Consider the following 70061-nt stretch of genomic DNA (forward strand, 5'->3'; position numbering starts at 1 on the left):
CCAGTCCATCCTGATCCACTTTTCCCTACACTCAGAATCGTGGCTTCTCTCTGCTCACCAGGATGTTTCTCTCTCTTATCTCTCTTGGCAGTGGCCCTACTCCCTAAGTTCAGGTGCTCCCCACTGCTCCCCCACACAGACACACTCCAGAAGACCGGGAGCTTCCTCTAGAGCCTGAAGTTTCTGCCACGTGGGCTTGAGGTCCTCCATCGTTCTCTCCAGCCAGGAGCACCCGTACAGCTTGATGGCTGCTCTGGATAGAGGTGGAAGGGAGACTGGCCCTTGCCATGGAATGTCCTGCACCACCTGTCCCTCTGCACCCCCGGGGCACACAGGGTGGGAGCGGGGAGCAGGGACTACAGCTCCCTGCCAGCGCTCTTGGCTTGATGAATGGAGCTGTCCTTCCTCCCCACGGGGGCCTTTGATCTCCCCTCGTGGGGAGGGGGCCAGGGGCATCAAAGACATTTTTGTGGCATTAGAGAATCAGATAAAATGCCATCTCACCTGAAGCTGCCCTCCCACCCGTTCCAGCCCCGGCCAAGTTGGGGGAGCAGCGATGAGGCAGGGACCCTCGGACCCACGAGGCCCGGCTGCAGCGAGTCCTGACCCTTCTGTCTGCAACCTCCACTCTGTCGTTCGCTTGCACGTGCGAGCGCTTGATCGCAGGCCATAAAGAGGTTCCTCTCTCTTGCTGTCTAATCTGCCCTCCCGCACCTCCTCCTCTGAGTGCCGGTCTGACGAGGCGGGGGCTGGGGAGCAGAGTGGAGGCCCATCGCTTCCTCCAGTGCTCAAGAAAAGGCTGAAAAAGGGGGCTTGCGGCGCGGAGGCGGGGTCCGGTCAGAGGTGACCCCCTCCGGAGTCTGCCCATCCGGCCATCGAGTTCGACACCCCTCCCCGGAGCACCCAGCGCCGGGGGCCGACTGCGTCTCCCGGCCCCCGCTCCAGCATCCCACTCCGCACCGCCCCCCAACCCAAACTCCCTCATTCCTGGGAAGTTTTCTCTCTTTACAGTCAACAAACCTGTCAAACGTCTCCCTTCCAGCCCGTCCCCCATTCCTTCGCTCCTCTTCCTTCCCCCCGCTTACCCTTCTCCACCCTGCTTCCCCGCCCCTCCTTGCCCCCGACTCCGAGCGGCGGCGGGGGGCTCCCAGGCCTTGAGAGAGGCGAGGTGAGGGGGCGAGCCAGGCGGATCCCCCAGCCACGAGCGTGTTCGGGCCCCGCCCTCCGCCGAGCTCCGCGCCCGCCGCCCCGGGGCGCTCGGCTCCCTCCCGAGAGTCCCGCCGCCTGACTGTCGCAACTGCCACCCCCACGGCCCCCCTGCCCCCCGCCCCCGCCCCGGCCCCGCTCCCCTCCCACCCCGCCCCCGGCTCTGATTTCTTCTCCCGAGCGAGCTCGGCAGGAGACACAGGCTCTGGCTGCCCCGTCCGCTCTCCGCCTCCGCCGCGCCCTCCTCGCCCAGGATGGGCCCCCCCGCCACCGCCGCCGCCGCCGCCGCCGGAGCCATCGCCTCCCGGCCGCCGCCGCGCTCGCCCTGAAGCCCGGGCCCCCGCGCGTAGCGGCTGGCCCCTCAGCCTCGCGCCCTGCCCGCACCCGCCTGCCCTAAAGCTGTCACGATGCAGCCGCCCGCGCCCTCCCGCCTGCGGCTGCTCCTGCTGCTGCTCCTGTGTCCGGCGCACGTCGGCGGACTGTGGTGGTGAGTGCTGCGTCTGGCTGCTCCCGCGGGGCCCCTGGAGCTCGGACGTGGGGACCTCGGGGCCGAAGGTGGGGCTCCGGATCGCGCTCCCGCCGCCTCCCAGCTCTACCTGTGCGCGGAGCCCAGCCCCTAGGCAGCTGGAGACGCGAGGGGGAGGTGCGTGCCGCTCCTGCCGACCTCCTCTAGGGGCATTTCTGTACTGCCACTTAGACGTGCCCACACACCCCCCTCCCCCGTCCCGCTCCCTACATTCTACTGTATTTCCTCCTTCTGTGTCCCACCCCCACCGCAGGTTACGTGCTCAACCCAGGTCACCGAAGAATCAGCTTATAGGTAGGAAAGAGATACCGGGAGATGGGGGCAAGATCTGTAGTCTGAGATACGAATGAATAAAAGAGTGTGTGTTGAGACGGCTTTGGATTTAGGGGAGAGAGGCTGAATTTGGGGGAAAGAGAAGAACAAGGTGGGAAACCACTGGCAAGGGAGAGTCAAGTAGCTGCTTCTTCCCGCCCCCACTTTGCCCACAAACCCATCAGCTGCTCTCTGGGCTCCTTCAGAATGGGTGGTAGAGGCGGGAAAGGGAGCGTAAAGGGGAAAACTGAGTCAGAACCTTCGCTTTCTCTACTTTCTCCTCCCCGAGCAAAGAGGAGGAAAGGCAGGAAAGGGACCCAAGCTCCTGGCCCTTCCAGATGTAGAGGTCATGGATGAAAAAATGTGCTGCTGGGAATCGTGGAGGGTCCTGGTGGAAGGGAGCAAGGCCTGGCCAGCCAAGGGATGGGGTCGAGTTCCCAGACTGCCCTAGCTAGAGCAGACACATAGGCAGCTGAGGTTGCGAGAACTTGGAGTCTTGCGGGATGCATAGAGGCTGGGGAGGTGGGTGCCCGGCCGGGACCGCTCAGCGATCCGGATCCCGTAGACCTTTTTTTTCCCCTTCTCAGTCTTGGGAGCAGCGAGGACCCGCCCGGAATAGCTGTGTTTAGAGAGGAGGGACTTCAAGGATACCGCTGGTACATTAGCCAATCCTAACAAGTCAAAACCTTGTCTATTTGCATACAGCCATGCCATTGGCTGGATTCTCTACCCTCCACTCCTCTCCCACCCGCGGATTTGGAAGAAGGGGTGGGGCAGGCAGTTCCCTCTTTTCTAGGAAGATAGCTGGATGCCCACACAGGGAGCTGCTGGCCACGATCCCACTTCCATGATGTAGGAGAGAAGTCCCTTAGGGTGTCAGTGAGGGGGCCAAGCCAGAGCGACCTAAGTCCCGGCCAGGGAACATGCGTCCTTGGATCCTGACTTAGAATAATGCAGTAGCAGCTTTGAAATAAAGAGAACTGCGATCTAATCTCCCCCCACTGTCAAGCCTATGACCTTGGGCAAGTCACTTCTCCCTGCTCCCCGATGTCTCAACTGTAAGATAGGGAGTCAGTCCTCCTACCTGGAAGGCTTGATAGAAGGATTGGCTGGGATGACCTACAACACAATCTGACGTTGGGAGGTGCTCCTAAATGTAAGTCCTCTCCTCCACACCCCAGGTTCTGGCCAGAATCTCCAAGGGTGAAAGGGGGATCAATTTAAATTAAAATCTAGGGTCTCTAGCAAAATTTTGCAAAGGGATCTCTATCTCTTATTCCCCATACACACCTGTCCTAACTTTGCCCTTTCTCAAAGTATGGAGACAGGTTTCTCCCTGAGGGCTGTTGCCTTCCTTCCCCACCCCACTCCACCCCCTACTATTTGTCCCAATTTTAACATCCTTCCACTTAAAAATACCACTTCCTCCATGACGCTGCCTCTCTGTCTTCCCTCCCTTGCCTTCTCTATGCTCTCGCTGCACTCCATGCATTCGACACTGTACCAGTTAGGCATTTCACTGACTGCCCTCTCCTCTTGGGTCCCCTTTCCCCGCTCCTCCCAGGAGCCTTTGCCTTTAGGGACCTGGAGATTAAAGGTGCTGGGGACAGCTGTATGGAGTTCTGCTGGGGTTTGTGTTCATGGTGGCTCCTTCGTTTGGGAGGGGCTGCTGGGTGGGAGCCACGCCAGAGGAAGAGAGACCTCATCCCTTGGAGATTGACCCTGAAGCTGAAAAGGAGGGAGTGGGGGAGGAGGGGAGGAGGGCAGGTGTGGAAGAACACAGAGGCCTTCATGGCCACAGCTGCAGGGCAAGCCGGGTGAAGAGTGAGGAGTTGGAGTGATAAGGTGTCTGGCAGCTGGCTCACTCAGATACTTTGGAGAGGCTGTCCCCACCCCTGAGGCTTCACCTGAAGCAAGAGCTTCTTCAGGCAAGAAACATCCAGGCTGCTCCCTGATGTCTAGAACTGGTTGGCTGGTTCTTTTCTTCCTGCTTCTCAGAGAACACTGACCAGGCCGGAGCTCCAGCGGTGAACGGGAAAGCGGCTGGCCTCACAGCAGCCCGTTGCAGCCCGTTGCAGCCCGTTGCAGCCCATGCTGTCATTCTAGCAGCAGCCAGGCTGGGAAGGCACAGTTCCCCAGGAGCTCTGAGTGACCGGACTGTCCTGGTTAGGAAAGGAGGGCCCTGGAGGGGCTTGGCCCAGGCCTCAGGCTCACGCACCTGGCTCTGGGTCCCCCAGAAGTTTCCCCTTCCAATTTCTTCCCTCTTGCCTGCTTCTTTCCCTCCGGCCCCCTTCTCCAGTGCTTTCTAAACTCTGTCTCTGACCTCTGTCTGTCTCTTTCTCATCTGTAACCATATCTTTGTGAATCACAGAATCCCAGATTCCAGGACATTGGCCAGGCTCTCTTGAGGTCATCTTGTCCAGCTTACTGCCTCCAGGCTATCCAGATTATGCTCTGGCCCTGACAGATTCTGTCCTGGTCATCAGCTCCCAGCCCTCCCATCCTGCTCTCTGCCCCTTCTCATCCTCCCCCAGGAAGTTCTTCTCAATATCTGGCCCATCTTTATTTATACCTTCAATCAGTGGATGTAGAAAATAGCTCACTCTCACAGAATAGCCAAATCAATCTCCCTTCTTCTCCTTTCCTCTTTCCATTTGATATTTTCTGTGAAAGAAACTAACCCTTCCGTTGTTCCACTAGGAAAAGCACCACTTGGTCTCACTCCCTTCCCCCATCTCATCTTTCCTATGGAAACAGGAGCCAGGGACTGGTCAGCTCTGGCCTCTCAGGGAGGCAGGGAAAGGACCCAGGCCTCTTCCTGACACCCAGGCTTTCCAGTTGTGACTTCCACCACCCCCTTCCCATCCTCTCTTTCGCTAGGGCCCCTGACCCTTCATGGTCAGTCTTGTTGCTGGCTCCCACAAGCTTAAGATAGGGTGCCTGGTGGGGGTAGGGTGGTCATCCAGGCCTCCCCTCCCAGCCCTCCCCAGCCCTCGCCTTGGCAGCTTCCCCTGGAGGGAGACAATGGGGCTGTGAGCAGAAAAGGGCAGGGGCAAAAGGAGGCTGGCTTGGTCCAGGCCAGAGCATGCCCTGAGCCCACCAGAGTCCTGGCACCGTGACATTTCCCGGGGGGTGCAGTCCCTTCCTGCCCCGTTCTCATCGGAAGCCAGGAGTTGGGTGGGAGCAGGAGTTGGTGGGGGAAGTCAGAGGGAGGCTTGATCATCAGGGCCCAGCCAGGGGGATTCCAGAATGTGTACTTCAATGAAGAAATGCAGCGGTGGAGGGGATGAGGCGGCGGGATGGGGGGAGGTTGGGGGGTGCGGGCAGCTGGGCTGCAGTCAGGCTGGCGGTAGGGCACCCAGCCAGCCAGAGCAGGAGGTGCTCAGAGGAACACAGAAGCCTGTCCCCTGGGAGTGGGGAGAGCGCCCTCTAGCCTGCACCCTCCTTCCTGCCAGGGGCAGGGTGGGGCGAGGCCCTGGGTGCTTCCCCTGGACTGCCTGAGCAGGAGCACAGGGAGGGAAAGGTCGCTGGACAAGTGCCTCACCCACTTTCCACCTGGTCTCTTTGGCTGTTTCCTCCAGCTTGAAGCCCTCGGCTTGATCCAGAAATTAGATCTAGAAAGGACCTTACAGATCATCTGGCCCAATCTTCTCACTCTCAGTGAGAGAAGTCTAGCAAAGTTCAGGGACAGGAGGTGACTTGCCCAAGGCCACCCAGAATGCAAGTAGCTGAGGGCTGGGGACCAGCAGTCCACCTCCTGCTAAGTACTGTGTCCTGGTGTGCAGTAGGGGTAGGGGTGAGGAAAGGGGTACAGGCCCCTGCACAGGCTCCTTCTGCTCCCTGTCCTCCCCTTCTCACAGTGCTTCCCCACCTCTGTATGGGAGAGCAGATGGCACAGGACAGGCTCTCTGCAGGATATCCAGTGGATGGTCATTGTGTCCAGGCCTCTGACCAGCAGCAAGCCATCTTGTGTGGGGAAATCATTCAGGGCAGGGAAAGCCCCTGCAAGGGGAAAGGTGTGAGGCGGTGGGAAGGGCAGCACCTAGGACTGGGCAGAAAGAACCCAGTTGGGCCAGGGTTGGGGAGCCAGGGAATGGGGTGGCTGGTGGGCAGCGGGGAGGTAGGGGTTAATGGAGCTGGGGCATTACTGACTTTGATGTGGTGGTTGGGGTGGGGGTAGGGACTGGGGGAGGGGGAACAGTAATTACTGAGTTAGACAGAGCAGGACAGGACAGGCGGGCCGGGCACAGGCCCGGGCCCAGCCTCCTCGGCAGCCCAGCTGTCAGGCAACATTTTTCTACCCCTTCTCCACCACCCACCTCCCCCACCCCTGTGCAGCCCCCACCCACAGCCCCAGGGCTCAGGGCTCCCTCTGCTGGCTCTTGGGAGCTGAGGGTCAGACTAAGGAGTACCCAGAATGAGTGTGGGGAACTAGTGGGGATCTGGCTGTGAGACCCTTTAGAGGAGCAGGCCTCAGAACCTCTTGGTCTCAAGAATCCACCCAGGAGCACTGGCTGGAGAAGGGGGGGAGGTGGGGGGATCTTGGAGGGTGCTCCTGGTCCATGGTTTAGACTGGCAGGGGAGGAGGAGATACTGGGATCCAGGCTAAGGAGAATTGGAGCAAAGCATGTTCTCAGGAATTCACACACGCTGCCTGATTGCCGAGCACTGTGCAGGCCCAGGAGATGATTAAGAGTGTGAATGGGAAGTCACCCATGGGAAGACACCTGTGGAAGGCCACTCTCTGGACAGGCTCTTTTCATCATGTAGCCTGAGAAGTAGGCAGGTATTATTATTTATTTCCACTTTACAGTTGAGGACACTGAGTTCAGAAGGTTAAGTTTCCTCATCCATTCAACAAAGGCTTGCAACAAAGGCCAACCTTCCCGGCTAGGGGCTTGCTAACATCGTGGAACCAGCAAAGGGCAGAGCCCAGATCCACACCGAAGTCCGATGGATTCTCAAGGCCCTGAGTTGTGTTCTGCTAATGACATTATACTTCTCCCTGAGATCTTTGTCTGGAATGAGTTTATATCTAATTGCAAAGATAAGACAAGAAGATGTGACTAAACAATTATGCCACCGGCCAGGATGACAAACAACAGCCACCCCCCAACCATGAGTGACACCAGGAGTGAGGCAGGTGGGGGAGGTCAGTGAGGTCTGGGGCCCACCAGAGGCTCCTTAGAGCAGGTGGGATCTGAGGCAAGTTTGGAGAGATGCTGTGTGAGATTTGGATGACTTAGAAGTGAGGAGGGGGCGGGGTTGTCTCTGAGTCTGGAAACTTAGCGGTATGATCTGGAATGGATGCAGAGTCAGCCAACCCTGATCAGACTAAGGACCATGTGGAGGACAGTATGCAAGAGCCCCTGAGGTATCAGAAGCCCTCAGGGTGGGAGAGCTGTTCCCTCCAGTCCCTTTGGTTTTTAAAATATTCGCCTAAATTTCTTGCAATGGGGATCCCCCCATTGAGTGGCCAGGGTCAGTCCTCTATCTTGCTTGCCTGTACAATAAGGGTGAAATGGGTGGAAGTGGACTAGAAAATTTTCCACCCTCTGAATCCAGGCATGGAAAGGTAAGTTAGGCCAGAAACCCAGGCCTCCAAGGCTTAGATTCACAGATGCTGCCAATAGGAACTGGCTGCCCCCGGATGCCACCCCATTTGGCTACCTATTCCACCAACTGAGGTCCCTGGGAAGGAGATCTTGGCACAGGAGGCCAAGCCAGCTAGAATGGCCAAACCCAGGCTTGTTCCTTCTTGTCTATGTACTGATTTCTTTTAGGGGTAGCTTTGTTTTTTCTATGCCCAGGAGTGGCTATTTGTTTAGGATCTCAGATCCTACATATTATATATTTTTTACCACTACTGTGCTCCAACCACCAGCCCCAGCCCAACACGCAGATGCTTCCAGACAGGCACCTCTTCCCTAGGCTGATCTCAGGCCAATGCGAACTCAGAGGCCCCCAAAGCAGAGTTCAGTCCCTAAGCAAGCAGAAGGGAAGGAAAGAAGGCAAAGGAAGAGGGGCGTTGGGGGAGATATTTTGTGATTCAGTTAAAGATGGTGTTAAAGTTAGAGAGGCTATTCGAGTCTGTCTTGCCAACTCCTTATCTTCCTGATGCCCAGAGAGGGAACTGACTTGCTCAGCATAGCTCAGCTCACCCAGAGTGGACAGGCCTGGTGTTTTGCCCAACGCTTCCCTGCCAGTCCCCTTGTGGAGTTTCCTTTCCTGTGACTTGAAGATGGGAGTGAGGACAGGAGGGCAGGGAGCAAGCTGGTCCCTTGGGATTCTAGCTGCTACTATTGCCCATCCCTCCTCCTGACCGGCTTGTAAACAAGTCTAGTTCCCAGGCAGCCAGCCAGCCTGAGGAGCCAGACCCAGACCAGAAACTGACTCCAGGGCAGCCCCTCAACCCTGTGGAGGGCCAGCCCCACCTCCTGGGGGGCTCTGCCTGTTGTGCTCCTCCTGATTCCTCTCCTATCTCAAGCTTCTGGGAAAAAGACAAGGTCAAGAGGTTCTTTCCCTTTCTCGCCTGCACACCCCACCCTCTCCTACTTCCCCAGAGCAGGAGGAGGGAGAGAAACGGGATGGGACAGAGTAACCTTGGGAAGATAAGGCCAGTCAGCCTTGGGAAAGTAGGGAGTTAGCAGAGGGCAGGATTGGGGAGGGGAGACTGGGGAACTTGGCAGCTTGGGGGTGGAGGGGGGAAGACGAGTTTGCAGAGTCCCAGGCTCCCAGGTTGAGTTCTCAAGATGCAGGTGGCAGAAGAGGAGCTGGATGCCTGTGTGGAGGTCTGTTTCCCTGCCTCTAAATCCAGCTGGGGAGAAAATGTTTCTGGAAGCTAATTAGGAGTCATGAAGCCACATGTGGACAGGGTTCAAGTGAGGACCTTCTCCTTAGATGGCTCCTTCATTCACTCAAAAACATGTATAAGATGGTATTCATTGGAGAAGCATAGTAATCGTTCACAATATGCAAATTTTCATAATAAAAATTGGAGGGGAAATACAAATTAAGCAGCTAAAACTCTGCCATGGGAAACGAAAATAGTCCTAACTCTCAAGGTGCTCCATAGTCTTATTTACCAACCTTGTACAACCATACTGGAAGTTGCCCCCAATTATTTTTGTAATGAAATGAGATAAGTAGAAGGGGGATGAATGGATTGATAGAAATAAAGATAGATAGATAGAGACTGATCAACTTGTACAGCCAGGGGTTTTCCTACCCTTGGCCCACTTGCCCCTGCCCCATCTATTACTCCTCTAGAGATGCGAAAGGGTTGGGGCTGGACCTTCCCAGGTACAGTGGGAATGCAGCGATGGCAAGTCCTAAGCATGGAGGCAGGCAGGTTTGGATTATGAGAGTCTCTCCACTGAGGAGAGAACTTTGGTTCCTGGACTACTGGGGTAGGGGTGATGACACTGACTGGACAGGGTGGTGATGGGGGTGGGGTGGAGTGTGGTAGGACACTTTACAGGATTGAGGACTGAGCTCAAGGATTGAGTTTACACATCTTCCTGCAATCATGTCTTCAAGCATCTCACTCCTTAGTGAGAGAAGTTCTACCTTAAGACCTAAATTCCTCCTGCTGCTATTTAAGCCCATTACATCTCATTGTTGTGGGCCCAGAACATGCCTGGGCAGCCCGTACTTGCGGAGCAAATGGGGGCAGTGGAGTGGATGTGCACTAAAGCTAAGCTGAAAAGTAGGCCACCTTGACCTTTGGCACATATCTACCAACATTTTCCTCTACATTTTCTTTCTCGTGACATCTCTTCTCCCCACCCAAAATCTTATTCCACCCTCTGCTAAAGGCTTTTGAGTGGTTTCAAATTACCCTCAGCCTAAATGCTCTACCTACTTATTCCTACCAGACAGAGATCTCAGCTAAGTGCTCAAATAAGAGCATTCCAATTAAAGTAGTCCCCTCCAGGTGTGAATACCCAGCCAAGTGAATCTTCAGGAGTCTGATGTACAGCAACTAAAAGGAACTGCTAGCCTTGGATGAAACAAAGGCTGAGAATGGAGGGATTTCTGAAAGTGTGTGGAACTCCCAGTAAGGTCTTTACCCACCAAGCCAAGGAGTATCCCCTCCCCAATCAGTTATGTTATCTGCCCTGCGACCCCCACCCCATGCACTGGTCTTGGCTTGCTGCCATCTTGCTCTGGAAAAGTCACAGACCCTAGAGCAGGAGAAGGATCAGTGTCATCTACTTTACAACATGGCTTCAGGGACTCAGTCCCCAGTGCTTTCCTCCTGCTCAGGGAAACAGGGAGATATCGGGGGTGGGGTGGGGGTGGAACCTGACAGGAGAAATCTGGGCTAGAGAGGGGGTGTGACTTTCCTCAAAGGCACCCTTCCCTGACCGCTCTAACATACCGTGGCTTGCTGTATTGCTGGGATTGCCCTACCTTTCTCGCACTGGGGCTAATCAGCTAACACAAGACCAGCTTGTGGTCCACTAAGACCAGATCCTTTTCTGACACTGTCTACTCTTCTTTATATTTCTTTATGATATGTACCTTCTTTTGTTTGACAGCTTACTTTCTTTTTCCTAATTGCATTTATTTGTTATTTTTATTTTTGGCTGTGCTGGGTCTTCATTACTCTGTGAGGGCTTTCTCTAGTTGCAGAAAGTGGGGGCTATTCTCTAGATGCAGCATGCCCAGCTTCTCATCGCAGTGGCTTCTCTTGTTGCAGAGCAGAGGTTCTAGGGTGTGAGAGCTTCAGTAGTTGCAGCACATGGGCTCAGTAATTGTTGCACACTGGCTTAGGTGCTTGGAGGCACGTGGGATCTTCCAGAACCAGAGATTGAACTAGTGTCCTCTGCATTGCAAGGCTAATTCTTAACCACTGGACCACCAGGGAAGCCCCATGATGGCTTGCTTGATCTCCCTTCCGTTAACGTCCTCTTCCTTTCCCTTTTGGGTTAGGCCTGGTGAATTTTAACCTTGGTCTACCTGGTGCCAGATGCCTTCACCTTGAGTCAAAATCCTGTAAGGATTTATTAATGAAGGTGTACACAGAAGGATAATACTAACTCTTTGCTCTATAACAATTTCAGTCTAGAATCTAGCTCAGAGGGGACAGACAGACAGACAGACACACACACACACACGCACACACGCACGGAATAGTAAGAGAACCAGGTGGAACAATCTTTGTCTCAATTGAGGGTGCTGGTGGAGCAAGAGGCATGTCACAGCTCCCGGCTGTGAGCTGGGCGGGGCTGGTCTCCCGCCCCTCCCCCAAGCTTTTCCAGTTACAACCATGGTCTGCTGTTCTTTACTTCCCAGGGCCGTGGGCAGCCCTTTGGTCATGGACCCTACCAGCATCTGCAGGAAGGCCCGGCGGCTCGCAGGGCGGCAGGCTGAGTTGTGCCAGGCCGAGCCAGAAGTGGTGGCAGAGCTAGCGCGGGGCGCCCGGCTGGGGGTTCGGGAATGCCAGTTCCAGTTCCGCTTCCGACGCTGGAACTGCTCCAGCCATAGCAAGGCCTTCGGGCGCATCCTGCAACAGGGTCAGTGTGGGGAGGACCCCAGGAGGGGGCTGTTGTCTCGCCGTTGAGGGAGTCAGAGGAGAGGGTGGGGGTGGGGGGAGGTCCACGAAGCCCCACTTCCCCCACGGGTCAAAGGACACGGCCCCGATCACGTCTCCCAGCCCCACGCCACGCTGCCTCGCGCCCACCGCAGCGCCCCAGAACCCAGCCCGGATCTTGCTGTCTGACCGCCCCTCCCCACCTCCGCAGACATCCGGGAGACGGCCTTCGTGTTCGCTATAACGGCGGCGGGCGCCAGCCATGCGGTCACACAGGCCTGCTCCATGGGCGAGCTGCTGCAGTGCGGCTGCCAGGCGCCCCGAGGCCGGGCCCCACCCCGGCCCCCCGGCCTGCCAGGCACCCCAGGGCCCCCCGGCCCCGCGGGGTCCCCCGACGGCAGCGCCGCCTGGGAGTGGGGGGGCTGCGGCGACGACGTGGACTTCGGGGACGAGAAGTCGAGGCTCTTCATGGACGCGCAGCACAAACGGGGACGTGGAGACATCCGTATGTTGGTGCAACTTCATAACAACGAGGCGGGCCGGCTGGTGAGTGGAACAGGCACGTATAAGGGCGTGTGTGTGTGTGGAAATGTGGGCGTGTGGGTGAGTTTGAAAGGATGAGGAGACTGTGGTATATAAGGAGGAGTGAGTTTGTGGAAGGGGTGAGTGGGGTACACGGTGTAGGAGTTTGTTAATGTGTGGGAGGCCACTTGGGAAGATTGGCTGGGGGTGTGGTTGGGCCAGTGGGAGGCAAGGTGGCTGACCTAGAAGAGGGCGTCACTTGGGGGGCCTGGGAGGGCTAAGGGCTGATGGCCCAGTGGGCAGGGTAGGGAGGGGACACCCAGGGAAGAGGACCCAAGGCCTTTAGGGACCTCAGGTAGGGAGAACATACTTCTAAGACAGGACAAGTAGGGCAAAGCTTGAGTGGCTAGGGGCTGCCAGGGCAGGGGCTGAGGAGGGAGACCAAGGCAAAGGATGACAGAAAGGACAGAAGCCCGGTAAAGGTATGGGGTCTGGAGGTTGGGGAGCTGGGAGAAATGAGGGAGGCTCCAGGGACAATGGTCTTGGAAAGGAGTGAAGGACGAGGAGTGGATCCTGATGGTAGGAGGGGTCAGGCAGAGGCCAGGAAAACTGTGACAGTCTAGGCACTTGTCAACTGGCTGCCTGGCAACCCCAGACCAGTCCCTGCCCAGTGCCCTGGCAGCCTCTCCCCTCCCCTCTATGATGAGGGCCTCAGGAGCTCCTGTTTAGGGACAAGAAGCAGTATGAGTCAGATGTTCCTGGGGGGTGTGGAGGGGAAAGAGAAGGGGCCTAGGAGGGGGCCCATAGACTTTAAGACTGTAGATAAGTTTGGCCCCTGGACTCTGAGCTTCCGGAAATGATCTTCCTGGGGCATCTGACCCCATAAATCTCTAGCAGGCTTGTGAGTTTTCCATTCCAGCTTCAGACATAAATGGTAAATAAAGGGCAGGACTTCTGGGTTTCAGTTGTCAGTAGGGCATTCATAGGGGCCCTCCTGCACCCTATGCCTCAGTTCTAGCTTGTGCCAGGGAACCCCCACATCCTATGTCTTGTAGGGTTCTGGCCTGAGGCTTTGGGCAGGGGAGGGAAGAGGGGACTCGGAGAGGAATGTCCAGACAGGCCCACATACCTGTCGGAAAGGGTTGGGGAGGGGTGGCGGAGACAGAGCCCAGGCAGCCTGCTCTGCCTGGGGCCCTGAGAGCAGGAATGAGAAGGCTGGCTGGCAAGAGGAATCCGTGCGACAGCTGCCACCTTTACCCCCTCCCTCCAGGGAGAATCTCACCCTTGCTGTCCATTCCGCTTTCTCCCCCATTCCTTGGCTTTGGATCCTGGAATCTCTACACTGCATACTGTCCCCCACTCCCCACTGCTCCCACTTCTCCACCATTCTTCCTCCTCCTCCTCTCCCGGGTGTCGGGCCCGTGATTTCGTCCTTCCCATTTTGCGCGCTCTCGCTTTTTTATGTTTGTTTGTTTGTTTGTTTGTTTTTTTGATCTGCTCTTTGCTGTCTTCCATTCACCACTCTCCCCTATTTTATTTTCTGTCGGTCCTCTGGGCCTTTCTGCGTCCCACCTCCCGGATCTGTTCCCATCCGCCTGCTCTTATGCTCCCCGCAGGCCGTGCGGAGCCACACGCGGACCGAATGCAAGTGCCACGGCCTGTCCGGCTCGTGCGCGCTGCGCACCTGCTGGCAGAAGCTGCCCCCGTTCCGCGAGGTGGGCGCGCGGCTGCTCGAGCGGTTCCACGGCGCCTCGCGTGTCATGGGCACCAACGATGGCAAGGCTCTGCTGCCCGCCGTCCGCACGCTCAAGCCGCCGGGCCGCGCTGACCTGCTCTATGCCGCCGACTCGCCCGACTTCTGCGCCCCCAACCGGCGCACGGGTTCGCCGGGCACCCGCGGCCGCGCCTGCAACAGCAGCGCCCCGGACCTCAGCGGCTGCGACCTGCTGTGCTGCGGCCGCGGGCACCGCCAGGAGAGCGTGCTTCTCGAGGAGAACTGCCTGTGCCGCTTCCACTGGTGCTGCGTGGTGCAGTGCCACCGCTGCCGCGTGCGCAAGGAGCTCAGCCTTTGCCTTTGACCCGCCGCGGCACCCGGAACTGCGCGCGGAGCCGCCTCTCGGCACCTGCGGGACCTCTGGGCGCCAGCAGAGGGCGCTGCCTCGGCCCGGCTTCCCCCTGAGAAAGTCCATCTTCCAGGCCTCGGGGAAACTGCGAGGCGGTGGGGCTTGAGACTGACTTATGCCGGTTCATCAAGGCCCAGGGCACTGAAGGAGCCACCCGACAGGGGCTCCCGGGGACTTCATGAGGAGACCATATAGAGCCTCTCTCTCCTCGGCCCCCAGATGGAAACCAAAGAGCCAGTTTCTAGGCCTCTGGATGTGGGGCTCCTCAGAACTACTGGCCATGGGGTGGGTGGGTGAGTTTTGTATCAATAAAGATATTTAAACCAATAGGGTATATCAATAAAGATATTTAAACCTAGGGCCAGAGTTTGGGAGGGGGGCGCTGCCGTGGGGAGAGGCTCTGAAAGGAGTAAAGGGAGATGGTTTTGATAGAACGGCCCTCTCAGGGGTCATCACCTGGGTCCCCATCTGTCTTCCAGAACTGGGCTCTCCTGGTGGTGAAGAGTCCCAGATCCTGCCCTTGGCATTATTCTTGTTCACCCTGGTGTACATCTAGGGTCTGTATCTGCAAGCTGGGGGAGAACTGGGATCCCCTTTAATGAGCAGACTGAGGGGATCTAGGGAAAGAGGACCAGAAGCCTCTGGTGGTGTGCTGAGTTCTCAGGTCAGCCCTTGTCCTAATTCTGGGTGGAGGCAGTTTATTTGTTTTTCTGTTTCTGGGAAATTTGAGGGTAGACTTATAAGGCCACCCAAACTCAAAAGTTAACTTTATAAACGGTAGAATATGATGAAAATGTCCTTAGTAACATCAGATTTTGTTGTCATCAAACCAACTTCACCCCCACTAACATTGAAAAAACTTAGAATGGCATTTCCAATCAAACTTAGAGGGAGGTGAAGCAAAGCTGTCCCAAGGTTTCTCTTGGTATCCAACCACATTTCTGCCTTTCTGATTCCTCTTGGAAAGCTAATGGTGAGGGTAAAGGGACAGAGGAAGATTTGGGGTTCTGGGTTTTCCTGAATTGAGGGTAAGGCCCCCATCTTTCTCCAGAGAGAATGGAAGAGGACATAGCTAAATGGCCGGGATTCGAAGCCCCCAATGTCCCCACAGTCCAAAAACTGCAGTGGAGAATGACTCTCCCATCAAGGTATGCAGAGCAAAGCATGAACATTAGATTCAGGCACTCTGGGTTGGAAACCAGTGCTGTTGCGTAGAAGTTTACGATATAGGCCATCTTAGTTCCAGTGTCTTTACCTATGCAGTAGGAATATCATTGTTTCAGTTATCCATTGCTGCATAACAAACAATCCCAAAGTAATTATTCCTCATGATCCTTTAGGTCAGGAATTTGTCAGGACTCAGCTGGGTGGTTCTGCTCTTTGTGACAGAGCTATTGGTTGTAATCATCCACTTGGCTGATTCTGCTGGTGGCTCTGCTGGGATGGATAGTCCAAAGGCTTCACTCGTGTATATCCAGTGTCCCAGAGTTTCTCCAGTAGCCTCCTTCTCTCCAGGTGACTAGCTTGGGCTTCCTTACAGCATGGTGGCCACAGCATAAAGTTGAATTTCAAATTATATTGTGCCAAACTTGAAGGCAGAAACTGCAGTGTCTTCTTAGGGTTCAGCTTTGGAAGGTACCCAGCATCACTGTCATTCCCTTTTGGTTGACACAAGTCACAGAACCAGCCAAAATTCAAGGGGAGAGAAAACGGACTCCACTTCTCAATGTGCTGAGTGTGTGCTAAGTCACTTGGGTCATGTCTAGTTCTTTGCGACCCTATGGACTGTAGCCTGCCAGGCTCCTCTGTCTGTGAGATTCTCAGTAGGACAAGGGCAACTTGTTACACCCATCATAATCTATCCACATCCTTATATAATTTTAGGGATGACTGTTTGAGATATGCAAAGCACTTAGCATTTGATACAATATTTTATGTCAAGTTTGTATTTAATAAATGGTAGTTACTGTGAGAAAGGGGATAGAGAGCTGATGCTTTGCAGGCATTGGGCAGGACTTGACTGCAAATGAAGATACCCAACTCAAACTAACTTAGGCCAAAAGGAGTTAATTAGTGGATCTCATACCTGGAAATGGTTGGATGGCATCACTGATTCAATGGACATGAACTTGGGCAAATTCCAGGAGACAGAGGGACAGGGAGGCCTGAGGGCTGCAATCCATGGGGTCGCAAAGAGTTGGACATGACTTAGCGACTGAACAACAACAAAAATACCTGGGAAGTCCAGATAAGTCTGAATTCAGGCACTGCTGAGCCCAGGGGCCCAAATGATTGACATCACCTCTCTCTCTCTCACCCTGACTCCCAGGTCTATTGTTTCTACTTGTCTCTGTCTCTCTTCTCATACTGTCCGTGTTTTCTCCTGCTGCAGACAGACTTCCTCTATATGGCAGCCTTGTGTCTACATTCACTGACCCCAGAAAAGACCAAAAAAGAATGAAATTCCCAGCAGAAGTCCTAAGGAAGCTGAGATCAGGTCAGCTTGACCCGCTTGCCTATCCTTGAACTAATAACAGAGCCGAGTGGGGTGTGTAGGAGGGAGACTTCCCTGGCGGTCCTGTGGTTAAGACTCCATGCTCCCCATGCAAGGGCCATGGGTCCAGTCAGTGGGAACTAAGATTCCACATGCTGCATAGTGCAGGAAAAAAAAAAAAAACGAAACTAGTGTCCAGGGAAATGTACCACCATGACTGGCATTGTAGCCCCCCAAGAACCACAGGGAATTGGGGCGCAGCGAGGAGAGATTTCTCCAAGTGAAAGAGAGGGAAGGGGAACTCATCCTGGGTATGACAGACCCTTTATATGACTTCCAGGGCATCAGCCCTCCCCTGACAATACCCCCTACACACACCTGTGTGACCTCACCTGGTTCGGCCCTCGAAGATCACATCAGCACCCTGGAGTGAAGCCTGTATGGAGAGGAAGTATTAGGCTGCAGTGAGAAGGAAAAGACACTTGGGTTTCCTTTTCTTTTTCAATCTTCTTCCTCCTGGCTCCCTCAAGTCAAATACCTGAGCTTCAGGGAAGTATCATGGAGAATTCAGACTCAGAATCTTTTGAACTAAGGGGTTTGGCTAACTTACCAAGACAGGAGAATGGAGCCAGCATTGTGGGTCCATGGAAGAAAAATGAAGCACTGTACAGGATAGGGTTTTTATTCACATTTCTGCCTTCTTCAGGCTAAGCACCAAAGAATTGATGCTTTTGAACAGTGCTGGAGAGGTCTCTTGACAGTCGTTTGGCCTGCAAGGAGATCAAACCAATTAATTCTAAAGGAAATCAACTCTGATTACTCATTGGAAGAACTGCTGCTGAAGCTGAAGCTCCAGTACTTTGGCCACCTGATGTGAAAAGCCTGCTCATTGGAAAAGACTCTGTTGCTGGGAAAGACTGAAGGCAGGAGAAGAAGGAGACAACAAGATGGTTGGGTGGCATCACCAACTCAATGGACATGAGTTTGATTAAGCTCCAGGAGACGCTGAAGGACAGGGAAGCCTGGGTGTGCTGCAGTGCATGGGGTCTCAAAGAGTCAGAACAGACTGAGCGACTGAACACCTGCCTCCCCCACTGCAAGAGTTCCCTGGCTGGGTGCAACACTTACTGTTCTAATAAAAAAAAGTCTCCTGCACTTTTCTCAGAGGCCACCAGAGGGTGCACAGAGCCCAGCTTCCCTGTTAACACGGCCCACAGATAGGACCTGCAGGACATCTGGGGAACTCAGAGTTGTCAGTAAGACAGGGTAGGATGAAAAGGAAGTAAGGAGACCCACGGACAGCTAGATCAAGCTGCTAAGGATCCAGACTGTCTGAGACCTCTAGGCTGACCCAGATGTAGGGCTGGGATGCCTGCCTCTGTCTCTACCGCCGGGTTCTGGTGCGGGGTGGTGGCAGGGGGGCAGTGATATGGGGTGTGGGATGCTGGATTTCCTCTTCTGTGATGCTAGGGAGGACAACTGAGGCAGTGGCAGGAAGAAAAAGGAATTCAGTGGACATAGCATGAGAACAGTGGCGGGGGGGAGGGGGCGGGGGTCGGGCATAAAAAGGCCTAGTTTGCCAGCTCGAGCTGGGCCAAGTCAGTTCCCCTCTCTGAGCCTGTCTCCCCGTTATGAAGTGAGGCTACCTGGTAGCACATGGTAAGAGTGCTCGCAGTCTTTGAACGGGCACTCGTGTGCTGGCGTCCATCTTCTGTGACCCTGGAGAGTGGGAACTACAGCAGGAGTCTGGGAGCTGCCTTCTATGAAAGCTGAGAGTGGCGGCCCAGAGGGACCGTTTTGACCATTATCCTGGCCCTCTTTATGCTCGGAGGTGGCTCTGCATCACTGCCCTGAGGACTGGGATAGGGGCTGGAAGCAGAACTCAGAAATGCCCCAACACCATGACCACCCCACCTCCCCCGTCTTGCTCACCCAGCTGCCCAGCCTCAGGCACAGTCTGAGCCACTGAGGTCCCCCGCTGGCTGAGTGGCAGGGGACATGTGGAACTGGGGAGATGGGGGAAGAGCACAGAGGCGCTCCAGATGTGTTCGTGACCACATCAGGGAACGCCGGAACAAACAGGCAGAAGGGCAGGGAGGCCGGGAGGAAGGCCCAGGACTCAGGAAGCTCTTCCCCTCCCCTTCCGGACCTAACACACAGGGGTCTAGGAGACTGGAGCTGCCGGCTCTACCCCCTTCCTTACCTTCCTGAAGGGGCCATGGTCCTTGAGGCCTGGACAAGAGGACAAAGAGCTGCCTTGTCACCCTGGGGCTCCTTGTCTCCCTTCTTCACAAAGCTAACCTTCTCCAGCAGAGCATCAAGACTGAGCTTGGACTGGGCTCAGCTGGGGTGGTGGGGGTCCCACCTGTTCTCACCCTGGTGCCTCCCTGGCCCTCCCTTCCCCGAAACCTCCGATGGAGCCGCCACAGCTGGAACCATTCTCCGGCGGTGCTGCCTTTCATCCCTGGTCTCCCCCACCCCCAGTGGCCCCTGTAATTGTGGTCTCAGGCAGCGGCTGTGGGGGCTGGGGCTAGGCTGAGGGCCAGAGCCCAGGGCAGGGCCAGGGCGGGGCTTGGGGGCTGCTGATAGGGGCTTGCCCATGGCATGGGTCTTGTGGGGTTGGGGCTCCAGCAGCAGACACCCTTTCAGGGTTTCATCTTCACATATGCCAAGGCCATGGGCCCACATAAGCCTTCACTTCCTGGGGCTAGGGAGAAGCACCCCAGACGGGGCACTCCTGGACCCTCATGACAGCAGGCTAGTGCCATGCTTGAGTGCCAGCAAGGCTTGGGCATTGTTTGGTTCCTGGAGTTTTCAAAGAAAGGGTCTTCTCCCTCTCCCTTACATTTCTGTATTTCATGAATAGTGGAGGGTAGGGGAGCAAAGAGATCAGTCTTCATCTGATGAAGGCCAAAGGGAAAAAAAAATCAGCCACTAAACCAGGTCAGTGGCATTTCCCAAACGTGGTCCCCTTGAAAAGCACTTGAGACATTGTTTAGAACTGCAGACCCCCAGGTCTTCCCTCTGGAAAGGCTGATTCAGCTTCACAGAGCCCAGAATTGGAATTTCCCGCAACGGCCTACCCCAGGGGAAACGTACAATGCATTAAGCGTGGGACACCCTGGTGTGAGCGCTAGATGTGAAGTAAGGAGGTCTGCAGCCTGGATTATGAATCCATTGCTCGAGCCTTTCTGGGCCTCAGTTTCCCCAGCAGCAAATGGGAGTATGGCTCCCCAGTCTGGCTTGTCCCTGCTGGTGCCCTCTCCCACTCTGGGCTCACGCCTCCTTCCTGGGTTGAGACTGGTTCTGCCCTGCCCCTCCCCATACCCTTCCCAAACTTTAGACCCAAGCTGTCGCTCTTCCTGCAGCCTGGTAGGGGAGAGTGGGGAGGGCAGGGGGCGGCTGGGGTCAAACCCGGCTCTGGCTGACGCAGACTGCTCCCTGCCCCCGGCTGTTTCCCTGCTGTCCAGCCAGACTGCTCCCCCCACTGCCCCACCCCCACCCCCAGCAGCCTCAAGCCCTTAATTCCTGACAGCTGCGGTGGCTCCCGGCAGAGATGGGGGAGAGGAGGAGGGAGATGCCGTCAGCCTGCTGTTGCTCAGGCCACCACCACCACCTGACAGTCTGGGGACAGGGAAGGCCCCACCCCTCTCGTTTGATTCCCCAGGGGGGTGCCGATTCCAGGAATGGGCCCCTTTTTGTCTCTGAGCCCAGAGGCTCTGGTAGTTTATCCTTGAGCCAGGAGGGGCTCTCTTCAGAGAGGGGGGCAGTGAGGTTAGGAGGGAAGCATATGTATAGAGTGAGAGGCCTGTGCCCATTTTACAGAGGGGGATGTCAAGGCCACAGTGGGAATAGGTTTTGCTATCAGGGCGCAGGTTAGAGCCAGAAACAGAAGCTGGAGCCTCTGTCCCCGACTCTCTGGCTTTCGGGCCCTTACCTGTGTCCAGTACACTCATCCTGCTAGGCGAACCTAGTGTTCAGCTGGGATGTGAGGACAGAAAAGAATCCCAGAGAGGCGTGGCCCTGAGCCAGGAAGCTGGTGTTTGGGACCTCCCAGAGGACCAAGAGGCAGGGCCAAGGTGAGACCTGGGATATCTACAGGCTGGGCATGGGGAAGGAGGACTCACTGTTGGGACTGCTGCTGCTATGCTCAAGTGGGCTTTGATCCAGCTCTTCCACTAACTTGCTGGGTGACCTTGAGGAGGTCATGACCCTCTCTGAGCCTCAGTACTTTCTTATGAAATAAAAGGGGATAAAATAAGATAACCTCAAAGCACACTTTTAGGGTTAAAAGGCTCTCTAATCCCTCCTCTTAGGGTATGCCACCCCTGGATGCTCTGCTCACAGACAAACATTCACTGGAGTCCCAGGACTTTTACCTTCACCGGCTCATTGATGAGACGAGGTGGGTCTCATTAACCTCATTTCACTGAGGCACAGGGTGGTTTGGTGTCCAGGAGGCACCTGTTGAAGGTCACACGCCAACAAGAGCGAGATGGGGGGGTGTGCTGCTAACCTCCTCTGCAGGACCCCACACCTGCCTCAGCAGCCAAGCCTGGGAAGTCCCTCCTGAGGTGGGGGAGGCAAGCAGAGGGCCAGCCCCTGCAGGTGTGTATATGCGGTGGGGGGTGGGAGGCGGGGGATGGCTCCCCAGCAGCTGCGGCTCAGCCGGGCGCACACACCTCGCAGTAACACACACCTTCCCACACAAACCAGCCAGCCGGCTCACTGGCACCGCCCTGGGCCTGATAGCAGACCCCAACACCTCTTCTTCCCGCCCCTCCCCGCACGGTCTGCACCGAGGCTCCCACCCCAATGCTGAGCAGACACAGTGGCCTCGGGAGGAGTACACGCCTCTGCCCCCCTCCCCCGTCGTCGTGACGTCACGTGGGGTAGAGCCCTGAGACTCGGGGAGTTGGGGGGGGGGTGAGGAAAGGGGAGGCGGCCGAGCTCCCTGAGCCGGGACAGTCACTCACTCTTTTGGGCGGTGGGGCCGGGCACAGACAGCGCCGCCCCCCCAACTCCCCCCACCCCGCCGCCCGCCTCGCAAGCCCTCGGAAGCACAGGCTCACCGCGCTGTGCTCTGGGGGCTCCCTGGCACCCCAGCCCCTCTTCCCTAGCCCACAGCACCTCCGGGCCCCCCTTACACTCAAGAGGCACCAGGCGTTGTTGCAGGGGGGCCTCGGGAAATTCCCCGAACCCCTGTGCCAGGAGGTGCCCGGTGCGCCCGCCCGCCCGCCGCCCCCCCCCCGAGGGCGGTGCCCGGGGGCGCTGCCCCATGGAGCAGGGAGGCGGGCACCGTCTGCTCCGGGAGCCGTGACCCGAGTCGGAGCTGTGTGTCGCAGCCGCCCCGACCCCCCGCGGATCATGCGCCGTCGCCCCTGGCTCGCCGGTCCCACCGGGCTGTGAGCCCCCAACTCCTGGCCCATCACGGCCTGCGCGCGATGGGCAGCACTCACCCTTGCCCCTGGCTGCGGCTCCGACCTCGGCCCCAGCCGCGGCCCGCGCTCTGCGCTCTCTTCTTCCTACTGCTGCTGGCTGCCTCCGTGCCCAGGTGAGCCCTCACCTTATGCCCCGCCCTCCTGGAGAGTTGGGACCCCCAGCCACAGGGACCTCTGCGCGCCTGCTGGGGCAGGGGACCCTGAAAGGAGGGAGGGACGGTGTCACAGTAAAGTGTTTGTGACCAATGAAAAGAGTACTCTCACAGGAGGGGGTTGAACTGGTGACAGACTAAGGGCAGGCCAGGGAGACAGGGCAGTGCCCGGAAGAGTGATGGCTACTAGAGGGGAAAGTGTGTGTTTAGTGGGCAGCAAGTGCCAACCTGGAGTCCCTGCTATGCTGGGGGTACACACCTCACCCCAGGAGTAAGCTCAAATTGCCAAGCTTTACCTTAGAGATTGCCCCTAGGCAGAGGCAGAGGTTGGGAGCCCAAAGGGGGTCGCCCAGGTGGGGTCAATGAGAGATGGCAGCTAGAAGGATTCTTAGGGTGCATATGCCTCTGTGTGTGTGTGTGTGTGTGTGTGTCTTTCTGTCTGTGGTCAAGTGAGCCCAGCAAGCTGAGTTGTAAACAGCAGTCTGTGTGTGCACATGTGTGGATATGAGGGCTCATGGATCAGTGTATGTTCAGATGAACATGTGTGTGAACTTGTGAGTGTCCATGTGTATGTATATAACTATGTCTGATGAAGTGTACATGTGGGTAAGTGTTCCTGCATCTGTGTGTCCACTTCAATGTGTGTAGAAGTGTGTCTGCATGAATGTGACTATCTGAAGCATGCCGTTGGGAGTGGTCTCTGGGAGAACGCTTTGAGAGCATCAGTGCCTGGGGATGTACTTATGAAATACTCTGTGCGAAGGCATACCGGATGTGTGTCCATTTGCACATGTTAATCGGTGTGGGTGTGCAGCCCGGTGGGCTGTCTTGGAGAGGAGGATAGTGAGAAGGTTGAGAAAAAGAGAGTGCTTTGGGGATACGCTGATAGGCTCAACCCTCGAAAGCAGGGGTTGGAACAGAGCCTTTGGGACAGAGTGTGTATAGTTAGATGGGGCCCTCCTAGCCCCTCAAACGCTCACCCACCCCAAACCCACCTGCCTGCAGGTCTGCACCCAACGATATCCTGGGCCTCCGCCTCCCCCAAGAGCCCGTGCTCAACGCCAACACGGTGTGCCTGACATTGCCAGGCCTGAGCAAGCGGCAGATGGAGGTGTGTGTGCGCCACCCTGACGTGGCTGCTTCAGCCATCCAGGGCATCCAGATTGCCATCCATGAGTGCCAGCACCAGTTCCGGGATCAGCGCTGGAATTGCTCTAGTCTCGAGACTCGAAACAAGATCCCTTATGAGAGTCCTATCTTCAGCAGAGGTAGCTGCCCCTCACCCCTCACCCCTTACCCTTGCCCTGCCCACCCCATTCAGCACCCTCACTCCAGAACTGATCTGCCAGCTATCAAGCTGGCAAGCTCCCCAGGTGCTCATCTCTTGGCCCGTGTTGCTCTCCTCTTGCCTCTTTCTGCTCTGGGCAAGTCCATGGTTGGGGGAAGTGCGCAGTCAGACAAACGGGGCAGATGTGGCTCCAGACTGGGCTGTGTGGGATGCAGGTGGCAGGTTTCATGCCTGAGAACTGAACTCCTGGGTTATCCTGCCCAGAGACTGACTCTGTGTAACTCAGGCCCAGGAAATACCCATATCTGTCACCTGCCTCAATTTACCCTATACCCAACTAGTAAACAGCATTTAGGATGGAGGGCCTGTGATGAAGTACCCAGAATCCACACGAAGAGGGGTCAGGGACCTTTGCCCAACAGTGTAGGTGAGGGAAGCCTAAGCAGGTAAAACTATACTTTTGCAGAAGCCTTTCCCAGTGGGGAACACCACCAGCCTCTGTGTCATCCTTGCTGCCCTGCAAACCCTCTCTGAATCAGAGGCACTGGGTGTGTGCCTGTCTTCTGCCCAGTAAGCTTCGCTTATGGTTCTGCCTATCCCTTTTCCCCTCATGGTTGGGAGAAGCTGCAGCCTACTATCTGTTCCCCTCCCTGGACTTTTGGGTGACCCACCTGGACAATCCCTAGAGTGGCTTGGGCTGGAGATGGCAGGCGCTTTCCTCACTCAGTTCCACTCACACCCACCTCCTTCCCTGGTATCTTAAGCTTTGATTCGGGTCTTTGGAAAAAGATGGGGGTCTTGCCTCCTGGATGGGCCTAACTGGGTATATCTCTCCTCCGTGCAACTACTTGGGTGGGACAGCGTGGAGACCTGACTCCTTGGGGCTTGTACGATTCTCAGGTGACAGCAGAGAAGGCCAGGTACCCCTGTACTCGGTGCCCTTTGGGCCCAGGGGCTTTTGGGAGAGTCAGACTCTAATGTACCCTAATTTCAGAAAGAACAGTCAGGGGCATTCCCTGTCCACCAGGACCTCCCCGCGCATCCCGGAGCCCCCAGGTCAGGGTCCACCCCAGCTTTCCCCAGCCCAGCCCCTTGCCGCCCGCCCCGCCCCCGCGCGCTCTCCCTGCTCCCTCCCCCGCGCGCCCGGGGCGCTGTTTCTCCCCGGCCGAGCCCAGCCCGACGCGTGTGGCGGCATGCAGCCGCGAACTAATCCCCGCGGGCCGCGGCAGACGGCTCCCGGCCCCAGCCGCGCGCCTCTCAAAGAGGGCGACCCCCCCCTCAACACCCCGTCCCGAGCTCCCGCCCCGCCCGCCCCGCCGCCCAGGAGCCCCTCCCGCCATCTGCCCGGAGAGGATGCCCGCGACCCCCGGCCGATGGGCCTGCCCAACTCCGGCCCGGCGCCCCGCCCTGTCCGCCCCCGCTGCCGCCTGGCTCACGGACGCGAAGTGACAGGCCCCTGCATCTCTCCTGCCCCGGCCGGGCCGGGCCGGCGCTCCCCGCTGCCGCGCGCCCGAACCCACTCCGGGATTCTGGGTCACCCGCGCTCCCCGAAGTCCGGTTCTCGCCAGCGCTGGCCTCGAGTTTGCTCCGGGTTCCGCTCTCTGAGGACTTGGGCAACCGTGTCTCTTATGGGGAGGCGAGGCTAGCTCTCCGCCCCTCTTCCCGGGGCCTCGGTGTGCCCTCTTTCTCTCTGGTCCTCCTGCCCCCTCTAGGCCGAGTGAACCCAGGCGCCCCGACTGCTTCGACGAGGCGGGGGGGCCCGTTCGGGCTGGTGGAGGACACGGGGGCTTTGCAGCTTGGGGGAGAGTTCGGAGCGGTGGAACCCCGCGGGATTGGCGCTGTGCCAGGCGCTCCCGGGTTCACCTGCAGTTTAATAAGCGGGAGGTGAGCTGGGGGGACGGGTAGGGGGGGAGGTGAGGTGTGGAGGGGGGAGACTTGCCGGGGCTAGCCGGCGCGGGGCGGCGCCCAGCGCGGGGAGGGGGCGGGACAGCGCCGCTCCTGGACTCCTGCAGGGAGGCTGGGCTCCTGCCTTTGGCCTCACAACACCGGCCTACCTCTGTGGCTTCTGCCTCTCCCCCCGCTCCCACCTCCCCCATTGCAACACCTCATTTCTATCTTTCTATCCTCCTCGGAGGATGGCCTTCTCTGAGGGCTTCTGGAAAGAAATGTCCACCACCCACCCCTCTCCTCACCTCCCAAGGCCACCGTTGCCCTGCCTCACTCACTCCACACTCTTCTGGGACCATTTTCTTGGCCCATCACCTCAAGGGCTAGCTAAATTTGAATCCCATGGGCCAGTCTTGGCGGTAAGGAGCCCCTGGGCTGGATTCTTCCCCCAGTCTCCCTTCTTTTCAAGACATAGATTGTCCATGAGGAGATCGGGTGACCCCAGTTTCCCCACATGGAGTATCAGTAGGATGACCCCTCTTCTGACCCTGGCTGCCGATGGAGTTCTCTTAAAGGTGCACTTGGGCTTCCCAGGTGGCTCAGTGAGTAAAGAACCCGCCTGCCAATGCAAGAGACATAAGAGACGTGGGTTTGATCCCTGGGTGGGGAAGATCCCCTGGAGGAGGGCATGGCAACCTACTCCAGTATTCTTGCCTGGAGAATCCCCATGGACAGAGAAGCCTGGTGGGCTACGGGCCATGGAGTTGCAGAGTCGGGCAGAAGTGACTTAGCATGCACATGCATGGCAGAAGTGACTTAGCATGCACATGCATGCCGCCGCGCGTTTAAAATTCAGAGACTGCTACCAGGAGGTGGTCCCCCAGGTCTTCCACCTGAGTGCTGTCACTGTCATCTAATTGTCCTGACACTTTTCCTGCGATGGATTGGCTGAAGGGATGGAGTTCTCATGTAGGAGGTAGAGGGAAGGGTGTTTGAGCACCTGGAGTGGGTGCTAGGGAAGCAGGACACACAGTAGGGCTTTCCCCAACTAAGCAGAGGGAGGTGGGGCTGCTGGAACCTGGGAGTTGGGAGGCAGGGAGAGTGGGGTCTCTAGGGGACTAGAGTCCTAAATAAACTGTGAGAGGACCACCCCCATCTCAGAGGCAGCTGTGACCCAAGGATCCTGATATCCCCAGCTTTCAGTTCTGAGGACTCACACGTTGGTGCTTGGGTGGGTGAAATGCTGGACAAACTTGGCTAGAAGGGGCGGCTCTTTATTATGTGGATTAAAGAACTCCATCTCTTACTCAGGATGCAGGGACCAGAGGGAGATTTGAGGAATGGGCTGTTTAGAGCTGGACTTGGGCACTGGAGTTAGAGGGGATGAGAGGACAGGGACAGATGTGGTGGAGAGAGTAGATTCACGCAGCAGGTCCTGGAGCACTGGCACAGTTTGGGTATTGCCCTCCCTAAGGCCCAGACTCATTCAGAATGGATGGAAAGAGGGGGTGTGAGGCTCTGCAGTAAGCCAGGCTCCCAGCCCAGGAGAACCCAGCAATTTGAGAGTCTAGCCTCTGCTCTCCAAGGCCCTGGCTCTTTGTCTCCCACCTCCCTTTTACATTCACCCTCAGGGAGTCTTGTTTTTATGTGTGGGCTTGGGATATGTGATGGTACTCACATGGGGAGACTGAGGCACAGGCAGCCATATCCTAATGATTATCCTAACCATAATCTTAATCATATCCTAACAGGATCACCTAAGTCCTGTTATTCTCGTTTGTCTAGGCAACCCCTTGGACTGTAACCCACCAGGTTCCTCTGTTCATGGGGTTTCCCAGGCAAGAATAATGGAGTGGGTTGCCATTCCCTTCTCTGGAAGGAGACCTTCCCAACCCAGGGATCGAACTAATTACCCAAAACATATTAAGTACTTGCTGTGTGCTGATCACTGTTCTGAAGCACTTTATCTGTACTGTAGGGTCTTCAAACAAACCCCACGCACTAGGTTCTATCATTATCCTCCTTTTATAAAGGAAGCTTAGTCCTTTATAAAGGAATGCCATTAGTCACACAGCTTGTACATGAGCTGCAGAGCCAGGACTCAAGTGTAGGCCAGCTGTTCTTAGAGATAGCACTCAACCCCCTGCATAATGCCTCCTAAGCTGCAAGGCCACCATGACCTCCTACCTGATGCCCAGAGGTGAACTGGTATGATGGAGAAGTAATCCAAAAAATGGAGCTGGCATGCACACATGTACACACGCACTCTCACACACCAACACCCACCCATAGTTGTGAAGATGTGATGCTGCATCAGTGTCACCCCTAAGTGTTCCCACATATAGGCAACCCTCTCTCTCTCTCCCAGGCCGAGAACATGAACATGCACAGATTATTTGCACACAGATTATTCGTGTGGAGGGAATGGAGACCAGACTTCTCCACCTCTTCTCCTTCTTTGACTTGAATGGGCAGGTCCCAAGCTTCTCTAAACCTTCCTAGTTCCCACCGGCTCCCGAGTCCTCTCTCCTCCACACTTCCCTGCCCTCCAAACCTCCTCCCCCAGCCCCTTCCTGGCCGTTGGCTGCGTCCTGTAGCAGCAGCTGACTCCAGTTAGATGCTGGCAGTCCCTGTCCCAGATCAAAGGCAGGGCGGCTAATTGTGCGTCTTAACGAGCCCCCACCCCCCAGTGCTCCGGGCAGCCCAGCTGGCCAAGGCCCCACCCCTCTCCCCCTCCAGCTGGCCAGATGGCACTGTGCCTGCGTCTGCCCCAGACAGTTGGGGCCAGGACCGAAACTGGGGCCCAGAATGGGAGCTGGGGGCAGACCCAATGGGCTGGACTTCTCTGAATGCTTGGAGCAGAGGGTGGCCATACAAGCCCTGCCTGGTCACTCCTATATGTGGCTGTGAGAGGTGCCAGAGGCCATGGGGTGGTGTCTTTAGCTGCCTGGGGTCGCTAGGAGTGTTCTCTGTAGACTGTGGGCTACATTTCTCCAGACTCCTCTAGGCCTGCCCTTGAATGTAATGGAGCCTGGAAGATGGTGGTTGGGTTGGCCCAGCACATCTCCTGGGACCAGCAACTTGCTCTTTCCTGGTGTTATGCATAGACAAGGTCAGAGGACTGGGAACTGTGCTATCTGGGTTTCTTACTCAGCAGCAGGTCTTCTGCAGAGCCAAATGTCCTTCGGTAGAAAGTGGCCAGGCCTGGGAGCTGGGAGAGCTGAGGCTGGGCCCAGCTCCATTACCCCTCTTTTGTACAGTGTGTGTGTGTGTGTGTGTGTGTTGGGAAGGTTGCTTTCTGGGCTGCCTCTGGTGGTCTATATATGGCCGTTTGTCCTAGAAGCAGGCTGATGACTCCCCCACCCCAAGCAATAATTGCTCAGGGTCCCACAGATAAAAGGCAAGGGATAAATACAGGGTGTGCGCCTCAGATAGAGTCTGCCTTTCTTTCCCTTGGGCCCCACCTCCCAGGGCATTGTCTACTCTTCTGCAACTCCCACTGGTTCCCAGGGCCCCTTCTGAGGGCTCCTGCCTATTCTCTATTCCTTCCTGTTTCCTCAGAGCTGGTTTTTTCTTAGAAAAGGTCCTGAGACGTCATCAGCTGGAATGAGAAGCTAAAAAGGGATCATCTGCTCTATGGGCTTCTGGTGACCCAAGTGATTTGTTCTCAAGTGGGCCATGAGCTGCAGAGCTCCAGGCCTGGCGGGGAAAACAAGAAAGAGCAATAGCCTGAAACTGCAGCAGCGGTGGGTGAAGTCAGACAGCAGGAAGGAACTTCTCAATAATATCAAGTGTTTATGTAGTCCTTCTTGCCTAGAGAATCCCATGGGCGGAGGAGCCTGGTGGGCAAAGAGTCGGACAGGACACGACTGAGTGACTTCACTTTCACTTTCACTTCATGTAGTCCTTACTAGGAGTAAGGTATTATCCTAAGCATTTTAAATTTCTTAACTCAGTTCTTGGAACAACAATGAGACAGATGTTTTACAGATGAGAAAATTGAGGCACAGAGAGGTCAAGTCACTTGGCCAAGGTCACTCTATTACCAGCTAGTAAGTGGAAGAGCCAAGATTGAAACCCAGGCAGTCTGGCACCAGAGTTCATATTCTTTTACACATCTTGTTTTTTGTTTTTGTTTTTTGCCAGGCAGGGAGAGGGGGACAGGGCCCTGTGACGCAGAGGGTGAGCATTAGGGGTAGGACTGGGTTAGGGTCTCTGTCCAGTCCTGGTTGGCTCTCTGGGGTCAGTGAGGCCTCCAAGTCCTCTCAATCTTGATGCTGAGGTACTAGGATCGGGAGTTTTTCTCCTGAATCTTTGGCCTCTCCTAAGCCATCAGCTCCCAGCCGAGAATTCTGGCTCCCCCACAGGTGTCTATGGCTCAGCCGAATCTCCTGCTCATGTGGGAGCTGTTGTTGCCCTTGGTTTCTTCCGCTGCTCAGACTCTCTCGGGTTCAGAGGCTGGTCAGAGACCTACCCTTCGCCGGTCCTTTCTCAGATGCAGAATGAGATGCAGCTTGCAGGTCCAGAAGCCCAACCCTCCTTTGCAAGTAGGACTCCCCCTGCCACAGACCCAGAGGATGGCTCAAGCTAGGAATGTCAAGGAGGAGGAGCAGTGTAGACAAGTCCTGGGCTCCTGAGAGTCACCCATCGTGGAAGCTTTGCACCCCTGAGCATCTCATGAAGGCATCTACCTTAGCTAACCGTTCATTCTCAGTGTTCAACATGACTACTCTTAACCCCGAGTCAGCAGGGGGCTCACTCCTAGCATCCTTGAGACAATCTCTTCAGCTGACCTGAAGAAACCACAGGCAGGGTGGCTGGGCAATACCTTTTCTGAGCAGACTTTCTGGGATGTCACGTGTGCAGGGAAGGGGGAAATTCCCCTGGCTCTTTTCCCTCCCTCTGGTACCTGGCCATCAGAGGGTGTTCTGTGATGTGCCCAAGCGGGTGGCTGCAGTCAGGATATCTTGGGGCTGGGAACCTTAGGAGGACACCATCTCCTCTTATTTACCCTTCTGCCCATTACCATCCCCTGGGGCCCAGAATTCCATCACTGGTTTTTTTTTTTTTTAGGTTAAAATTTGCTTTCTTTCTGCAGGCTTATCTTAAAATTGCAAATATTGCATGAGAGATAATAACTTAAGTCTTTGATAGCAAAAAAATTTTTTTTTTTTACTAGATAGTGTCTGTCCAACGGGAGAGCTGTAGACACAAACTCTGAGCTTGCCAAGGGTGAAAGGAAAGGAGAGCTGTGGGGAAGATCTCCCCCATTCCATCCTGCCTGCAGAACTTCCGGCAGCGTAATTTCTGCCCCTCTCTATGTCCTTGTACCAGATCCCTCCCCGGCCCACCACTGGGCCTCTGCTTCCCCTCAGTGCTGTGAGAAAGCTGAGCAGGGAGGGCAGAGGGATGGGATGTGAAGGCCCCTCAAAGGCCGTTTCCCGCATTTCTACGCCCAGGTTTCCGAGAGAGTGCATTCGCCTACGCCATCTCGGCAGCCGGCGTGGTGCACGCGGTGTCCAATGCCTGCGCCCTGGGCAAACTGAGGGCCTGCGGCTGCGACGCGTCCCGGCGCGGCGACGAGGAGGCCTTCCGTCGCAAGTTGCACCGCCTGCAGCTGGAAGCGCTGCAGCGCGGCAAGGGCCTGAGCCACGGAGTTCCCGAGCACCCTGCCCTGCCCCCTGCCAGCCCCGGCCTGCAGGACTCCTGGGAGTGGGGCGGCTGCAGCCCTGACGTGGGTTTTGGAGAGCGCTTCTCTAAAGACTTTCTGGACTCCCGGGAACCTCACAGAGACATCCATGCGCGCATGAGGCTCCACAACAACCGAGTAGGAAGGCAGGTGAGCGCCCCACCCCGCTGGGCCGGCTCAGACCCCTTGGCCTAGGGCCCCTCCCCTCCTTCGGGCTCATCTCTCCTCTGGAGACCGTACCACTATCCCTAACTCAGCAGCTTATCGTTGTGTGTGCTTAGTCTCTCAGTCGTGTCCGACTCTTTGCGACCCCATGGACTGGAGCCCTCCAGGCTCTTCTGTCCATGAGGATTCTCCAGGCAGGAATACTGGAGTGGGTTGCTATGCCCTCCTCCAGGGGATCTTCCCAATGCAGGTCTTTTGCAGGCAGATTCTTTACTGTCTGAGCCACCAGGGAAGCCCCAACTTATCATTGCCCCCTCCTAATTTGGTCATCAAATGTGTGTTGGCTAGCTACTGTGTGCCAGGCACCAGACTAGGCCTGGGGCTATGAGGGCAAAACAGTCTCTGCCCTGGAAGAGCTTCCCCTCTGCTGAGCAGCCTGATCCTCCCAGTTCCTGCTGTGAGCAGAGGGCAGAGCTCTGGGTTGCAGTCAGGACCTCCAAGTCTAGGCCTACTCTGCCACTCAGTCTCCTCCCCTATAAAGTTAGAAGATTGAACTGGATGATCCATAAGTCTCCCTACTGTGAATGTTCCATGATTCTGTTTCCCTGTGCTTAGACACCCCTCCTCTCCCAGGCTTTCTGTGCAGAATGAGAAATTCCTGCAAAGGGAGATTCCCTGGGGCCACAGTGGTACTGTTATGTTTTCATCCTCCTTTCTCTGCACCCCCTGCCACCTCTAATATTCATACTCCCTCAAAGGTCATTCATTTTTAAGGGGGGAGAAGAAGGGGGGGAGAAGGAAAGGGAAGAAGAGAAAGGAGAAGAGGGGGAGGAGGATGAAGGAGAGGAGAGGGAGGATGGAGAGGGGAGGAGAGGGAGAGGACAGAAAGGAAGAAACAAAGGGAGGGAGATGTGGAGGAAAGAAAGAAGGGAAAGTAATAGCACACATTCAGTTTATTGAGTCCTTTCTCTGTTAGGCATTGACCTGGAGCATTTTACTGTATATTAGCGTATTTCACTTACACCTACCTATGAAGGTTTTATTATTCACCTCATGTTCAGATATGGAAAGTCAGGCACAAACAGACTAAGAAGCTTGGCTCAGGTGATGCAACTAGTGAGAAAGTGGCAGAGGCAGGATTCATCTCCAAGCAGTTGAGTCCTGAACCCTTTTGTTCTATAGTGTAGTCTATGTGAAGATGCCTCCCTAACCCTCATGGTAGCTCAGCACCATCTTTTATTGGTTACTCAGCCCCCTGTCCCTTCTCTTGGCCCTGCCCAGTCTGCTCAGGCCTTGTGTCTGGCTTCCCCTCACTCTGGCTGGCACTTTCTCCATCTTACTCTCCCTTCTCCTGGCTTCTCAGCCCAGGCCGGTTCACCTCCTTCTTCCACAAAGACTAGAGCTGATTCAGCTCTCCCATCATGACTGAGAGGTGAGGTAAACTGAGGCATATCCACCCTCAGGTCACATCCAGCTCCCACCTGGTTCTGCCCTGTTCATGCAGCTCTTTTCCCAAGCGTCCATTACTACCTCAGCCCATACCAACAGTGCCTCCTCCTCCCTGTTAAACTAGTTAATTAATGGCTGCTGCCTGTGGGAAGCAGATGTTCTGGAGCTGTTGGCCTGGGGAGGCACTGGGCTGCTTTCCACGTGGTGTTGACACCACAGGCTGCACATACAAGCTGCAGAGCCTTTTAAGACTTGGAGGAATGAGGTCCCTCTTTTATGGCCCCATTGCCCAGGTTTGAAGGCCCCAGATCATTGCTTTGTGTTTTTGGAGTGGAGCAGGGGGAGGGGCACGTGGCCAGTTTCCTCTGGGGTCTCTGGTGAGGATAACGTGAAGGGGCTCTTTGGGAGGAGACTCAGGAGAGCAGGCTAAGGGCTGGGCAAGAAGTGGGTAGGTTGTATTACGGTAACTAGCTCCCTTGGAGGCTTGGGAACCTCTCTCTACTTTCCTTCCCCTGGGGGTCTGGCTGTTTGTGTTCCCTTTGGTTCCGTATTCAGGTAGAGCCTTTGGCTCCTCTTGATGCTGTTTCCTAGGAGGAATGGTGGCACTCAGTGCTGGGCAGAATAAGCCCCAGCCTGTATGATGGAGAGGAGGGGAAGGGAAATCTTTCCAGCCCCTGGCCCTCCCCTTAGGCTTCTTGCAAAGTGCTACGGGGCCCAGAGGAAGAAAGGGGCTTTCTCAGATTCCCCACAGTCTCTGCTCACAGCCTGGAGTGAGGCCAGAGGCTTTGGGCTGGGAGGTAGTGGGGCCAGCACACCCCTGCTCCTGGTCCCCACCTGAGGGTTGGAAGAAGAGGGAATTTCCCTGAGGATCTGGGATCCCCCTCAGGAAGCAAGAGCCTCCAGCCCCAAGGGCCCCCTGCAGCTGCTGGGAAAGGCAGTGGGAGAGGAGGGGTGCAGGAAGGAGGGAATTCCCCTGGGGTCTGACCGGTGGGAGGTGGGACAGAACAGCAGACGAGTAGGCAGAACTCTTGTCCTGACTGCCTGGTTGAGAAGCTGTGCCCCGCACCCACCGGCTTCGGGCCTCAGCCTTTGCCTCTGTTCAATGGGAGTTGGTTTGCAAAGCCTCTGAGATTCTCCCAGGCCAAGGTCTGCGTGGGGAGGAGGGCAGTGGGGCCGGCCGCAGGCGTCACCCTCCCCCATGCCTCCCTCTGCAGGCGGTGATGGAGAACATGCGGCGGAAGTGCAAGTGCCACGGCACGTCAGGCAGCTGCCAGCTCAAGACTTGCTGGCAGGTGACGCCCGAGTTCCGCGCGGTGGGGGCGCTGCTGCGCAGCCGCTTCCACCGCGCCACGCTCATCCGCCCGCACAACCGCAACAGCGGACAGCTGGAGCCCGGTCCTGCGGGGGCACCTTCGCCCGCCCCGGGCCTTCCGGGGCCACGGCGCCGCGCCAGCCCCGCCGACCTGGTCTACTTCGAGAAGTCGCCTGACTTCTGCGAGCGGGAGCCGCGCCTGGACTCGGCGGGCACCGTGGGCCGCCTGTGCAACAAGAGCAGCGCGGGCCCCGACGGCTGCGGCAGCATGTGCTGCGGCCGCGGCCACAACATCCTTCGGCAGACACGCAGTGAGCGCTGTCACTGCCGCTTCCACTGGTGCTGCTTCGTGGTCTGTGAGGAGTGCCGCATCACTGAGTGGGTCAGTGTCTGCAAGTGAGCCGACGGCTCTCCTCCCTCAGGCTGCTCCTCTGTGGCGTGCCGTGTTGGCCGAGCATCACCTCGGTTCCTGGGAGTGGAGGCTGGACCACAAGATTTTATAGGAACCTCCCAGCTCTGAGGTCATCAAGACTTCAATCACGGGACAATTCAGGCTTGCTTGGACCTCCCGCACTCACTTCTGTGGTCTCCAGGACTGAGATTTTGCCTCCTGGATCTCTGCCCCAAGCTCAGACAGCTCCAATGGGCTGGGGGTTGCCCCACACTTTAGGGCCGTGTCATCCAGGCATGCTCTGGGCTTGCCTGTTTTATCTCCTCACCCTTTCCCCTGGAGTGGGAGGAAACCAATGAAAGCTGGTGGGTATAGGGAGGAGGAGTACAAAGAAGAAATGGACATCACTGAGCTGAAGTGTTTCTGCAGAGGCCTCAGAGGTTCTTCTCCACCGGCCCCTGTCCCTCCTCGTTCATTTAACAAATATTTATTTTGCACTCTTTGCTGCCTGGCACTCTGTGGGGATGAGAGGTGCTGGGAATACAGATGTGAATAAGAGACAGCACCTACCCTCTTGGAGTTTACATTCTGGCTGGGGAAGATGGGCAATAAACAAGAAAATGCACAAGCAAGGACATTTCAGACAATGCTGTGTGATGTGAAGAAAATAAAGCAACGTGCTGTATGTAGAGTGATTTGTGGGGAGTGGGGCCCCTTTAGATAAAGCTGCTGGTCGGAGAGAACTGCACCCTGAGACCTTATGATAAGGAGAGCTGTGCTAAAATATTTGTGTACAATATGTATGCTAAGTCACTTCAGTTGTGTCTGACTCTTTGCGAGTCCATGGGCTATATGTAGCCTGCCAGGCTCCTCTGTCCATGGGGATTCTCCAGACAATAATACTGGTGTGGGTTGCCATGCCTTCCTCCAGGGGATCTTCCCAACCCAGGGATCAAACCCAGGTCTCTCACATTGCAGGCAGATTCTTTACCATCTGAGCCACTAGGGAAGCCCAAGAATACTGGAGTGGGTAGCCTATCCCTTCTCCAGGGGAACTTCCTGACCCAGGAATCGAACTGGGGTCTCCTGCATTGTAGGCAGATTCTTTACCAGCTGAGCTACCAGGGAAGCCAGAGCCATGCACAAATTGAGGGTTAAGGGCTTTCCAGGCAGAGGCCATGTGAACGCAAAGGCTCTGAGGTCCGAAAGATCTCAGAAGGAACAGCAAAGAGGCCAGTGTGATTGGAGGGAAGAAATCAAGGGACAGATGTCGGAAAGGAGCATCCCAGGTTGGGATAGGGGAATGGGCACATGATGTGTCCTTTCAGGCCAAGCTAAAGAGTTGGGATTTTATGTAAGAAAAATGGGAACCTTCAGAGGGTCTTAGGCAGGCAAGTGTCATGGTCTGATTCCCACATAGATTGCTGTCTGGGGAACTGAATGACTGGGGACAAGTTGACAGCAGAGGGCCAGGTAGGAGAGACAACCAGAGATAAGCCCTGGATTAGATGGGAGGTGGGGAAGTTGGCAAGGGGCCAGATCAGGAACCCTGGAGGCCAGAGCTCTAGCTGTCCACCTTGTGCCTGAGCCCTCTGCCACAAGCCAGGACGAGTGTTGGCCAGCAGCACCCGTCAGCAGAGACAGGAGGCACTCTGAGAGCAGTAATCCTGGGCAAGACCCAGCTCAACCCAGCCAGCCCAGCGCCCCGGGGAGCAGGTGGGGCTAGGAGGCGCGGCTGGGGAGAAGGGTGGCGGGGGAGGGCCAGGAGACTCACTGTCTGGATTCTGGTCTGAGTCCAGGTAGGGGAGGCGGGATGTGTAAGTAAGGCTGGGCCGGGGGGACATCCTTTCTGGGCGTCTTGTGCCCCCAGATCCCCAGCTTGGGGTACCCCTTGGCAGGTCAGTTGGCCTCCCGTCTAGACCCTCGGAAGAACACTGCGGAGCTGGCAGCCTAGGTCCAGTGTTACCCTCTCCTTGGCTCTCAGAGCTGATGTTTTTCTGGAATAGACCCTCAAGGAGGAGGCAGTGGAGAGGGAGGCAGGGTCAGGATCTTGGGGAAAGTACTCTTTGTCAGCTTCATCCAGGCCTCCTGCTGCTCACAGTTGAGAGTCCTGCTGCCTGCCTCAGTTTACCCCAGAATGGCACCCTTCTTGATGAACCAGCCAAGGATGAAGTCTTGTTCCTTTTCCTAGTTGCCAGCCTACATCTCCATACCTCCCTGGCCCTAACTCATGTCTCTGCACCCCTGAGTAGGGGTGAGAAGGAAGGAGGCCCTCCTAGTGATGCACCCCGTAGGCTCACCACCTGGGTGAGCTGGCCCCACTCACTTGCCCTTAGCTCCCTTCCCTCCAACTGCCTGCATCCCAGCAATTCCCAGACATGCCTAAAGCAGCAGGGCCTTCCATATGCTCAGCTCTTCTGCCTCTGGAAAAGACAGGGTTTCTCTCCCCATCCCCCCAAAGACAGCCCCACAGGCAGGCGGGTGAGAGTCCCCTGGGAGGAGGGGTGGGCAGGAGCAGCCAGACACACCTGCCTCATTCCTTTCCTCTTGTTCACTCAGGAGAGAGCTGTGGGGGCTGGGTTACCTGCCTTCTTTCTCCCTCCCATTCAGGGAAGGAGGTAAGGGAGAGGCAATGAAGGCCTGGGGAGGCGCTCCCAACCCCTCTAGCCCCCAGCAGCGTCCACTATATCATTAGCTGCGGCTTCAGCCTCCTCTGCCTTCCAGGCTTTAGGAGGACAGAGCTGGGGGAGGAGAGACTGAAGATGAGAGATACAGAATGAGGTTTGGGATAATGAGGTAGGAGCTATAACACTGTAGAAGGTATACCTCTAGAGGGAGGGGTGAGCCGGGGGGGTGGAGCACTGGACACCAGGTTGTGAGGGGCATATCCCAGTCAAACCAAGTCAAGTCATGGTGAGCTGTTGTTGTTTAGTCACTAAGTTGTGTCCGACTCTTTGTGACCCCCATGGACTATAGCCCACCAGGCCCCTCTGTCCACGGGATTTCCCAGGCAAGAATACTGGAGTGGGCTGCCATTTCCACCTCTAGGAAATGTTCCCAACCCAGGGATCTAACCTGTGTCTCCTACATTGCAGGCAGAGGACATACCGCAGAGCCACCAGGGAAATTCTCATGGTGATCTGATATATGCTAACTTTACCTTGTAAAGAAAGAGAGGGAAAGTTGGAGAAGGAACAAATAGAGTGTTGCCCACTCCCCAACCTCTCTCTGGGTCTGAAGCTGACTAGAGTTGAAAGCAAAGCTGGACCCTACATTTGAAAAGGAGTGTGTGGGACTTGGTTGGGACCCTAAATGGAGATGTGCAGGTAATAAGGGGTGGGAAATGGGGCCCAAGAGGCACTGAGCTTATACACACTGGCTGAAAAGTGAGGCAGAAATCAATGTGCTGATTGGAAATAGGGGAAATAGACTGAACTAAAGTGGGATGGTAAAGGTAAATGGGAGGAAGAACTTGCCAACAGCTCAGAAAGGACCAAGGTTCAGATATGGAAATGAGAACAGAAGGTGGACTAGAGTTCATTCAGATGGGGAGAAAGCCATCCCCACCCCAACACCTTTCACCTTGATGGACATTGGGCCAACTCCTTGCAGGAGGAAAAAGTACCATGGAGCCTGGATGGTCCCAAAGGTTAGAAGGGAGGGACCTAAGAGAGAACGGGTGGATAGATCAGCAAGCAGTGGTGGGGTTAAGGGTCAGGGAGAGGCAGCCAGACTGGAGTGGGGGATCAGAACCCAGGCATCCTGCTTTTCAGTTGCCCAAGGTCCCTGGGCCAGAAAAAAGAAAAAGGGAGAGGCAAAGGCAGAGGCCTCTGCAGCTGTAGGAGGGCCAGGTGGGTGAGAAGCAAGGTCGGGGGCATCCGGGCCCTCCCTTGCCTTCCTCCGAATTAATGCGCCCTTAGCTAGCCCCCGGCAGGGGGCCTTCCACGTTGGAGCTTGGCCAGGCCCTAGTCGAGGCCTCCCTCCTTCGCTCCCCCCGCCCCTTCTCATGTGGTTGCCGGCAGCTGCCTGCGGTCGCCCCAACCCCTGCGCTCAAGGCTCGGGGACTTTCCAACAGGGGAAAAAATGACTTAATGAGAGTGCGAGCCGGGGGCGGGAGGGACAGGTCCCTGTAATCACCGCTCTGCTGTGGGGCCTGCGCGCCTCCGGGCCCTTCCCGGGCTTCCTGCTGCCAGCGGCCCCCTCGGGCTCCGCTGGGGGAGGGGGACGGGCTGGCTCAAGGGGATCCCTTTTCAAGTTCCAGGCTGTTTGGGGGCCCTCCGGCTGCCTTTGCTCCCTAGGATTGTCCTCGCCCCATGATCCCTCGCTGGATTTCGTCCTTGAAGTTGGGGGATTGCAGTCTTTCCCAGGAGCCAGGGTCATCTGCTGATGGATTAGAGGGGTGCCGGATCCGGAGCAGCGCCCTTTTGCCACTTCGCGGCTGCGCACTTCAAAACTCCCCCGGTTGCTGTGGCAACCAGGGCAGTTGAGGTGTGTCCGCGGGGCTGGGAGGCGCCCCCCGCCCTTTTCTCGCCGCCCTCCGGGCCAGGCCCGGCTGCTGCGGTACGCGGGGGTGGGGGTGTGCCGTTACCATGGCAAGGGTGCGCTAGGAGGGCACATTCTTCCCCAGGGTGGGAGCGCCCTGGGGATACGAGAAGGGGGGTGACGGGGGCTGTAGAAAGGGGAGGGGAGAGGGTCAGAACTAGGGAGGAGTCTCGGACAAGACGAACCAGGGCTTTTGGGGTTGGGATGGGGGGTTTGGAATCTGTCCCCCTCCTCCATACCCTAGCTCTCCGGAGACTTCCCACTCTTCTCCCCCAAACTCTCTCTGGGGCTCAAGCCCCTAATCCCCCCAAACTCTCGCTGGGGTTCAAGCCCCTAATCCCCCGTTCTCGGGGAAGGGATCCAACTACCGAACCCGAAGGTCTTTTGGCTTCCTCCAGGGTGGGGAGGGGTTCGCCGAGCCAAGTGTCCATACCCTACGCACCCCCAACAAGCGGATCTGCAGTCCAGACTACGATCCGAAAGCCCTGCAATTAAGCCCCTCGCCCTCCCCTGCGCTGCCCGCCGGTCCTCTGCCAGGCAGGGCCTGCACCGCCAATTACAGAGAGTGCGCAGCAGCGGATCACTCCGGAGTCCTGGAAGCGGCCCGGGGTGGGGACCTGAGGCAGGTCAAGGGGGCGGGGTCCCAGGGGGTAGTCCCTGGCCAGGGGTCCTTAATTAAAGTTTCGGGCTGTGGCCTTATGCCCAACTTCTCCGCTCCAGACAATATGGGGAGGAGAGGTCTACTCGGTGCTCAGTCCTTCTCTGCCTCAGTTTCTTCCTCATGGAACGCAGAAAGAGCGCATGGTGTGTGTGTGGTGTGTCTGAGGACGCAAGAGCTCAAACCCCTCAAGGCCGGCTCTCTTTCCCGCCGCAGACGGCCGCGTGGGTCTCTCTTGGCGTGACGCCCCGCGGGATGGACCGGGTTCTGTCCTGCTGAGCCAGCCGGTACCACGTTTTTCTGGGAATCGGTACATGGCGCCCCCTCTGGGCGGGAGGTTCCCACGCTTCTACCCCCACAATGAAAAACAGTCCCGGAGCCTGCAGGGCAGCGACGTGGGGATCCTGCCACCACATTTGCCCCCCTGCCGTCCCTTCTTCCCTCTCCCCTCGCCTGCGGGTCTGCAGGGGCTAGGGGAGAGCTCAAGTCTCCCGTGGTCCAGCTTCGCACATCTGGCCCGCAGCTGGGACCCGCCCACTTGGAACTGCTGTGGACCCAGCGCCCTCTGTTGGTGCCTAGCGGCGGCGCACCAGCTTTCCGCCTGGACCGCCGCCCTCCTGGGGTCTCGCTCCAGTTCCAAGGATTTCGGGTTTCACCCATTCGGCGCCCCATGCCCTTGCGTATACCCCACTCTCTGCCTCACGTCGCTCCCAAATCCGACTCCTTAGGCTTTTTGCTGTCCACCGGCCGATGCCTCGCTGACTCTCTTTCCTCGGTCCCTGTGTGCTTAAAACCGTGTCCGTGGGACCCAGCTGTCACCCAACCTCCCATCTCAGTCGTTCAGGCTTCGAGGGCAAGTACTGTGGTGAGGTCTCTCTGCGCCCAACATAAAAGTCCGCAAATAGGAACATAATTACATAAATCGCTGCCCATCTGCTGGATGGAATTCCTCGCTGTGCCCTTAAAAATGAGGTGGTTGGAAGTATATTTAGGGACTGAGACTGTCTGCTCTTCATCTAGGAGAGGGTGGGTGTGCAAGATGCAAAATAGCACAAGGAAGGATCCCTCCTTTATTGCAACAAAAAAAATTATAGATGTGAGTTGCATTTATAAAGTCATTAAAATAGGCAGCAAAATGCTAACATTTTTGGATGATGGAATTATAGGTGGTTTAAAATTTTATCTCCCTTTTATCTACATTTTTCATTTACCTTTAATGCACATGTATTACTTGGGCATGATAATAACTTCATTTCCAGAATATTTTTGTTCAAAATGTGGTCATCGAATTACATCATTAGAATATGTTAAATTGTAAAAGAACCCTTTTAAAACTAGGAATTAGGGAGACCTCCTGACAAGAGCTTGGAGAAGGCAATGGCACCCCACTCCAGTGTTCTTGCCTGGAGAATTCCAGGGACAGGGGAGCGTGCTGGGCTTCTGTGGGGTCGCACAGAGGCGGGCACGACTGAAGTGACTCAGCAGCAGCAGCCTGACAAGAGCTAATATGATTATGTCATTGGGATTTCCTTCTTAAAATCATAATGCTTTGTAGGGAAAGCAGGCTTCTGACCTCTGAATTTCAGGGCCCAAAGAACTGAGAAGTTGTCAGAAGGGTCTACAAATCCAAACGCATATCCAGTATTGTTGTGAATGGAATAGCTGATTTATTTTCCATTGTAGTACATAAGTATAAAGATGCTGTCATGATTAACAATGTAGAAAATAGTTTTAATACCTTTTCCCCCGTCTTGATCTTCTTGGATCTCTTTGCAACACTATACATCATGAAATGTCCTCCCCTTAGACATATTTAACCCTTTGGCCCATATGTTTGATGTCGCACTGCCTCATCCTCCTCTCATTCTCCACTGCCTCAGGTACAAAGAACTTTCCCCTTCCCTGAACTGCTTCCTGAAAAAGTTGCCTCAGTTCAGTTCAGTTCAGTCGCTCAGTCGTGTCCGACTCTTTGTGACCCCATGAATTGCAGCACGCCAATGCCTAACATTTTAGCGTACATACTTTAGGGTATATTCCCTCGTGTCTCAGACAGTAAAGAATCTGCCTGCAATGTGGGAGACCTAGGTTCAATCCCTGGGTCGGGAAGATCCCCTGGAGAAGGGAATGGCAACCCACTCCAGTATTCTTGTTTGGAGAATCCCACAGACAGAGGAACCTGGTGGGCTAGAGTCTATAGGATCGCAGAGTCAGACACGACTAAGCTACTAACACTTTCACAAACTTTTCACTTTCTTAATAACCCAATACAATACTCACAATCAGGAAATTAACACTGATACATTAATACTATCTAACTGCCAGATCTTACTGAACTTTCCTCAGCTGGTCTAATGATGAAAGGATCCAGTCCAGAATTACTCATTGCATTTAGCTGTTGTGTCTTCCCAGTCTCCTTCAGTCTGAGACAGTTCCTAAGGTTTCCTTTACTTTTATGACCAGGATGACTCAGAAGACTACAGACCTATTGTATCATAGAATGTCCCTCAACTTGGGTTTATTTGTTGTTTCCTCATGATTAGATTTGGGCTATACAGCTTTATGCAACAATATTACAGATGTGAGTGTTTTACTCAGTGCTTCATTATTCATTTTGATGCTTAGAATTTCCCAGAGTTGGCCAGCTGCCACACTGACTTCTGTCACCACAATTCTTTGAGTACTTCCTTACTTTCTCAAAACAGGATATTCCAGGTTCATCTTGTACTTTCTCTGCTCAAGTGCTGTAACCAGCCATTTCTCCAAGGGACATTTGTTTCTTTTAATGGAGAAAGATATGTAGAAAACAAGACCTGGGTGCCAGGCGTGCTCATTGTTATGAGGTATCACTGCTTCCAGGTCTCTTATGGAGAGTGCTAGGAAATTTGTGTCTGATTAAACACACACATATGATCTATCTATATATCTATCAATCATTTATCAATGTGTGGAGAAAACCGTTTGTTCACACAATACCTTAATTCCCATCTAACACTACAGGATTTATGATATTTTCTCCCTTTTTATTTGCATAACTTCCTTCTCTCTTCTTGTTGGATTTATCCCTTTATAAGTAACCTATTCCTAGCTGCTGCTGCTGCTCCCTCCACTCCCCTTGCAGATATCATCTTCTCCTATCTTGGCCTTGATAACTTATGCCAACCCAGTGTCCACTCTGCCCCCACATGCTTGCTTCACTTTGGTTGGCCCCGACATCATGGCTTTTCAGCCACATTATTCAGACAGGCGGGCAGACAGGAAGGCTAGGAACAACTTTGCTCTCTTTTTAAGATTTAGATACAATTCTCAATCCTTCCAGTTCCATAAATGCCAACTGATCTTCCTGTCAAAAGCACTGGAGTCATTGGGCACCTTTAGTTCCCTGACATCTCACATCCAATCCATCAGCAGATGTTGTTGGATTTCCTTCAGTTTATAGCTAGAGTTTGGACACATGTCACCTCCTCAATCATTACCATCATGGTGCAAGACACTGTGGTCTCTTGCTTTGAATGACTGTGGTTATCTCTTAGTTGATCTCCTTGCTTCTGCCCTCACATATCTCCAGCATACTCTATACATAGCAGCCAGAGCGATCCTTTTAAAGCATAACATTAATCATGCAGTGCACCTGCTGTGCTCAAAATTCTCCAGTCTTCCTATCTCAGAACAACAGCCAAAGTACTTACAACCACTTACCTAGACAGCGTATTAAAAGCAGAGACATCACTTTGCCAAGTCAAAGCTATAGTTTTTCCAGTAGTCATGTACGGATGTGAGAGTTGGACCATAAAGAAGGCTGAGCGCTGAAGAATTGATGCTGGAATTGTGGTGCTGGAGAAGACTCTTGAGAGTCCCTTGGACAGCAAGGAGATCAGACCAGTCACTCCTAAAGGAAATCCAACCTGACTATTCACTGGAAGGGCTGACGCTGAAGCTAAAGCTACAGTACTTTGGCCACCTGACATGAAGAGCCAACTCATTGGAAAAGACCCTGACACTGGATACAAGATTGAGGTCAGGAGGAGAATCGGGTGACAGAGGATGAAATGGCTGGATGGCATCATTGACTCAGTGGACATGAGTTTGAGCAAACTCCAAGAGATAGCAAAGGACAGGGAAGCCTGGCATGCTGCAGAACATGGGGTCACAAAGAGTCAGACATGACTTAGCAGTTGAACAATATGGCAAAAGTGGTACTAAGTTCATAGTAGGTGCTCAATAAGTGAATGAATGAATGTCTTTGGGAATGACTACCAATGTGTCTTTAGGCCCAGCCTTCCTTCATAGGATCCTTCTTGAAGTTCTGGATGCCAGCTAGACATATTTTGCTGTGTGTTGGTGGCACCACAAACTGAAGCTTTATGAAGGCAGTTTCATGATCTCATGCATATACTTGTTAATACAAGGAATGAAATTTCACTTTATTCACTGAAAGTTGATCAGTCGTGTTCGACTCTTTGCGATGCCATGGACTATACAGCCGATGAAATTCTCTAGGCCTGAATACTGGAGTGGGTAGCCTTTCCCTTCTCCAGGGGATCTTTCCAACCCAGGGATCAAACCCAGTTCTCCTGCATTGCAGGTGGTTTTTTTTTTTTTTTTAAAATCAGCTGAGCCATAAAGGAAGCCCAAGAATACTGGAGTGGGTAGCCTATCCCTTCTCCAGGGGATCTTCTTGACCCAAGAATCAAACTGGGGTCTCCTGCATTGCAGGCAAATTCTTTACCAACTGAGCTATCACCTGAACAGGGACTTTGTTCACTGCTGACTTCTTAGTGCCTAGAACAGTGCCTTGCATAGAGCAGGCATTTAATGTTTGTTAACTGAATGAATGAATGATTTCCCTCTCAAATTAGTTCTCCCTCTCTTTGTAACATCATTTTTTCTCATTATTAAGGCTCAAAATTCCTGTCAACTTGGACTTTCTCCTCTTTCTTTTCCATATTCTATGACTTCCCAAAACCTGCCCATTCTCCCCCTTCATTGGCACTGTCAATATCATAGTTCATCACACACCTCAGATGTCATGACAGCCTCCCATCTAAACTCTTTGATCCATCTCTATCAGATTTTCCTATTTTTCTCTCCCACAAAGTGCTCTAATCATGTAATTTCCTTTGGCTGAAGCTTTCAATGGGTCTTTGTACCAATTAGGGTACTTAATTGCAAACAGTAGAAATGGACTCTGGTTCACTTAAGTAGAAGTGGAATTTACTGGAATGATATCAGGCAGTTCACAGAACTGACAGGAAGCCTCAAGAATCAGGCTCAGGAAATAGTCAAGTACCAAGAGAAGTTAGGCAGCCAGAACCTCATTCAGGTCTTGCCCAGGAGCAGCCTGATTAGGGAGCTGCTTCCCCTGGGCTTCGCTCTCACATAGCCACCACCACCGTGAGAACTGACTGGTGCTGCCTCTAGGATGACTCATAAATAGTCATCTGCTTCTTTGGGTCACTTGCTGAAGACTCAGAGTCCTGAGTGGGATCATTGCTTTGGTTGTGCACTGTTGAGGTCATAGTTCTGTGACCTTCCTGCTGGGGGTCAAGGGAATGAGTATCTGATTTCTCACTAAGACATCCACTAAGGAGGATACTCCAGCATAGGAAAGAGGCTCAGATGCCATGCAGCCTAAAAACCCAGTGTGTACCCACATACACAGTTCCTGAATGCGTCATTGAAGCCCTCCATTCTCTGCCACAAACCGTCACCTCTAGTTTTTTCTCTCTTGCACGCCATGTTCCGCTGAAGCAGGACTACATGCCATCCCCTGAGTTGATCCTTCCTGCCTCAGCCCCTTGCTGCAACTAATCTCTAAAGATGGTCCCTATCGAAGCACACTTCCTAGATATTCACATCTAAGTATTGTCTTCTGTCCTTGAATCTTGGCTTGCCCGATGATTCATCTTCATGGATAGCAAGCTTTGGAAATGATACTGCATGACTCCCAAAGACAGAGTATAAGAAGTCTTGCAGCTTCTGCCTCAGCCTTTTGGAATGTTAGGGGAAGCCAGTCACCATGTATGAAGTCTGTCTGCTCTGAGACAACCATGCTATGAGGAAGTCTAAGCAAGGCACAGGCAAAGGCCATGTGGCGAGAGAGAAATTCCTGGCTAGTCCCCATCTGTTTCATCTCATCTGAAATAATTCAGATGAGATGCCAGACATGTGACTGTAAAAAGCCATCTCTTGTATATCCAGCCCAATTTAGTCTTCAGATGACTCCAGCTCCAACCTCCATCTGACTGCAATTGCAGAAAAGACCCCCAGTGACAACTGCCCAGCTGAGTGTCCTATTGGACTGTGAAGATAATAATAAATTGTTATTTTAAGCCACTAAAATTGGAGGTGATTTGCTCCACAGTAATGGAGAATCAAATCAGCCCCTTTGTGGTTCATGTTTTGTTCTCTCTGGAATGTCGCCCCAGTCTCCTACCCTATCCATGTACCACTCATATCTGCGATTGTCGAAAACCTTCTGCTTAGTGTGGCTCAGGACACAGAAAAGAGCCAGGCTTTGGGAGTCATCTATGGATGGGTTCAAAGGTATTGAATCTTAACTTAGTCCCACCATCCCTGTGACTTTAGGGAAAACAATTTCTCTGGACCTCAGTTTCTGCATATGCCATATGGAAGTAAAAACGCCTGTCTCCCAGAGTTCTTTTAAGTACGAGATAGAAAAATATATAATACAACAACGCAACTGGTCCATTTTAGTGTCTTTGAATAGAGGTCTTCAGGAGATACCCAGCTTTCTAGACCTGCATCAAATGGCATTCCCAAAGTCTAATTCTTGTCACTTACAAAATACATAGTTTTGGGTAAATCCTTTAAATTTCTTTGAGCCTACGCTCCTCCTATGTGACACAGGTTTGACGATAGTAACTGTAATGGGGCTTCTTGACTGGGCCAAGGATTGGATTATCTCATGGTGTTAGGCAACACTGCCCCCTTGAGACAGAACACCTAGAATCCTTAACCCACGTCCATTAACCTATACAACATCAGGAATCCTTTGGAAGTGAACAAAACCACACCCACAATTGTAGTTTGGGCATGAAAGGACATACCTAGTGGGTCAGGGACTGCCAGACCACAGGAAATAACAGCAGAGTTTCTGAAAGCTCATCACCCTGAGTGAGAAAGGGGTTTCAGTGGAGGCGGGAAGTGGTGCATTGAACAGAGCAGAGGGAAGACTGTTATTTGGAATCATGTGAGGCTAGACACGACCATCTTATGGCTCAGTGCATCTTCATCTCCTACTTTTCCAGGGCCTTCCTGGTGGAGAAGGAAAGATCTGGGGTATAATGGCAAAGACAAGGGCTACCAGAGACACATGTATCCTTACTAAGGGAATCCTTATGAGAAGCAGCAGCAGATATTTTTCCACCTCAGAGAGGGAGGCATGCCAGGGGATTCCAGTTGCAACCCATGCAAAAACAGGAAAAACATTTGTTGTTGGAAGGCAGAATAGTGGTTACACCTGCAGGGGAAGGAGTGACTAGAAGGAAACATGAGGGGGATTCTGGGAGCTGGTAACATTTTGCTTCTTCATCAAGGGGCTGGTTACACCAGTATGTTCATTTTATAATGCTTGAGTACACTTATGATTTGTGTGCTTTTCTGTATCTTATTTCAATAACAAGTTCACACACACACCTACCCCTCCTTCTGTGGAAGATAACCAGTCATTTCCCACTTCAAGCCTTTTGAAGTGTAGTCACATCAGGTAAGGGGATAAAAGATTTGTGAGGTGGAGGCAAGACTTCCTGGTATCAGCCCAGATATATTTCACTTCTCCCTCCATTCATTCACTCTTTCACTTAGTTTAAGTATCCCCTAAACATTGAAAACTATAGTGTGATAATAGCAGTAGCTTCCACCTATTAAGCAGCTTATTTGGAATAGGGTCTGAATACAGACAACTCACAATAATCCCATGTAGTCTCATCCACATCTATTAGTGAAGGAGTTTCAGAAAGGTTAAGCAAATTGCTCAATGTCACACAAGAAAGTGTCTAGATTTTCATGGGTCTACGTGAACCCAAAACTTTTCACTGAGCTACACTCTCCTATAGGAGTCTAGGGGTAGAAGGATTGTTCACAAATTGTTCCATCGCAGCAACGGTAGAGAGGCTTTAGAGCTGGAATCAGGCTTGTCTGGGTTCGAATTTTGGTCTCACCCTTTTTCTGTGACCTTCAGCAGGTTCCTTCATTTTTGAGCCTCAGTTTCCCTATCTGTGTAATGAGCGTAAAAAAATACGTTCCAGTGAACGCCTAGAACAGGCAGTCATTAATATTTTTGCAAAACTCTACCAGGGCCACAGTCAGGCATGGGTACGGAGTGGGAAGGCGAGTCCCTGCCGCTCAGCTCCTAATCTAAACCATTTGAGCCTGGGGGACTTAAGTGAGCCGGTGAGCCTTAATAGCCCTGTCAGCGGTCGTAGAAAACGGGTCGGGCGAAGAGCCTACGTGCCAAACGACACTCCAAAGGGCTAGCTCCTGCAGATTCCAGAAGGCGACTATGCCGCTCCGCTCCGCAGGCTATCAGATGCAATATCGCGAGACCTGAGGGGATCCAACGGGTTTCCAGGCCGGAAGTAGCGGGCGGGCTGGAGGGGGCGCGCTCCTTTTGAAACATGCAGAAGGGGCGTGTGGGCTGGAGGTCGCTGTCCCTTCTGCGAATCGGTCGAGTAACGCTGGAGTGGGAAGCTGGATCAGCGGAGACCTCGATGTGCGGTTAGGCCAGGAGCGGTCACAGCTTCATTCATTGTGCAGCTACCAGGGTTTGTCACGCGCTGTGAGCCACTGTGTCGAAGCCCCTCCTTGCCTCCCCTGAGTTTAGCTCTGTCCGCTCCATACCAACCTTCAACCGTAAATAAAGTTGCCTCCTTTTGGCACAGCCTTTTAAGGAGCCTTTGTGACCGCGGAGGTGGTTTGCTCTGACACTAACCAAACTTCACCTTCTGGAGGGCCACTTGCCCAGGTCCCGTTTGTGGCCATGGTATGGATCTTAGCAACGTGTTCACACGATCATGTTTTTATAAACTTAGCAAAACTGGCGATATCAGTATTTTAATCCACATCTGTTAAGACAACTGCCTCTTTCCACTGGGACTTTCCGGTCTGGGAGCATTGAAGTAGCCAGGGCATCTTGGGGCGTTTTTAGGTAGGTCTTCTCGTGGCTAGGGCTTGATTGTTTCTACTTGGGCTGCCTTTGGGTTCTGGATGAGAGGCTCAGTAAAGATAAAAGGGAAATAGTTGCGTTTCTGAAGTGCCTCCAAATCTCGGAAGGTGGCAGCCTCCTCCCTCCACCCCTCCCAGCAATGAAAGGACAGCGTGTGGTGAAAGAACCATCACAAGAACTGCAGCCATGGGTCCTCCCTCTATATCAGGGTAAGTGTGGAATCCTTGAACAGAAACAGAAGCTGGTGAACCGGCTGTGAGTGAATATGCATGCAAACATGTCTTTTATTGTTTCTCAAGCCAAGTATATTTTTGATCTGTTTCCCTGGAGACCGGAATAGGGAGAAGCTTTACTAAGTGGAGTATAATTTTGCCGACTCCACTTCCTTTCCAATTCTCAGAGTTAGTCATCTTGTCTATTCACCTGAACTGGTTTTATCCAAGGTTATTTAACTTCTTTGTTGCTAAATTTAACTTTTCTCTCCTAATCCTAACTGACTCTCCTTTGCTACCAATGCTCTTTTCAAAGTCCTATCCACCTCTACTTAAAATCTTTCAGTGGCTTTGCTTTTAGAATTAATACTCAAATCTCCAGCCAGCATGGTCAGACCCAGATCTCTCCAAATTCATTCCATTGATATTTTACTTCTCCAATGGGCCACGCGTGTTTCCTGATACCAAGGTTTTGCACATTTTCCTTCACTCATTTTTATATATGCCTCAGTTTATCTGTTAACACCACAAATACTGTGGGACAATAAATTTTTGCTACTTACGCACTCAGTTTATGATAATTTGTTACAGCAGCTCTAGAAAACTAATATACTCACCAACACTTCCATCAGCAGATGAATGGATAAGAAAGCTGTGGTACATATACACAATGGAGTATTACTCAGCCGTAAAAAAGAATTCATCTGAATCAGTTCTGATGAGATGGATGAAACTGGAGCCGATTATACAGAGTGAAGTAAGCCAGAAAGAAAAACACCAATACAGTATACTAACACATATATATGGAATTTAGGAAGATGGCAATGATGACCCTGTATGCAAGACAGGGAAAGAGACACAGATGTGTATAACGGACCTTTGGACTCAGAGGGAGAGGGAGAGGGTGGGATGATTTGGGAGAATGACATTCTAACATGTATACTATCATGTAAGAATTGAATCGCCAGTCTATGTCTGACGCAGGATGCAGCATGCTTGGGGCTGATGCATGGGGATGACCCAGAGAGATGTTATGGGGAGGGAGGTGGGAGGGGGGTTCATGTTTGGGAACGCATGTAAGAATTAAAGATATTAAAATTAAAAAAAAATAAAATAAAATAAAATTTTTTAAAGTACAAATTTATTTATTTTAATTGGAGGCTAATTACTTTACAATATTGTATTGGTTTTGCCATACATTGACATGAATCCGCCATGGGTGTACATGTGTTCCCCATCCTGAACCCACCTCCCACCTCCTTCCCCATCCCATCCCTCTGGGTCATCCCAGTTATTTTCCATTTTTAAAATGATCATTATAGCCATCCATTTGGGTGTGAAGTGGTATCTCATAGTTTTGGATTGCATTTCTTTAACACAGGTGATTTTGAACTTTCACATGCTTATTAGCTATGTTTATATCTTCCTTGGATCCTCTGTTCATTTTTCAATTGGATTATTGGTCTTTTATTATTGAGTTTTAGAAGTTTTTTTTTTTTATAAATCTAGAAAGAAGTCCTTTGTCCTTTATGTGTGTGTGTGTGTTAGTCACTCAGTTGTGTCCAACTCTTTGAGACCCCATGGACTGTAACTCGACAGTCTCCTCTGTCTATGGGATTTTCCAGGCAAGAATACTGAAGTGGATTGCCATTCTCTTCTCCAGGGAATCTTCCTGACCCAGATATCGAACCTGGGTCTCTTGCATTGCAGGCATATTCTTTACTGTCTGAGCCACCAGGGAAGCTCCTTTTATCCTTTATACATTTTGCAAACATTTTCTCCTCTGCTCAGGTGGTCTTTTCCCTTTCTTGACAGTATTCTTTGAAGCATGAAAGTTTTTACTTTTGATGAAGTTCAATTTATCTATTTTTTCTTTTGTTGCAGTGTTTTTGGTATTTAGTGCCCTTCTATCTTGACCTAGCTCAAATGTTCCTCCCACAAGAAAGATAGCATTCCTCTGATGTATGCTCTCACAAAACCATTTTTGTAATTACAGATTTATTGGAGAGATTTATTCAATTGACTTTCCCTCTAGATGATAAACTCCAGAAGAGTTTATCCATTGTGTCCCCAGCAGAGTGCCTGCTATGTAGCAGGTGCTCAGAGTTGAATGAATAAATGTGGACTTGACTCAATGGACCATTCCCCGTGTGAAACACTTGGTGTGGTCTTGATACATTCACTCTCCTGCTTCTCCTACTTCCTGCCTGCTCCTCGGGCTGTTCCGCTGGTTCCTCTTCCTTTACTTTTCCTGTGGTCATAGGCTCTTTTCTCTTCTCCCTCTCCATACTCTCTTTGCCTCTGTTGCCAAGACTTTAATTGCATACTTAAAGCTAATGACACTCAACTGTTTCCTACCTAGATGGTTCTCCTCAACTGCAGACCACTGAAAGAACTGTGTATTTTTTTGTTAAGTGGAGTGTTCTATAAATGGCATTAGGTCAAGTTGGTTGATAGTGTTGTTCTTGCCTTCTGTGTTCTTATGAATTTCTGTCAGCACGTTCTATAAGTTATTGACAAAGGAATATTGAAATCTGAATATAATTGTTGATTACTCCTTGCAGTTCTATCAGTTTTTGCATTGTGAATCTTGGAGCTCTGTTTTTTAGAAGCATAAACACTTTGGATTGTTATGCTCCTTTGATGAATTGACCTTTTTAATCACTATAAATTTTTTCTCTGAAATCTACTTTGGTATTATTATAGCCACTCTGCCTTTCTTTTAGTACCAGCATGGTATGTCTTTTTCTATCCTTTGGCTTTTACCTAGTTATGCCCTTATATTTAAAGTATATTTAAAAGAAATTGTTTATCTTACTGAGCCATATTTTAGTTGTGGTACGCAGGATCTTCAATCTTCATTCCGGCATGTGGGGTCTTTTAGTTTTGACAGGCAAGTTCTTAGTTGCACATGGCATGCGAGATCTGGTTCCCTGATCAAGCCTGGGCTCCCTGCTTTGGGAGCACGGAGTCTTAGCTGCTGGACCACCAGGGAAGTTCCTAAAGTGTATTTATTTCACTTATCCTTATTCCTTCTCCAGTGTTCTTCCTTTCTTTATGTAGATCCATTTCCTTTTCTCTAAAGAACTTCTTCTAACATTTCTTGCAAGGCAGATCAATTGGCAACAAATTCCTTCAGTTTTTTGTTGTCTGAGAGAGTCTGTTTCTCCTCCACTTTTGAAGAATAATTTTGCAGGGTACAGAATTCTAGGTTGGTAGTTTTTTCTCTCAACACTTTAAATATTTCAGTCCACTTTCCTCTTGCTTGCATGGTTTCTGAGAAGTTGGATGTAATTTTTATCTTTGCTCCTCTGTAAGTAAGGTGTTTTCCCATCTGGTTTCTTTCAGTATTTTTTCTTTATCTTTGGTTTCTATAGCTGTAAAATATTAGTAGTGTAGTGACTCTAGTCCCAGACCTTCCACCTTCACAGAAATTAATTCAAAATGAATCACAGACTGTTTTTTGTTTCTTTTTATCTTTTTCTTGCCTTCTTTTAAGATGTATACTAAGATGTATATCACCATCTACATGTGGCAAGAAGGTAAGTATTTTATAAGAAACCAAGAACAGCTAATCCTTAGGTAACCTGGGACATAACTTAAGAACTAGCTGATTTAGGACCTTAAGTGAAATTGTGACTGGGTCATGTTATCATGCCCACAACATCAGAAGTGCTTCAGTTCCCTGCCATCATGGGGACTCAGCTTGTTTCTTTCCTTGATTTTCATACTCTTCCTGCTAGCAGTCAACCCCTTCAGTCTCTTCTCTGAATATCATTTGTTTGTTCATTGATTTTGCTTACTCATGGCTTCTGCTTCTTTGTGGCCTCAAAACCTCTGCAACCTGCCCCTTCTTTTTTGTGTTCACTGAATTTCACAACCTGTTATCAGCTTCTGCATCTCAGTTTCAGCTGTGCAAGAGAGTGAATCTGATTGATTCATTTAGGCATGGTCAGTTCTCTGGGCAATGCTCTTGTGCCAGGTCACATCATGGTCATCATTCATTTATTTGCCTATTTAACAAATATGCAAAGGGCATTGGCTCACATTCAGGTAATTTATCATAAGGTACGTGCCCAATCCTGGGCTAGTAGCTGTGGTTGGAGTAGAGTGGAGGATGAGGTCATAAAGTGGTAACAGCATGGAGATCTACCAATATATTTAAGAAACTGTCTTAGGAAGGGGTTGTGGTCATACCAAGCTTTCTTAGCCTTGACCAGTTCAGGAAACAAATTCCAGCAAGACTTTTGGCAGAAATCATTGAAAGTAATTCAAAATTAAGACCCCTGGTGCCAGGTGTGGTGGCATTTGCCTATAGTCCCAACTACTCGGGAGGCTGAGGCTGGAGGGTTGTTGAAGCCCAGGAGTTCTGCGCTATAGTGCACTATGCTGATCAGATGTCTGCACTAAGTTTGGCATCAATATGGTGACCTCCCGGGAGTGCGGGATCAACAGGTTGCCTAAGCAGGGGTGACCAGCCTAAGTTCAGAACCCTCATGCTGAGAGAGTGGTATTTTACATAGCTAGTGAATAGAAGTGTCTTTTGAGATATAAGTACTGAAGGTGACAGAGTTAATTTGGGGGATGGGAAGCAGAGGTCATTTAATGTGAAACTGAAGAGTTGATTCATATTCTGGCCTGATGAATAGTTGTCCCATCTTTGCTGCAGGAGCACTTTTAAGGTTAAGATTCCCTAAGAAATTCTGTGCCCTAAAACCATGAGAGATGTCTTGATCTGGAAGACCGTCTGAGGAAAGAAGCTTAGAATGTTTGATTTTGAACATGGATTAACTGCACAGTTCAAAAATTTTAATAAATTGATCCACATAAGTAACTGTTGAATTGATCCTCCTGGAATAATATCAGCCAAAAATGGGAATTTGACATTGGCATCTTCTTTCCTATTAACAGACTCAGCTTGCTGCCTTCCTCCCCACTCTGTTCCTCCCTGCTTTCCTCCCTTCCTCCCTTCCTTCCTCTTTCAAAATGTTTTTTGTTTTTCAAGGAATTAAAAATAGATCATATTATTAAGAAATTAAGAAATATATCAATCACTTAAATATATTACATGAATATGTATAGTTTAAAGATTAATCATCCAATGAACTTTCATAAACGCACTATTTAGGTTAAGAAACAATATATTATGAGGGTTCCATAATGCTCCCTGTGGGCCCTTCCACAATTATATCTCCCTCCCTCCTCCACAGAGATCACCTCTGCCTGACTTCTATGTGAGTTATCTTCTAGTCTCTATAATTATCCTTACAATTCCTAATACCTCAGTATTCCTCTACCATACATTGTTTTGCTTCATAAAACAGTAACATGCACAAAACTAGTTTAGTAAGACAGTGTGCAGTTCCTCTTTAGATGCAGGCCCCCAGGAGAAGCTGAAATGATGGTCTCTGGATTAGAGGTAACCTCATGTTCTCTGAAAATATACAAGGCAAAAGCACAAGTGAGTCTATGGGAAATAGGACTCATCAAAATTGGCCTCCATGGCAGAGTGAAGTGTCAGCCAAATATAGGACATCAGGCAGGGATGTGATCAGGAAGAGTGGGTGGCTGAGTATTTTGTGATTTGAAGTTCCCGTGGCCTACTTCCAACTCCTGGGAATGGTTTGGAGCAAAATATTTTTGTGAGAGTGAAATAAATATCTTCACATAATGCAAACAGGAGGGCATCAAGGGAAGAGCAGGAACTTCATTCACACATGGTCAAGACAAGCTTTCTGGTGATGCTTCAAACACCAGAACCAGCTAAAGATTTATGGTCAACCAGAAGGGCTGTGGGAATGAGCCCCTCAAAAAGAAGAGATGATGTCGATGGTAATGATGGTAACTGAATGCTTACTGTGAGACCCACATGGAGCTAAGCAGTGTCCACATTGTCTCATTTAATCTTCATAACAATCCAGAGAGGTAGATATTAATATAATGCTTGTTGTCCAAATGAAGAGATTGAGCTTCTGAGAGTTTTTTAATTAAAAAACTGGCCCAGCATCACACAGCTGGTAAATTGCTTCACAGGTTTGCCGGGGATCAGGGCCACATTATCTGCTAGGAGAGAGATGAAGAGACTAGCACAGGTGGTGAGCTGATGGGAGCGTGCTTGGGCTTGTGGCAATAATAATAAAATCAGGGGAATTCCCTGGTGGCCCAGTATTTAGAATCTGCGCTTTCATTGCGAAGGGCCTGGGTTCAATACCTGGTCAGGGAACTAAGATCCTACAAACCACACTGCCAAAGGAAAAAACGGCAGCATTTACTGCATGTGCACTAAGTACTTGACCCAGTGCTAAGCACTTTACATGCACTAATTTGAGGTGAAATAAAACCCAAATACACAGAACTGGCACATGAGGGACCAAGCTTGAGGCTTTTGAAAGAGTTAAAAGTACCCCTCTAGCCACATCAAATGGGCAAAAAAATAAATAAAATTCTAGTTGTACTGTAGATATTTCTTCTGATCAGAGATATCTATTTACTCAAATTTTATTTATGTAGTGCCTCTTGTCTCCCAGGTATTGTTTTAGGCACTGAGAACATAGCAGAGAACAGAACAGGCTCAAAGAGAAGAGGAAAGTTCAGAAACATATAAAGAAATATTCAGAAGCATCTGTATTTTTGCCCCTCTGATCAATGCCACCAGAAAAGGAAAAAAGAAAAAGACTGTTACAGTTGCTACTGGTGCTACTAAATTGTGTCCTTGCCTAATTTCATTTCAGCAAGGCTTTACTGTGAACCACTAATGTGCCAGGTACCATGTGTGGAGGCACTGGCCCAAAGATGAAGATGAGGTTTCTCTCCTTGAGAAGTACAGTGTGGGAGACAGACAGGTAAGTGGATAATTATATTACGGATGATTTGTGCTATGATTGGGGTATGAACAGAATTCCGTAGGAGCAGAGAAGAGTGACTAATCCTGCCTGAGGGTGTCAGCTAATGTTTAATGGAAGAGAGGACATGTTAACTGGGTCTAAGAGAGGATAGGAGATGGCCAGATGGAGATGGAGAGAAAAGACATCTAGGGAGGAGTCATTTGTGGATAGAGTGACGAAGGGACTGTTGCTGAGTTCTGAGACGTGGCCTGCACATGGACAGCCTGGATCCCTTAGACAATAGTGGGATGGGTTAGTCCACAGGGTTAACGATTTATTGAAAGGAGGATTGAGGCTTATTAAATGACTGGGTTGATAAACAACCCACTGACTGTTTCTCTATGCAGAAACCATTCAGGCATCCATCATAGTTTCTCCACTTTGTGTTTAAGCTGAAGTATCAAAAACACTTAAATCGCTGCCATTCATATTTGGGGAGGGCAGTGTAAATTGGTATGGCCCACATGAAAAGCAGATTTGCACTATCTGTAAAATTACAAATGGTGTATGTATCTTATGACCAAGCAGTTTCACGTCTAGGAATATATCTTTAGATGCACTCACTCACACATGGAATAACTTATGCATCATGTTGTTGTTTCAGTTCAGTTCAGTCGCTCAGTCGTGTCTGACTCTTTGTGACTCCATGGACTGCAGCATGCCAGGCCTCCCTGTCCATCACCAACTCCTGGAGCTTACTCAAACTCATGTCCATTGAGTCGATGATGCCATCCAACCATCTCATCCTCTGTCATCCCCTTCTCCTCCTGCCTTCAATCTTTCCCAGCATCAGTGTCTTTTAAATGAGTCAGTTCTTCTCAACAGGTAGCCAAAGTATTGGGAGTTTCAGCTTCAGCATCAGTCCTTCCAATGAATATTCAGGACTGATCTCCTTTAGGATGCAAGGTTGGATCTCCTTGCTGTCCAAGGGACTCTCAAGAATCTTCTCCAACACCACAGTTCAAAAGCATCAATTCTTCGGTGCTCAGATTTCTTTATAGTCCAACTCTCACATCCATACATGACGACTGGAAAAACCATAGCTTTGACTAGATGGACCTTTGTTGGCAAAGTAATGTCTCTGCTTTTTAATATGCTGTCTAGTTTGGTCATAACTTTTCTTCCAAGGAGCAAGTGTCTTAATTTCTTCATGACTTCAGTCACCATCTGCAGTGATTTTGGAGCCCCCCAAAAAAGTCTGTCACTGTTTCCATTGTTTCCCCATCTATTTGCCATGAAGTGATGGGACCAGATGCCATGATCTTAGTTTTCTGAATGTTGAGTTTTAAGCCCACTTTTTCATTCTCCTCTTTCACTTTCATCAAGAGGCTCTTTAGTTCTTCTTCACTTTTGACATAAGGGTAGTGTCATCTGCATATCTAAGGTTATTGATATTTCTTCGGACAATCTTGATTCCACCTTGTGCTTCCTCTAGCCCAACGTTTCTCATGATGTACTCTGCATATAAGTTAAATAAGCAATACTGTTTACTAAAGCAAAAGACTGGATACAAATTAAATGTTCATCAAGAGGGGATTGGTTAAATAAAGTATGGTATCTCTTTAAGATGGGTTACTAGTCAGTTTAAAAAGAAAACAAAGCATAAGGTAGTTCTTTATAGTATTGTTTGGAATGATACCATTGTTGAAGGAAAAAGAGCAAAAAGCAGACCATTTGTATAAATTGGGGATGGAGAGAATTCAAGTCTTCATGGAATGTTCCAACAAAGAACCCTGGGCTGCCCTGCCTCCAGGCTCCTTGTGATATGTAATTAGAAAGGTCAGCTGAGAAGGAGTCTTCTGTGACTTGTAGCCAAAAGCATCCAGTTACAACTCTGAGGTCTGCAGAGATCTTTATGTTTGGACCAGGAATAATGCAGAAGAGTGAAATCTTTGATTTGCAGAAACTCTCCAGTTGACTCAATTTCAACTCCAATGGGCATCCCCAAGTGCTTTCTCTCTCGGGGTATGCTGAGCTCTGGATCTCTGGGCAGCCAGTCCTTCACATGATTCGGGTGTGGGGCTTCTGTGCAGAGACGCAATCTGGCAGAATTCAACCTGCCTCCTTTTAAAAGACAACCTCATCAAAACAAAAGTGCTGAACGCATGAAAGAACATGTGTGCAGTCAGGGGCAAGAGGGCAGTGCACTGGATGCTAAAATCAGACCTTGTAATGTGGAATTTAGACAAGCCATTCTCTGCCTGCAGAGTTCAGTTCAGTTGCTCAGTCGTGTTCGGCTCTTTGTGACCCCATGGACTACAGCATGCCAGGTCTCCCTGTCCATCACCAACTCCCAGAGTTTACCCAAACTCATGTCCATTGAGTTGGTGGTGCCATCTAGCCATTTTGCCTGCCAAAGGATCCAGATAATCCTGCCTTGCCACAGTGACTGTAGAGCTGAGAAGTCTCTGGATCAAGCCATGTGATCTGAGAACTTGTCCACATGGCTGAAATTGTCCTGTCAGTGTCATTCAGACAATTTCAAGGACTCACTTTCACTCACTCATCTATTCTTTCAAGAAAATTATTTGTCCCCTGCACTCTATTAGGTGCTAGAGATACAACAGTGAGCAGAACTGAGCTGGCCTTGCCTTTATTGACTTCCTGTCTGGAGGAGGAGATGGCCATTAGTTGAATATTATCCAGTAGGTATACAATGGTAACTGAGCAAAGTATGGTAAAGGAAGTGTTCATGGTGGATAAGAGTGGTTAAGAAAGATACCTGTATTTGAATAGGATCAGAGAAGGCCTACCTGAGGAAATGATACTTGAGCTGACATCTGAAGAATAAGGAGATAATTAGGTGATGTGGGAGAAAAGTGTTTCAGCAGAAGGAATAGTTCCTGCAAAGGCCTTGGGGTTGGGGGTAGAATAGAACACTCAAAGAATTGGAAGAAGGCTGGTGTGGTTAGAGGGCGGAGGTGGGGTGGGGGTTGCTGGGAGGTGAGACTAAAGCCTGGAAAGGCAACACCAAGAGACATATATTTTTGTAAGAGCCAAGGAATACCATTTGTGGCATAGAGTATTGGTTGTGCTTCAATATCCTTTTCCCCCTCTATTCTTTCAGTGTTTAAATCCTAGAGTTTCAGCTACTCATTTAAAAGGTAACTTTCCATACTGACTTGCTTATGGATTTGCCCATGTGACCAAGTTCTGATCAGTGGGTTGTGAGCAAAGGGCCGGCTTCCATTTCTTCCTATTTCCTTCTCATCAGCTGAAATCTTCTCACTGGGCTGAAGGAGTCATCCTAGACCTTGAGATAGAAGCCATATGCTAAGGATGGCAAAGCAGCAACACAGAGAGAAACTAGATCCCCATCATCATGAAGCATGCATAGCAGCCCCAGGCTGCTAAACTCAGACTATATGTGACATGTTGATAAATTTCTGGTGCTTCCCTGGTGGCCCAGATGGTAAAGCGTCTGTCTGCAATGCGGGAGACCCAGGTTCGATCCCTGGGTCTGGAAGATCCCCTGGAGAAGGAGATGGCAACCCACTTCAGTACTCTTGCGTGGAAAATCCCATGGACAGAGGAGCCTGGTAGGCTACAGTCCATGGGGCCACAAAGAGTCGGACACGACTGAGTGACTTTACTTACTTACTGATAAATTTCTAACCTGTTTAAACTATATATATATATATAGTCTTTATTATGAAAGTTACACCTGTATTCTCAGTTACCATTACAGACTGAATGTTTGTCCCCTCAAAGTTCATATGGTGAAATCCTAACCCCAGTGGTATTAGAAGGCAGGGCCTTTGAGAGGTGATTAGGTCATGAGGGTGGAGCTCCCATGAATGGGATTAGTCTTTATGAAAGAGGCTCCAGAGAGCTCTCTTGCCCCTCCTACCATGTGAGGACACAGTGAGAACACATCTGTGAGCCAGGAGGGGGCTCTCACCAGACACTGAACCTGCCAGCACTTTAGTCTTTGACTGCCCAACCTCCAGAACTGTGAGAAATAAATGTTTGTTATTCAAGCCAGCAGCCTATGGGACTTTTGTTATGGAAGGACTAAGACAGTGTCACACACTGAAGTGTTCTCCGTGACAGAGTCAGATTTCTGTCTTGAAGTGATCACTCTGGCTGCTGAGTGGAAGGCAGAAGCAGAACTACCAGAGCCCCCGTCAAGGAGGACAGTGTCTTGGACCTGCAAAATAGCTATGAAGATTGTACTGGAGTCTACTAGAACACCTTTCACCTGGTGTAGTGGAAAGAGCATAGACTCTGCCCTCAGGGATGGTTAGGTTCTGCTCCTGGATCCACTCCTTTGTTGCTGTGTCCTTGGGCAAGTTACTTAGGATCTCTGAGTCTCATCTATAAATACAAATTGAGGTTCTCTGTAGGGTAGGGGCTATATGGTTTATTTTAAGGCGGCTTTCAGACTTGAATTGCAACATCAGCTCTTCCCTGGGTCTGCAGCCTGCCGTCTTACCCCGCCTAGAGACTTTGGACTTGCCAGCCTCCATAATAAATCTGTCCTTAAGATGACTGTGCCAATCCTTTAAGATAAATCCCCCCTCTGAACTGTCTATCTATCTACACACCATATTAGTTTTGTTTCTCTGAAGAACTCTGACTAATAAAGGGTAAACTTTCTATCAATTTATAATATACATAACAGCGAGTACACAATTATGAAGGGCACAGATCACTGATTTTGTACAGGGTGAACACACTCAACCGCCATCCACAAGAAGATATAAAGCAATGGAATTCTGTGAAGGTAGCTGTGTCAAAGGCATAGTATTTCACTCTAAATCCCTACATAAAAATAGATATAACAATCAGCAAAAGTACAATCCCATGGATAACATTTACAACAAAATTAGATGGCAAGTTATCCCCCACGAAACCCAAAATACAAGTGTGTGAGAACAAGGCACCAAGACCCCGAACTGGCATGTGTGCAGAAGCAAGCAGAGGAAGCAGTGAGCTTCTGATGAGCCTGAGAATAGGAGGGACATAAAGATAACTGATAGGTGCTGGTGGGTCAATTTGAGAAAGTGGCAGAAACTGGAAGGGGTTTTACCTGATCCAGCAGTGAGTGCTGCAGCCGCAGCAGCAAGCAGTCTCCAGGAAGATTTGATATAAACGAGCACTCTAGCCCTAGTGAACTCTCAAGATGGGCTGGCCATCAGGGCTCTCTGCCAGGACAGGAGCCCACGCTAAGAAGAAAGTACTTGGAGAAGAATCAAAACTGGGCAGGATAGGTACAACAAAGATAAAGACAAGACAAGGCTCAGACAAGAATGGGGAGGGGAGCAGAGCCAAGAAACCTTAGAAAGCATGCTGCCACATTTTTTTATTACTATATGAGAATAGCAGGAAAGAGAACTCTGTGAACTTAGGAGATTCATTCTGACCCGGAGTCGGATACAACTGAGCTCACACACACACACACACACACACACACACACACACACACACACTGAGCACATCCTAGTATATGCCTTATGGTGAATATATATATATATATATTATATTTCTGTAGGTTATAAACCTAGGAGTTAAAATTCTGGGTCACAGGATATACAGATGTTCAGCTTTAGTAGGTGCTGTAAAGTGTTTTCCACAGTGCTTCTGTCAATCTGGGGGCTTCCCTGGTGGTTCAGTGATAACCAATTCACCTGCTAAGCAGGAGACATGGAGTCAGTCCCTGGGTCGAGAAGATCCCCTGGAGAAGGAAACGGCAACCACTCCAGTATTCTTGCCTGGGAATAACCATGGACAGAAGAACCTGGTGGGCTACAATCCATGGGGTCATAGAGTCAGACATGACTTAGCAACTAAGCATCAATAACCTATCAATGTATACTCGTTACCAGTGTGCAAGAGTTCTTGTTGCTCATATTCTTACCCACACTTGCTCTTTTCTGTCTGTTTTCATTTTAGCCATTTTTATGGACTATAGTGAAATCTCACTGTGGTTTTAATTTACATTTTTCCTGGTGTCTAATGAGGTTTGGCACTTTTTAAAAAGCTTAATGGCCATTTAGAGTTCCCATTTATAAAACACCTGTTCAAGTCTTTTACCCATTTAAAAAATTGAGTTGCCTCTCTTTTCCTGATTGATTTATTCGTTTTTATGATTCTGAGATTCATCTTATATTCTATAACCAGTCCTTTGGCAGATATATATTGGTTTAGCCAAAGAGTTTGTTTGGGTTTCTGATAGATATTATGGCTATTATGGAAAGCCCAAACGCACTTTTTGGCTAACTCAGTATTTCTCCTTCCATTCTCTGGGTTTCCTTTTTATTCTCTCAATGATGACTTTTGATAAATAGAAGTTCTCAATTTTAGTGTAGTCCAGTTTATCAATCTTTTTCATTTGGTTATTTTAAATTTTATGTCCTATTTACAAAATCGTTGCCTACTCCAAGTCATGGAAATATTTTGTTAAGTTATTATCAAGAAGCTGTATTCAGCCTGTGATCCATTTAGAATTGATTTTTGTGTACAGTGTGAGGTAGAGATTGTCTGGCACCTTTTATTGGGAAAAAAAAACACCCTTTCCCCCGGGTATTAGAACTTTATCATAAATCAAGTGACCGTAAATTTAGGGGTCTGTTCATGGAGTTTGTTCCATTTGTCTATCCAATATCATGCTGTTTTAGATTGTGTGTGTGTGTGTGTGTGTGTGTGTGTGTGAGTGAGTGAGTGTGTGAAGTCGCTCAGTCGTGTCCGACTCTTTGCAACCCTGTGGACTCTAGTCCGCCAGGCTCCTCTGTCCATGGGATTCTCCAAGCAAGAATACTGGAGTGGGTTGCCATTTCCTTCTCCAGGGGATCTTCCCAACCCAGGGATCAAACCTGGGTCTCTTGCATTGCAGGCAGATGCTTTATCCTCTTAGCTACCAGGGAAGCCTTAGATATTATAGATTTAGAATAAGTTTGGATATCTGGTTATTCGATAGATAAGCCTTCTAACTTCTTTTTCTTCAATACGGTCTTTACTGTTTTGTCTTTTTGACTTCCATATGAATTTTAGAGTCAGCCTATCAATTTTCATTCGGAGAAGGCGATGGCACCCCACTCCAGTACTCTTGCCTGGAAAATCCCATGGACGGAGGAGCCTGGTAGGCTGCAGTTCATGGGGTCGCGAAGAGTGGGACACGACTGAGCGACTTCCCTTTCACTTTTCACTTTCACACATTGGAGAAGGAAATGGCAACCCACTCCAGTGTTCCTGCCTGGAGAATCCCAGGGACGGGGGAGCCTGGTGGTCTATGGGGTCGCACAGAGTCAGACACGACTGAAGCAACTTAGCAGCAGCAGCGCAGCAGCAGCAGCAAGTTCCACTGAAACATCTACTGGGGATTTGACTGGGATTTCATTTAGTCTTTTGACAAATCTGGGGGAAGTAGACATACTATTGAATTTTACAATCCATTGGTATATATTTTTCTGTTTATTTAGGTTTTCTTTAATTGTTTTTACTACTGTTTCCTAGTTTTGCATGTAGAATCTTGAATATTTTTCATTAGATTTATATCTTGGTATTTGATGCTTTTTTGATGTATGATAAATGACATCACTTTAAAAATTTCAGTTCTAATTGTTATTGCTTATATATAGAAATACAATTGATTTTAAAATATTGACCCTTATATCTGGTGACCTTGATGAACTCTTTTGTTAGTTTTGTACTTTCTTCTTTTTTCTTCATGTACAGTCTTATAGTCTCTAAATAAAGTTTTCTTTTCATCTTTATACCTTTTATTCCTTTTCAGCTCGGATCTCCAGTATAATGTTGAATAGAAGTAATAATAGAGACATTCTTGTCTTGGTTTTAGTATCAGGAGGAAATCTTTTAGTATTTCACTAGTAATTATCATATTTGATGTGGTGGGGGCCCTGCACAGGTGTGTGATCCTTTGAGGAGAACATCTCCATAAGGAGAATGACCTGGCCTGCGGCACTGGAGCCTGAATGGGGTGAGAAGGACCTTGCCGTATTAGGGCAGTACAGTACGGGGCTTCAGAGCCCAGGCAGACTAAGGAGGGCATGTTAGGCAGCCTCGTGGGGTGTGTTGGTGCCCCAATAGGGGGAGGCACAGGTCTACATATGGTGAAAGGTATTAGACCCCTGAAGGGTAAGGAGAGCTTTTACATAAGGGATGGCCTGGCACAGGGTATCAGAACCCTAGTTCAGATAGAAAGATATTTATGGAAGATTTGCAGAGGAAGGGAAGTGGAGGTTATAGGAGATTGATAACATACAAAGGGTTGAATACAGTCAGGAAATATATTGAGGAAAGTGGGAACCAGGTTTCTTACTGTTAGAGAAAGAAGTTATGAAAAGAGGTACAACTAGAATGAAAGCTACAGCTATACATAAAAATGCCTGCAGATTACAAAACTACAGCCCTCTATATGGGCTGAATGGCTCCCCACCTCTGCCTCCCCCTCCCCAAAGTTATATCCATATTCTAACCTGTAGAACCTACAAATATGACCTTATTTGATAAAAGGGCCTTTGTCAATATAATTAAGTTATGGATCTCAAGATGAAAATCATCCTGTGTTTTGAATGGGCCCTAAATCCAATGGCAGGTGTCCTGCTAAGAGAAAGGCAGTGGCTCCTGCATTATAGGCAGACTTGAGAGACGCAGAGGAAAAGGTGATGTGAAGACAGAGGCAGAGATTGGAGTGATATGTCTACAAGCAATGGAGCTCCAAGGATTGACACAGTCATCAGAAGCTTAGGAGAAAGGCATGGGATGGATTCTGCCTCAGAGCCTTCCAAAGGAACAAAACCTGCCAACACCTGGATTCTGGACTATGAGAGAAATTCTTAATTATTTCAGGCCACCACGTTTGTGGTAATTTGTTACAGTGACCCCAGAAAACTAATACAGCCACTAAGTCCAAATGAAATATTATCCCAATTTTATCTTGACCCCAGGAACTGTCATAGCATTTCAACATCCTCTGCATAAGGTAACAAAGGGGGAGTTGGAATGGAAACAGCATCTTAACCAATTTTGGCTAAAATACCAGTTCTTCAAATTTTGGAAAAATCATAAAACTCTGAATACATGAATAGGGCCCCTCCCAGGACATTGGAAGGGGTCTGGCCAAGTAAGAGTACCTGAAGCTTACAAATGGTAAGTTTTACAGGTGAGAAGCACAGTGTAGTGTTATAAAGCCAAGCACTAAGTCAGATGGCCTAGGTTCAAATTCTAGTTCAGAAGTACCTGGCTGTTGACTTCAAACAAGTTACTTAAACTTTCTGTGCCCCAATTTCTTCCTCTGTAGAATATAAATGATAAAAACAGTATTTACCTCATAGGGTTATTAACATGGTTAAGTGACATGATACATATAAGTTGCATAATACATGTCACACACACATAGAACATTATATACCCCATGGTAAGTACTCAATACACATTAGCCATTCTATGATTTACTGGGCCAGCCAATGTTCTAGGCATTGGGGTGTAAAGACAAATGAGAAATGGCCCTTGCCTTCAAGAAGCTCACTTTAGAGGGGAAATAGAATATAAAATGATCACAATACATTTGCTAATTGGGATCTATATATATAGTAGGAGAATAAAGAAATATATAAAAAGATAAACATCAAATCTGGAACACTGGTTATTTTGTTGGCCAGTTGGTGATAGAGAAAAGAAGGCTATTGGGTAGAAGATGAGGAAATGAACTATAGGCAATATTTTAAACCAGGTATGTTGTTTTGGCTTCTCTGGTGGCTCAGCAGTAAAGAATCCACCTGCAGTGCAGGAGCTGCTGGAGACACGGGTTTGATCCATGGATTGGGAAGATCCCCTGGTTGCATGGCATCCCAACTCCAGTAATCTTGCCTGGAAAATCGCATGGACAGAGGAACCTGGCAGGCTATCGTCCATAGGGTTGCAAAGAGTCAGACAAGACTGAAGCAACATAGCACACATGCACACACTTATTGTTTTACTTTTTATAACTTCTTGTATTTTTCACTTATTGCATAGCAATTTTAAAGATTCCCAACCCTCAATCATAGCCTATAAACAGTAGAGGTGCTAGACATTGAGGGGCTCTTTGGGCTTGGACAATGAGTTCTCCCACAGGTCTGTGCTAGAGACTGTCTTCTGTTTTCTGGATATATTGTGCAACCTTTGGGAGGAGGATAAGAGTCCCCATAACAACTGAGATTGAATTTCCCTCCACCCCAATAGAATGAGACTAGGAGTCAGATTTAATTTAACATCTCCCCTACAAAGGAAAAAAAGAAAATGTCTTGCTCATCAATTTGTGTTGAGTGAATGAATGGAAAGATGAATTCTGAATGGATGCTGAGGTAGTCACACAATCACTATCAAGACTGTGTATTTGGATCATAGTGTAGTATAGGAAAATAGTGTCCTATTGCAGAATAATCCAGAAGCTACTTGAAAGTAAGCAGCCTCAGAGTTAAGAGAGAGAGATGAACCATGTTGTAACCCCAAACTGGTTTTGTTGGGGCCCCAGTCACTCTCCTGAGAGAGCTCCCCAAGGGCAGGCCAGACCGAAGACCTGGAAGAGAACCCTGGGGCAGCTTAAAGCTCAAACCTACCCCTACCCCGCTCCTCACAGACATTGTGCTAATGGCCCTGATGATAACAAATGGTTCTGTGTGGCCACAGCTGCCTCTTAGACTGGTTGGGGGCAAACTTGATTCAGAAGCATGATGGAGGGTGAAGCATCAAGTTTCCTATTTAGCAGGAAGCTGATATCCAAGGAATGCAACCTGGCAGCTGCCCAGAAAGAAGACTTGACAGTTGTGCAGGCTGTGGGGAAATGGCTTTCTTGTCCCAGGGCTTTCACTTTGAGGGTTACTGGGATTCAATGAACACCAATCACCAGCTACAGTTTGCACGAGGAGGTTTGAGAAATTCAGCAGGAAATAAGCCTTGGGGTCAGGAGCCAGGTTGTGGTCTACAGTGTTTCATCCAGATTCAGTCCTTCGCTGACAACCCGGTGCAAGAGACCATCCCCTTCAGTGATCAAGACCCAACACATACTTCTCTGAAGTTAGCAACAAATGTCCAGAAGGAAAATTTCCAGGCAGGAAGTTCTATTTATTGGAACTTTTTTCCTTTGCAAATATTAAATTTGCTACTCAAATTACTTTAAGATTAGAAAAAAAGTGGGAAGGAGGGGTATTTATTGGGTCATAGACTTGCATTAGGTCCAGCTGGATCCAGGGGCTAAAATTACATGAGGAATCTGTCCCTCCATATGTTGCCTCTGTTTTCATGGGTATTAGTTCAGATGACCTCTCTCCATGTGAGGGCAAGAGAGTCACCAACATCTCAATGCTTAGCAGCCTCAGAGGAAGAAAAACATCTGATTCTCAGTAGTTCTAGTAAAACTCCAAGAACTGAATCATCTCATTCTCAGTAGTTCTAGTAAAACTCCGAGAACTGCATCTTGTTAAGATTGGCTTTGGTTGTCGGCCCATCTCTGATCCATTGTGACTGGGGAGGTAGATGGTCAGATACATAACTCTTAATGCGGCTATTGAAAGTATCAGGTGAAATCTTGCCTAAGGATGTGCTTTGTAAGCTGTAAAGCACAGTATTCAGTACAGGTCTGGCCATTAGGTACATGGAAAAGACATGCCCATTGCCCCATGTAAACCACGTGAATTGAGAGTGTGGGAGAATTAATTTCCCAAAAGCAAGTTAGGGTATTCTTACTGCAGGGAGGCTGGATGCTCTTCTGGCAGCAAGAGCAGTGGTTCTTAACAAAAGAAACAGGTGAGACCCAGCCATCTCCCCAAGTTTTCCTCTTTCTCTTAAGACCACCCAAAGAAATTATGGTCCCATGGGTCTGAGATAGGTCCCAGAAATTATATTTTTACAAAGTTCCTTCAGATGACTCTGCTAGGCAGAGTAGTTTAGAAGCTACCAGTTAACCTAGCAGACAACCTCCTTACACTTCTCTGCTTTTTGTTCAATCGCTCAGTCATATCTGACTCTGTGACCCCATGGACTGTAGCCCACCAGGCTCCTCTGTCCATGGGATTCTCTAGGCAAGAATTCTGGAGTGGATTGCCATTTTCCACTCCCTACCCCAAATCAGAAGTGAGTATGGAACTTCCCTGGTGGTACAGTGGATAAGAATCCACCTGCCAATGCAGGGGACACAGATCTGATCCCTGGTCCAGGGAGATTCCGCATGCCATGGATGGTCTATACCCCTGCACCACAACTACTGAGCCTGCTGTCTGGAGTCCTCAAGCCACAGCTGCTGAAGCCCGTGAGCCTAGAGCCTATGCTTTGCAATAAGAAAAGCCACCACAGTGAAAAGCCTGCGCACTGCAACTAGAGAACAACCCCCACTCCCTGCAACTAGAGAAAGCCCACGCACAGCAACAAAACCCCAGTGCAACCAAAAATAAAAAAATATTTTTTAAAAAGTGAGTATGTGTGCGGCCCTAGGTGATAAAATCAGGATTGCTTTTTTACTTAAAGGAGATAAAAATAAAGAATTGATCTTATATTTTGAGACCACAGAGATGAAAGCGTAAATTAACGAATCTGTTACAAACCCCATCCCCCCTCAGCCCCTAATCCTGGACAAATAGGAGGTAAACCGGCTCCTCTCCAGTTCTGGGCCTTAAGCAGGTCCACCAGGGCTCCTCCCACAAGCATTTACTCACTAACCCTCATTGCTCAGAGGGCAATACAGGCGGTGGCTGAGGCCTGGCTCTGCCTTGGGAAAGGTGCTTAGCATTTATCACAGCTTGAGGGCGGAGAGGAAAGGCCGTGGACTGGAGAGGATACAATACCAGATGGAGAAACAGGACCTCAGTTAAAAATTGATTTTATCCCCCTGCCAGTGGTTGCTTAGCTGTGAGACTTCAGGATAAACTGGAGCTAGATTAGCTGCAAAGGTAGAAGGGGGAAGGGCAGGGTTGGTCAAGTGGTCCAGTCCCATTCTCTGTAACTCACCAGAGGACATGGATCAATTTACTACTATTTATTATTATTTTTCATCTCTCTGTAATTTCTGTTGTATATTCTTTGAAGGCCAGAGGTCACCCCCACCCCAATTCTGTTTCCTATTCCCAGCCCTTAACCCAGTACTTTCTAGCTGACAGTTTCTCAAATAGTATTTGCCATTAAGGATTTTATAATTTTGCAGAACATTCTCTCAAAACTCTTGAAAAGAAGATCTGACCCTCCATGGAGTCTCTGGAGCTTTGTAGAAACAGCAGGGTGTGAGATGAGTAGCCAGAGTATGCCCTCTGAAAAGTGCAGTCAGAATGCAGGGCCAGCATGGTGCCGGGCACATGGCAGGCACACACAGCTTCACAAAATTAATGAGGCCCACAGTGGACTGGAGATGGGGCCAGTGCCTGATATGCTGGCAGGTCTTTGTGACCTCAGGAATCAAATCAAACAACCCCCTACCCAGGAACAGTCTGAGAAGCAATAGCTGCCAGCATAATGGCCCAGAAGAAAGGATAGCTCTAAATTCAGGTCTCAAAAGCCAAACAAAAAGAAATGATAGTACAACTCCTACCCTTTAATGAAGAATGTTCTAATGAGAGAAAAAAAAATGCTAGTGGTACAGGTCAGACAAACTGTTCCTGCCCTGTAAAAATAATGATAGTATAATTTTGTAATAACTTACATTTTGTAACACCAAGCACCATGCACATATAATATACAAGCACTGTGGAGCATTGTGAAATTAAACAAAATCTTACAGCAACCCTATGATGGTCCACCTTTATGGGCCTCAGAAGAATTTAGAAACTTGCCCATGGTCCCTCAGCTCATAAGTGGAGGGGCTAGACTTGAATCCAGACCTGCATGACTCTAGAACTCATGTATGAACCCCTATACTGTCTTTTTTTTTTTTAAGGTGACAAATATTTTCAGTGCTATTTGTGAATGAATCAGATCTCTTCCTGGCCCCTCCCTCTGCTAACAAAGGAGTCTGGGACAGTGAGCTCCTTGTTCAGTCCTAAAGAAGGATTGTAACCCAGGGCTCAGCCTCTCTCAGGAGGCAGCCCTTGAACTCCAGGTTGAATTTAAGTTAAGATTAGAAAGGCTCTCGTGATCATGAGCTTAGGGATCTGAACAT

The 70061-nt window shown here is 50.7% G+C and overlaps 2 protein-coding genes and 1 long non-coding RNA gene across 3 annotated transcripts; 2 read left to right on the forward strand and 1 right to left on the reverse strand.

The window, feature by feature from the left end:
- Positions 1-1250: 1250 nt before the first annotated feature.
- Positions 1251-14554, forward strand: WNT6 (Wnt family member 6). Its single transcript, XM_069574556.1, has 4 exons — positions 1251-1693; positions 11345-11565; positions 11794-12128; positions 13721-14554. The coding sequence occupies exons 1-4, from the start codon at positions 1614-1616 to the stop codon at positions 14180-14182; spliced, it is 1098 nt and encodes a 365-aa protein (XP_069430657.1). The 5' UTR covers positions 1251-1613; the 3' UTR covers positions 14183-14554.
- Positions 14555-14989: 435 nt separating this feature from the next.
- Positions 14990-22340, reverse strand: LOC138432889 (uncharacterized). Its single transcript, XR_011254033.1, has 4 exons — positions 22181-22340; positions 17332-17491; positions 17114-17157; positions 14990-15885 (listed from the first exon to the last, which is right to left on the reverse strand). It is a non-coding gene; the product is annotated as an uncharacterized lncRNA (long non-coding RNA).
- On the forward strand, positions 21656-35180 carry WNT10A (Wnt family member 10A). The gene is made up of 4 exons (XM_069574555.1): positions 21656-22275; positions 23320-23582; positions 30949-31328; positions 34007-35180. Exons 1-4 carry the CDS (start codon positions 22166-22168, stop codon positions 34502-34504), a joined length of 1251 nt encoding a protein of 416 aa, XP_069430656.1. The 5' UTR covers positions 21656-22165; the 3' UTR covers positions 34505-35180.
- Positions 35181-70061: the final 34881 nt, after the last annotated feature.

The sequence above is a fragment of the Ovis canadensis genome, chromosome 2 (genome assembly GCF_042477335.2).
Source record: "Ovis canadensis isolate MfBH-ARS-UI-01 breed Bighorn chromosome 2, ARS-UI_OviCan_v2, whole genome shotgun sequence".
In the NCBI taxonomy this organism is placed as follows: domain Eukaryota; kingdom Metazoa; phylum Chordata; class Mammalia; order Artiodactyla; family Bovidae; genus Ovis; species Ovis canadensis.

Coding starts and splice junctions, on each gene's coding strand:
- WNT6 (XM_069574556.1), top strand. CDS start 1,614: ATGCAGCCGCCCGCGCCCTCCCGCCTGCGGCTGCTCCTGCTGCTGCTC. Junction 1,694..11,344: donor CACGTCGGCGGACTGTGGTG/GTGAGTGCTGCG, acceptor TTTACTTCCCAG/GGCCGTGGGCAGCCCTTTGG. Junction 11,566..11,793: donor CGGGCGCATCCTGCAACAGG/GTCAGTGTGGGG, acceptor CCACCTCCGCAG/ACATCCGGGAGACGGCCTTC.
- WNT10A (XM_069574555.1), top strand. CDS start 22,166: ATGGGCAGCACTCACCCTTGCCCCTGGCTGCGGCTCCGACCTCGGCCC. Junction 22,276..23,319: donor CTGGCTGCCTCCGTGCCCAG/GTGAGCCCTCAC, acceptor ACCTGCCTGCAG/GTCTGCACCCAACGATATCC. Junction 31,329..34,006: donor ACAACCGAGTAGGAAGGCAG/GTGAGCGCCCCA, acceptor CTCCCTCTGCAG/GCGGTGATGGAGAACATGCG.